This window comes from Thermobia domestica, chromosome 15, assembly GCF_964235325.1.
Source record: "Thermobia domestica chromosome 15, izTheDome1.hap1.1, whole genome shotgun sequence".
In the NCBI taxonomy this organism is placed as follows: Eukaryota; Metazoa; Arthropoda; class Insecta; order Zygentoma; family Lepismatidae; genus Thermobia; species Thermobia domestica.
This window is the reverse complement of record NC_137468.1, coordinates 26,269,376-26,341,464: the sequence shown is the minus strand read 5'-3', so window position 1 is coordinate 26,341,464 and position 72,089 is coordinate 26,269,376.

Here is a 72,089-nt window from a genome sequence, read left to right as displayed (position 1 = left end):
GTATGAGTAACTTGAGATGTAGGAAAAGTCTTAGTGACAAGTATTTGTTAAATGGTGTTGAATTGGGTAGAAATGTACTAACTTTTTTCAAAAAAGGGGCTGAAAATGCCAGCATGGTATCAACGGGCAGATGAATGACAAAAAGGGCTGAATTTGGTACAATTGTACCAAGTGTGGCAACACTGTCAAGGATTGATTAAGTGTCACAAGATTGTTAAGAAGCTTACAGTGATCTGTACTGTTATGCTGGAAATTCTGATTTACTCTGTAACGTTATTTACTTTCGTTACGTTACATTTCCTGATTCGAAATGTAGGGCCTATTTATTGAATATTTGTTCAGTTCACGAGATTATCATGAATCACAAAACACAGTTATACACTTTTGAATATATAACAAGATCCTGAGACGAATATTCGGTTCCAAGAGGAACGGGAATGGGGAATGGCGAAAACTTCATAACGAGGAACTACATAATTTATATGGTCTAACCAACATTGTTAGGGTCGTCAAGTCTAGGAGGCTTAGGTGGGCAGGTCATGTAGCTAGAATGGAAGAAAGTAGAAACGCTCTCAAAGTCTTGACTGGAAGACCAATCGGAAAACGACCATTAGGAAGACCTAGGCGCAGATGGGAGGACAATATTAAGATGGATCTCGCAGAGATTGGAATACAAAGTAGAAACTGGATGCAGTTAACTAAGGATAGAAGTCAGTGGAGAGCTTTTGTGAACGCGGCATTGAACCTCCGGGTACCATAGGCCATAGAGTTAGTTAGTTAGTTATATATATTCACTTCCAACATATATCTTTTTCACATTAAAATATTATACATTCAGTCTTTTCAAGATGGCACTTCGTTCTTCTGTATTTTTATATTGCCATAGCAACGACAACAAACAGATAAACAAGTCGTCATAGCAACGAAATTAATAAATATTTTCAATATGATACAAATACTTAAATTATTTCTTTATATTTTTCTTCTTCTTCTTCTTAATTGCTTGTGCCTTTAAAATAGCACTTTTACTCTTAAACATAAACAATATTTAAAAAGTAGGGGAAAACGTTGTATCTTTGAAACAACGTACCTTTGAACCAGGACTTTTTTTTTTTCGAATTCAGAGCTATTTAGGTGCAGTCACTGTTGCCACACTTAGTACAATTGTACCAAATTCAGCCCTTTTTCTCATTCATCAGCCCGTTGGTGCCACGCTGGCATTTTCAGCCCCTTTTGTGAAAAAGTTGGTACAATTCTGCCCAATTCAGCACTATTTAACAAATACAAATACACATGTTCAAAAGTGTCAGTAAGGTTTTCCCTACACCTCACGTTACTCATACTGTGTGTTGGACAATTTAAAAAATGATGTTGAACATTTATTCTGTGACGTCGCATCGCATAACGCCGTGAACTTTGTGTGGAAAATTCGTAATTAAACTATACCGGGAAACAAATGACGCTAGATGGGCGCACCCTGATAATTATAATTTATATTTTAATATTTTATTATAACGTACTGTTTACACACGAACTCTGAGTTGATTGATCTGTTCCTCGTTTTATGTATTTTTTCATATATAGCCATAATACCGTTTAGGTTTATTGGTCACTTTGAAATAGAGGCGCGTTTGGTTTCCTTACAATACGTACCAAAGATGATAACTGTTTGCCTTTTAACTTGCGACCTCTGTTATACTTCCTACGTATGAGAAAAGCTTCATATACTTCCATGGTTGTTCGGGATCCTCCTATTTGGATGTTTTAAAGTAATTTTTAAAAAGAGCACTTTCTTTATTTAGACTCTTGGTAGAGGGGAGAAGTATTCTAGAAGTTTACTCTTTTAGAGCCATGTATTACAACTGGTATAAAATAATGAATTCAGCCCTTTTTGTTTCAATTTGGTACTATTTTTCAGCCCACTCCAGGGCTAGGACTGTGGCAACACTGGGTGCAGTGCAAGGTGACCAGACGTCCCCTTTTACCCGGGACAGTCCCTTATTTTCAACCGTTGTCCCGTTCTTTTCTGATTCTCAAACGGGACGCCTAAATGTCCCGTTTTTAAGCAAACATGACCCAGGTGTCCCGTAATTATTATTCAAAATATAAATGGTCAATGCTAATTCTAAACTCTTCCGTACCAACACTCATTGGGAAGGTTCAGCCGTAATATTCTGAATATTCAAATGAAAATTGAGTATTCTGTGGTTCAAGTGGAAATTGAGTGGGAATTCTGAATGTTGAAGTAGTTAAAAATATTTTTGGGTAGTGCTTAAATTAGAAACGCTGTGTTATCATTCTTACTTGTGTATTTTGTAAATTGAAAACACTGTTGAGTCCCAAAATGCAATGTGGAAGTCCCCCCCCCCGTCGCCGATTCATATGCGTCCCGTTTTTTGAAAGTAAAAGTTCTGGTCACCTTGGTGCAGTGATTAAAATTCGTTTGAAAGAGTAAATGGAAAAAAGCACTACAAACGCGATTGGCTGTTGCTTACTGAGTGTTGTGCTGAATAATGTTCCTTTTAATTTCTTCACACCCAAAAACGAAGATTTTTTTGTAGTTATCTTTTGAGTTTCGTGCTCTTCGGTTTTTGCAACTTGTGATATTTATTTGTCCAAACTTGGGGTAGAATCATTGGTGAATGCAGTAATATTTTTAGTTTTAACTTCTGTTCAATATTTAAGCTAGTGGAGAACTTATTTTCGTAATGGTGATCCTCTTGCACCTATAAAGTACGTTTGTACCGTTTGTACCGAAAAATATTTTCGTTTGTACCATTTTCCTTATAGGGTTACTTGAGAGGTCAACTGGGGGATGCTATCTTGACGCCAAGATAGCCCCCCCGTATCACAGCACTAAAAATTGAAATACACCATTCGAAAGCAAATCGTTTTTATCGTTTGTACCGAAAAAAGTTTTGTTTGTACCCTCAGTCTCCGTATTAGAGATTTTCTTATAGTATCCGTACAGGATTTGTCTGAATTGAAAAACCTTTCCGGTGGGACTATATTCCTTGCAACATTAATTCTAAATTCATTAAATACGTCCATAAATTCGTATTGTAAAGATCCGTTGTTCACCCGCACGTACTATAATCCACATATTTTTTACTGGGGCTCATACACTCAGAAACAATCCAATATGCATGGACAATGATAAATCCACAGCATGCAAGGGCGCCCATGTTGTGGTTTCCAAGGGGAGGCAAGTACAAGCGACATTTCAAATATAATTTCAAATTTTGCTGTAACTAATATAAAAATTCTATTGGGTTTTCGATATTCCCAAGTATAATTTCCTCTTAGGGGGGCGAGCGCCCCACCTTGCCCCCCTGATGGACTCTCTTGACAGCATGGGCGTCATTTAGGAGACAGGAGGGGGTTATTTCCCCCCAAGAGTTCGAGGAATACATATACTTTAATCGGTTGTCTACTAATGTACTAGTGCAAAACGTGAAAGTCGTATGGCGGTGGTGCTCTTGCCTCCCCCTCAAGCGAAGTCTGAAGTGATGCCCCTGATTCACAGGCAAGTTGATTGTGTATGGCCTCGTTCATGCATGTTGAAAGTTTTCAAAATCTTCTGTAAACATGCATAATGGTTTTGTCATTCTTCATGCATGTTTACCATGTATGTGCTAGTTCATGCAAGTTGGTTGTTTTATTTTTAGGTCCACCAATCACGACAGCGGAAGAAAACACGCAACACTTTCCTCCGTAATGCCACACTCGTTTCACTCGGTTTTTCTTCCAGTTTCACAAAGTCATCCAAATGTTTTCTCCAGTTAAATGTTGCCTACATTGTTGTGAATAACACCACCACAATGTACTTTAACAGCTTTCTGACCTACACACACTGTCTCGTCCGTTTCATTCAACTGCTTTGTGGTGGGGGAACAGATCCACTTGGCACTATGGTCACGCTAAGCAACTTTTCGCTCCCTGTGCATATGTGGAAGGCCTTTGGCAATGAGCTTTCATTCATTTTCATTGCCTTTTATGTCACTTTATCGTCCTTAACTTTTGCACACCAGTGTACTAAGGCTATTCAAATGCTATACGAATGCTATGTTCATATCAAACTCGAATACGAGCATTATAGGTTATCCATATTGAAAAATAAATGTAACCAAATCAGGATATACTTAATAGGTACGTATTTGACATACAGGGAAACCGAAATATATGCAATGGCATTATAACAGCCAACCTTTAAATTTCAACACAATAATTTTGGAACAGAGGGAAACCATAGAGAAAAATGTTATTTTTATGCAAACTGTTTTATAATAATATTGTAATATTCGGTAGGTAGAGTAAATATCGTTCACGGAATTTTTAGCCCTTCACCTTTTTATTTTAAAAATGTCATATATACGTATCGTACAAAATCTCTAGAAGTTTTTCTCTAAGTCTTAAAACGCACTAAATAAGTGTTTTCAGTTTAGGGTAGGAATAACCCCCTTCGGAATATGGTTTTGCGTCGGGTAGATAGAATGTTGTTTTAGGATGAAGCAACATCAGACGGAATCTCCGAGGCCCATAGAGGCCTCGAAAGAAGGTATTGTAGGTTTCTTGCTTCCAACGTCCTCTTTTAGAGCCATTCTTTGAACTGGAAATCTGTGGAGGGGTTGTCGGAGTTCTTCGTGATTCTTCGTGTCCTCTTCGTCTTTTCTTGAAAGTGTAATTCTGTCGTCTGCTACTATTTACAATTGAGAAAACACTTTCTTGATCAACTTGCATGAAAAATTTGCTTTTTTTTTTTTTTTTTTTTTGTCCACACACGTACCAACTTGCTGTTCCAAACTAGAGAAAACTTTAACAATTCATGGTAATTTGTTTACATATAGTGTTTTTTCTTCGATTTCGAATTATATCCAATGAGTTTTTTTTTTTTTTTTTTGTAATTTCCGATTTTGGAGTTTTGATTTTGAGTTTAACGTCCCGTTCAGCAGCAAGGCTATATGAGAGACCTACTGATTAACGTGGAACCCGAACCACATGAGCTCCCGCCGTGAATCGAACCCGGGTCTTCCACGCCAAAGGCGCTGATTTCCGATTTTTTCATAGTCTATAGGTCTATATAGTGTCTGATGAAGGATATGGTAGATATCCTAAACAGTAACACATTATGATTTAAAATAGTGTGTGTTCAAGACTTGGTCAGTATTTCTTTTATTACTAATAATTTTATTGAATTGTTATTTTTTATTTTTTGTCAACTTATTTCAATGTTGGTATTTTGTGATATTCTTTTCCTTGTGAAGAACAACAACAACAACAACACACACACACACACACACACACACAGACATTTATGTGTGTAAGAAAACAATATTTCGGCGCCCCCATCTAAATGATAATAAAAGAGTAGAAAGTTGTAATGAACAAAAATTAAGTAATTGTACAATTGCAAATGTCTCCAATATCTGTATTCTTCCTGTGAATATTAGCAAAAAACGATGAAATTATAACTAATTAACTGTGGATGAATACTGAACAAGGTTCATTTAAAAAAAATAGTAGCATTTTTTTATAAATAAGTACAAGACACACCTCTAAGATGCATTTGGCAAGTACAATTGAAACATAAAACTCGAAACAAAAAAAAAAATAATGAGTTTCAAGTTTAACATTAACACAGGTTTGATTTTGACAAAGAGGTGTGATCTTATGCTTCATGAAAAGCATATTTACATAGGATTTTCTAGTGATTCCATTATGGTAATTAGCTCAATTTATCTTTTTCTTTCTTACAGGAAAATTCATGTTGACAGACACTTTTTTGGCTTTCAATTTGGCAAAATTTCTTATTATTGCATCCGTATCAATTTCATTGAGTATATCTTTTTCAATTGCATCAAAGCTAGTCCATTCGTGATATAGAATAGTTCATCTCAAATAATTCTTTATAATATTGCGGTACCTGCTGAACTTGTTTAATATACAAGTTACAAAAGTGTGTGCCTTAATCGATATTTAATTTGTCTTCGATCCAGTGTTGCAATTTCAAAATCAAGTCCCTAAGTAAAAAATTCTTAACCTGCTCCCGAAATATTTTTAGAGCCCCTTAGGCCTATAAAACAATTCAGTCCTCGTATGCCTCTTTCCGACATAGACATTCCAAATCTGGCAATGAGTAATACAATATAAACGGAAGCAGTGGCGTATCCAAGATTTCTCTTTTGGGTCCAAAGATTTTTCGGAGTAGCTTACAAAATACAAATAATTTTGTTTATTTGACTACCAAAATTATGCCAATTTTCTTAAAGATTGAAAGTTCTGTTGGATCCAGACTCTCGGACCACCTCCGTTGGTGCATCCCGGAACACAAGTTAGTAACAATCTATACTCTCCTTTGTATTAGGACTATTACCAAATGTTTAAAAATATTACTCCATCTGAATTTAATACGAGAGAATGGATTGATAATGACCCTCACACTGTTAAAATACAACAAGCATATGTATACACTGCTGTGATCAAGGGCGTCGATCCTGGGGACGCCGGGGGCCCGGGCGCGTCAATGCTCATGTGGCCCCACTATTGTATTTATGAATATACAATGTTTGGCATTATTTGAATGCAATTTGTCTTTAAATCCTCATATATATATATACCTTCTGCATCTCAATGCCCCCCCCCCCCTCAAATTTACAGAGAAACCGGCGCCCTTGGCTGTGATTGACAGTAAAAGTTTTGAAAAAATTGTGTTATTTAATAATCCTGATGGCCTTTCGATTACAGTTTCGATTTCGATTATAGTTACCCTTTCGAGTTATATACGCATATACTGCGTGAAAATTAATTGCATTCAAACAAAGTTTGAAATAAAATTAAATTTAACGAAGACTCATAACTGAAGAGGCCGTTTCCATTCCGTTTTAATTTAGCAATGAAATTACTGTAATCAAGTAAAATAAACTTACAGTTTCAAAAGCTTGTCGACTCGCAGATGTTTCGGTAATGGTAACTGATATTGACAACTCCCCCTTCGAAATTTCGTCCAGAAGTCGAAGGAAATTCTTTTAGAGCCTTTGCTTGCTTCTCATCTTCTTTCAAGTTTCCTAGTTTTCTTTTCCGATAACATTCTCAACTTGGATTTTTATCGTCGGTCATTATTAACTTATTACATGAAAAACAAAGTACGATTAAGAAGTGAAAACACACATCATATAAATAAAGAAAAGATTCAGGATAGAAACCAAAATGTTGACGAATAGCAAATGGACTAATAGACATTAACAAAGTGAGCTAAGCAGTAGGCAGCTATTGTGAGCCTGTGATATTAGAAACTTAAGCTAAAATTTCCCTCAGAAATAATCAAAAATTCCATTTGTACCGCCCGTCTTTTCTTAATATTCGCCCCTCACTTCCCTGAACAAAAAAGGCTACCGTTTGAACTTCGATAATGTGAATTTCAATTTCCGCTGACCTTTTTCAACTTTTAACTGTGGTTATTGAACTGAAGTTGTGAGGTGACACAGTTTATGATAAGGTGGAGAACTCTTGAAGACATTTCTTTTATACTGTAACAATGCCACCCAATCCATGAGCAACACGTGCAGTCGACATCCTTTTGTTTGTTGGTCCGTTCCCATTTCAAGGACATATTTGGCAATGGTATTCCCTAGCAAGGTCACGGAAAGGTTGTTGGGAGAGAAATGAAGAGTTGGTTACATTTGCATTTGGTACATATGGTGGGATTGTGGAAAGAATGACGCTATCTTTAGTCGTACTGCCGTAGTGCTTAATTTAACATCTATTGAAAAGTTAAATTTTCCTAGATTTTATAGCATATTCGTAAAATTTACATTTTCCACTCTTTAACAAATCTTTCCTAAGTCCTCCTGCGCCACGAGAAATTTTCCTCAAACTAGCATCACTTGTGAGTGTGGCACTGGCGCCAATTCATGAATGAGTCCATTTCATTTGTAATGGAGTGTTTTACAGCCAACCATGCAAAGGTTCAACTTACTTGCCCTTTTGATGTATTTTATCTGTATGTCAGTCTGTGCAATGTTTATTTGAAGATATTTGGAACAATTTTGGTAATTTATTTTCCAGTTTGGCGCCCTCTTCACCTGGCACCTCCTGCGAATGCGTAGTGTGCAGAATTCAAGATCCCGCCATATATATATTTCGAATCCACTCTTTTTAATAACTAGTGCATTAGCAGTTTCAGAATTTGAGTTCATTTATTTTTGCCTTTCTCTATGTGTCTGTCTGCTCTGGCAATGTGAGGTCGTTAGCAAAACTTTGTACTTGGATTTTACAACTTAAATGATTCGATCAAGTATGTAAATGTTCTATAAATCTACTGTTGAATAAATGGGCTTACTCTACTTCCTTAAAGGAGACCAAGTGATTTTATTTCAGGGGTTACTCTAATTCAGAGATCATAGTTTGAGGGAAATTTTCCTAATCTAGTAAATTTAGAGAAATAGGAAAAAGGTTTTTTTCAATAAAACGTGAAAATCTAGGTAAATTGTCCTGTAGACTGATTGACCAATATAAATGTTTCTTTTTGACTACAGTAGTGTGTGTGTATTCAGAGAAGCATTGTACCCTTTGTGGCTGAGTGTATTTGTGTGTATTTTTAAAAAAGTGAAGGTAAAAGTTAAAAACAAGAAACGACTAACAAATGAATAAAACATGTGGTTGAGACTTCCTTTAATATACCTAAATTAATCGGCCTACGTTTAGCAGAAGGGGTAGAGCTCTTTTCTCTAAAAAAAACTGTAACAATTTTGGTAATTTCTGTTTACATTCGGTTAGTTTAGGGTAGGTTAGGTTAGTAGGTTAGTTTAGTTTAGTTTAGGTTAGGTTAGTTTATGTTATATTAGTGTAGGGGTCCCGCATAATTTTCCAAAAAATGATAGAATTTCGCTTATTTCTACTAATATTAGGTTAGTTTAGGTAAGTTCAGGTTAGCTTAGGTTAGTTTATGTTAGGTTACGTTAGATTTGGTTACGTTATGTTACGTACTTGCATCATTCATTTCTCCTGTAAATTTTGTTTTTTACGTGCTTCTGGACCCCTTGTTCTAAACATACTCCAATTAACCTTATCACATAATTTTTGTCAAAGGAATTGGACACTCAACAAATTAGGGAAATTTTGATAAGAAAACGAAAAATTTTGCGTCAGTAGAAGAAAATTTTCTTAAAGAAACTTACCAACACTGCTATGTTTCTTTCTTTTCTTCAGATAAATTTTGTGACGTATAATGTTACCCTTTTGTACCAGCACCTGTAACTTTGAAGACTTGTATAATTAAATTAAATATTGCAGACATTTAATGAAATAAATTTTAAAACGAATGTTTAATTAAAGAAACGAACTTTTAATATGCGCCCATTAAATGTGACGAAAGAAATGTAATCAAAAAATTATACGAACAATAATTCAACTTGTGTTGCCTACACAAGAGCGGGATAATTACAAATGGTACAAAGTAACTTTCGCATTATTGTACATGATAGCTATGGATTCACGGTTAGCGTACACGCCTTTGGCGTGGGAAACCTGAGTTCGATTCCCGGTGGAAGCTCATGTGGGTCGAATTCTACGTTAATCAGTATGTCCACGGCTCATGTAGCCTCGCTGCTCAACGGGATTGAAACTGAAAATCAACTCAACTCAAAATAGATTATGCTTTCATTAGAGTTTCAATAAAAGTCAGTTTCCTTTTGAATAATATTCGTTAACGGCTAAATAGTGCAATCATTCCATTTAAAAATACAGTAAAGTCACTGTAATTGGGTGACAAGAGAGACTAAAAATGAACTGCAAATACGAAAAAAATACAGTATTTCAGCATAAAACGATATTTTATTGTGTGTATTACTCGGGTCGTCATGTCAGTGATCAGAGAATGTAATAGTCATAACCAACAACCCCATGGGGAATTACCGCCGAAGTCTGCCTCCGCAGCGAAAGGGAATGTTCGAAAGTAGCCGAAAAATATTCTACGAAAGTAGCCGTGCTGGCACAACAACGTCGAAACAACTTCCTAGAGATTGATTTTGGGTCGGCAAAGGCGCGACAACCCTACGACATTAGTTATAAAAAGACGTCGGAAAGACAACATTGCGACGGTTGATTTACGGTCAACAAAACGGCGACATAGCGGTAGACAGTATGGCGTTTGAAATGCTGGTTTAGGGCCGAGAATTAGGAGGCCTAGCGGCTAAGTAGTCTCGAAACGACGGCGGCACAAAGGCTCTCAGTTTCTTCGGCAGAGAGTCGGATCTCTGACCAGCCCTGCCGCGACGCCGCATCTCTGCCTACATACAGTCGGCAAAGGGTCGGCAGTACTTACTGCCTCTGATCGAGCCGGCAAAAAAGATGCTTTTTTCTTCCTGTACATGGTTGTGTATGATCCTTACCGGCGGCCCGCCACCGTCGACTGTAGCCCTCCCACTTTTCGACCGCGATTTCCCCATGGGGAAGAGTCTGTCACTGATACATAAAATCTATCAAGGCGTATAGGATTACGATGCGCAATAAACTTCGTGCAGCTTGCCATCTTTCCAAAGCTATATATAGGGGCACTCCATGCAGTTATTCAGGAACGAGAGATGTACAGTGCTGGTTACAAAAACCTAAACTGTCTCCCAGAGACTGAAGTCCAAATAAAATTAATTTACTTGAAGTTAGTGAGAATTTATAAAACCTAAAGTATCATTGTGGATTGGCATCAGTTTAACCTCAACTTTGATTTTTAGTTAAACCACAGAAAGTATTGCTAAGTTTAATAATTCATGTATTTGAAGTATGTGATGTGATGGTTATTATACAATCTTAAGTATTGCTGTGGATTGACATCAGTTTAACCTCAACTTTAGGATTTTGGGTTAAAACCTCAGAAAATATTGGTAAGTTTAATACCTCACGTATTTAGAGTATGTGAGGTTTATAAATAAAAATTGTTGTGCATTGGCATCAGTTTAACCTCAACTTTAAGTTTTTTTGATTAAACTTAAAAAATTGCTGGTGTTAAAACGCGACATACTTGAGATATAAAAACGGGGGCGCGGTGGCTCAGTGGTAGAGCGCTCACCTCCGGTGCTTTAGGTCCCTGGTTCGATCCCAGCTCGCGCCATGTGGACTTTGTGGTGAACAAACACCGTGCTCATGGGTTTTCCCGGGGTTCTCGCACTTTCTTCATTCCACCATTTCGTTCACTTGTCATAATCACCATCTCCTTTGGCCTAACCGGCATAACTGCGGGACGTAAAACTGAAAGGTTTTTAAGATATAAAAGTCTACATAATACTGACCGCTTCAACTACCAGCATAAATCAATTCATTAATATATTTTGTGTGATCCTCTTTACTGTTTTCAAAGGAGTTTAGTATCGTCTATTACTTAGGTGAAACAAGTAGGTGAAAAAATATTGTGAAACAAATAGGTGAAACAAATATTATGTGAAACAAATAAAATGTGAAACAAATAGATGGAACTGATATTAGGTGAAACAAATATTAGGTGTAACAGACATTACGTGAAACAATATTCTGTGATCAAATATTAGGTGAAACAAATATTATTTGAAACAAATATTGGGAGTAACAGACATTACGTGAAACAATATTCTGTGATCAAATATTAGGTGAAACAAATATACGTTATTAACATTTTATATTTTCTTATACACGGAAGGAGATCATTCGAACTCAAATTATATACCATTCACCAAGGACGCCGATTTCTCTGTAAATTTGGGGGGGGGGCATTCAGATGCAGAAAGTATATGTATGAGGATTTTAAGACAAATTGCATTCAAATTATGCTAAATATTGTATAGTCATAAATACAATAGGGGGCCCACATGAGCTTAGGGGGCTCGGGCCTCCCGATCCCCCAGGATCGGCGCCTTTGCCATTCACTATTCTCTGAATCAATAAAAGTAAACCATTTAAGATTATAGTTTGAATTTTATGTTTATTAAGTGTACTTTTACAATGTAAATTAAATTTTATATAATGCAATTTATTTACAGTTAACTATATTTGAAAACTAACTTTAAAAATATAATTTTTGTTAACTAATACGATGTAAAGTTAAAAACTAAAAACTACGTGCGACCCTCTTTCCTTTCTAATTATATTGAACATAAATAATACAACAAGAGTGTCACCTTTGACCTTTTCTTTTGTGTATCGAAATGAAAATAATATGGAACAACGTGTCAGTTGATTGTTTTTTTTTTCTTTTAAATGATTAATTACTCTCAAATGCTTTCTAAAATGAAAGATTTATGTTCGGAAATCGTCTGATTACATAATGATTCGTTGGAGCAGATGAAATCACTTATTAAATATTTTATATCCATGGTGTATACACATTCAATATCGTATGTGTATGTCCACGAAACCAAAATTATACATATATATAATATATATATATATATATATATATATATATATATATATATATATATATATATATATATATATATATATATATATATATATATATATAATTGATTTATCATTTTCTGCTCTAATTGATATCACTGACCTTGGATGAAGCGTTGCAAGTGAGGCCACTAATGGAAACAGCGTTGCTATCAGTTCATGCTAAATTTCTTTTGAAAAATATCATTTAACGTTCTATGTTCGCAAAATGTAGGAATTCATCCTTTCAGAGGCGGCTAATGATGCAAGCCAAATCGTTATGTATCACTTTAAACTAAGTTAGGAAAACTTATCTTTGTAACATACAGTTGTAAGACTTATTTCAGAATTACACACTAGGTATTTTTCTATCTTAGTTTGAAGATACAAAATTCTTTTTTTTTTTTCTTGTGCTTCTTTCACGAGACGCCTCTGTATCCATTTTATATTGTTACTGAACTTCATAAGAACAATTTTTGCGTTCTGTTTCCCGTTCTTTAAAAGAAAAATCTAATGAGTATTTGGTTTGAACTTTAAGATTATTTTTGAAAAACCAGGCTATATGACATTTGCACATACAAGTTCACGTAGGTTCTTAACCACAATGAATTCCCAACGAATATCGAACCTCATGTCTGTCGCGACGAAGATCCAACATTAAGTAATATGGTGACTGAAAAACGAAAACTTCTTTTATGGCTAATTAAGAAGTACAGAAATAGTGTAACGCACATTTTCAAGCACTTTGGAAAAAGTGTATGAATACCTCATGTGGAAAAGAATGTTGAGACTGCAATCGTTTGTGCACTGCAGTTTTCACCTCTTTATTACTTCATAAATGATTGCCTTTCATTTTTTGCGGCAAAATCTGCAGAATAGAATGTGTGTTAGCGATATTAAAATTTTTGATATTCAGGATTGTTGGCAATGTGAAATGGACAGTATGAGGTTGGGTGTTATTCTGCTGCAAGGAAACATCTGAAAATCACAAGTCCTCGTCGTTTACTGGGACAGCTAATATGTTATAGAAGCAGATTTGCATACCAAACACTGGTCACAGTTCCTCCCTTTTTGATGTAATGTTCCTAAATTATCACATTTTCACCTTAGAATAGACCTACTATGACTTTTCTTATTGATGGTTTGGTGCCGAATCTTTTAGGTTTTGGATAGGAGCTATGGCATTATTCCTTGCTCACTCTCTTTGTTTCGGATTAATGATAGTGCACCTAGTTTTGATTTTCTGTGATAATTCTGCCCCAAAATTCACCACCTTTGGCCTGAAAAGAACCAAAGTTCCTTACGAGCATCAACATGACAGTTTCTCAATTCAGCAATCAATAGACGTATCAGCTATGTCGCAGATAATTTATTGAAGTGCATTACGTCATGCATAATATCATATTATATGCTGAACTAAAGCTAACATTAAAATTGTTAGCTATTTACTTCACAGTAAGACGATTACTTTCCTTCACAATATCTTTCACTGCCGCGATGTTTTTTTTCACCTCTTGGTTCGCCTAACGCGGTCGTAACTAGTCTCTTACAGAAGTTCAGCTAATCTTAAACTTTCTCACCATCCGTAGATTTGCTGAAAGAAACACAAGACTCACTGACTGTAGTTTCACCTGCAAAGATTTTTATTTGGTTCAACATCTTCACTACTCAGAAAAGAAAGAAAAAGAAAAGAAAGAAAATTCCTGCTTCGACGTGGTGTGGGTCTCAGTGAGATGCCCATATTGAACTGCCACTCCCTTATTTACTGATCTGCGCAATGTTGCCACGTTTCGGCTATTCTTCCAATTACAACGATAATTTCTATCAACTTTCATATCAATCATACAACTGTCCGGAATTTTCCCCACTTTTAAGGTTTTCATTCGTATTTAGTTTTTATATTATCTTCCATTTTGCAAAATTCAATTTTCTATTCTTTACTACTTGTGAACACATAGGGCTTACTTTATATTATTTCTTAAGTACTATTGAAGAAATAAAACACAACATTTACACTGTATCTTTGCAATGGAGTAATATTCAATTCACGAAATATTAACAGGTATGTTCAAATCAAGTTAATGATAGTGTAGCTGGGTCAATGATAGATCCTCAAATCATAAATCGTCGGTCTACTACCCCCACAGGAGTGCAGGGGCTTGTAGCTGTCTGACTACATTGCCAAGTGTATATTTTGCATGGTCTCGTATATCTGCTGTGTAAAAAGTCGTCAGCCTCCTTTTCTGAACAGGTTGTTCTATGGTCTTCGTGATCATCACCTTCTTTTACTTCCTTGGTGAGTTAATCTTCAATGCGTCTTCGTTGTCTTCTGAGCACTTCCTTTGGGAGACTCTTCTCTTCGTGGATATTTGCAATCTTTCACCTAATCCAAGATTTATTTCTTAAAAATGTTTTTTTTTCTTTAGTTTGTCATAAAGTTTTAGTAGACGTGGGGCGAGTAGTTATGTTTTGCTTCTTCTTGTTTTCCTTTTGTTGTGGTAGTCACTTGTTTCGCTGGTTCAGGAGTGATGACCATTATGGATGTGATCCATTTCATTATATTTTGTTTTGGAGAGGCAGAGGCGTATATGACAGCACTTTTCAGATTACCAGGCTTAAAAGGCCTTGGTTCCATTATGAAGTAAGAGCAATGTGATATGAGTTGGTGTAGTAATGGGAGAGGAAGACGCGATTATAACTATTCCTGAAAGATTTGGATATGGGATTGTTTAAAGTGGCATATTTCATTTAAATTTGTTTGTGTTGTGTAAATTGTTATTTGTATGATGAAGATCTTCAATATTCTTCGTTCAACAAGTCTTTGTTGACGACATTGATCCTGTAGAGTTAAGGGTCGGAGCAGACTACGAATACTATAAGTGCAACGGTGGTTTTCAGAATTTGATAGAACTACTACAAATGAGCACAGAAGGAATCAAGGAAACTAGAGACAAACAGAAACCAAGGAAAGGAGACCAGAGTCTTACCACGACCACATGCGAAACAACACCGAAGAAAGAAGGATCCTTCACTGATAATTCGTCATCCCAGAACCAAGCAGTAGGAGAACAAAAGAATCAGAGCGAAACAGAAGGGAATTAGCAGTTCGTTCTAGGATTATACTCGAGCACACAAAACAGAAAGCAAGATACCCACTGAGGAAACCATCTAACACAAACTAAAAAGAAGAAAGAGCAAGTGAAGACATGCGAGCACCGGAGTGAAGAAGTATAATCCCTACAAGCTGCATCACGCAACATGATCACCTGGGACAAATAGCCCCCACTTTCATGTGCGTCATCACGGAAGTGGATACCAGTATCAATTCTGAAGAACATCACACAAAAGCAGAACGAACGAAAGTCAAGTTCACCAACCTCATCTGGATCAATTCCAGACTGTTCGCACGCAACCCAGCAGAAATCAACATCATCAAATTAGAAATCGGGATCAAGGATCAACACTATAAAGCAGAAGACATCACTGAATTCATCGACGAGAATTCTACCACCGTGAATACCAAAGCAATGAATATTAACGTAATATGCCCATCAATGTCAACTTCTGCGCTATCTCCAAAACTGAAGGATATCGCACCGGACACAGCAAATGATCAAGAAGACTCAAGACGAGTACACACCACAAGAAACTATTCAACATCATCCTCTTTCTGCCCACAAACAGAAGAAATTCTCTGGCCCTTACCACGATCAGAACCAATTAGAAGACAAAGATGAACACAAACCTGAAGACAATCCATACCAATCCACAGACAAATCCATAAGACTGAAGCACTTTCACAGCATATCTACGATACCACAAAAGAAGGAAAACAAGATTTGAGTCTTTACACCTAAGTGTTGCTTCCGTCGAGATTTCCAATCGCGAGTAGAATCTTTAGGTAGTCTTTCATAAGGCTCCTCGGGAGAATTAGGGTCCGGGAGAATTAGGCTCAGATAACTTGCTGAGTACAATCTTTGTAAAGATGTTCTAAGCAAGATAGTCATTGTTTCGATTTGGAAACGGCGGTGACTCAGTGGTACATGGATCCCCATCTGGTGTGTGGAGTCCCTGGTTCGATCCCAGCTTACGGCAAGCGAGCGTTCTTCTTTCCACAATTTTATTCATTCTCATCATCTTTATCTTCATTAGCCTACTTGACATAAATGTGGGAATATTTAACTTAATTTCATTAAATTTACTACTTCAATTTAGCGGGATTACTTCTTTAAGGCAGAGGAAAACCTGTTCAGTTTTTTGAGTAACAGTAATTCTCTTTTGTTTTGCTCTGATCCTTTTGTTCTCCTGTTGTTTAATTTGGGAATGGCGAATTATCCGTGGAGGATCTTTTCTTCTATGTAATTTTGGTTGTGACCCTGCTAAGGCCTGGGCCTCTTCTTCTTGGTTTTTCTATGTTCCTTAATTCCATCTGGATTCATCTGTAGTAGTTCAGTCAAGTTCCAAAATAGTTGTTGCACATAAAGTATTAGTAATCGATTCCGACATTTAGTTGTTCAGCGTCAATGTCGTCAACGAAGACTTGTTGCGCATCTCTGGTTGAGAAATTCATGATTAAACTGATGATGATGTGGAGATGGAGGGAATGGAGCCATAGTGTCTTTTCACTGTGTCCTTATGGTTGTGTTTACCCATTAGATCATGAAAGGTCTTCCAAATGAAAATGGGCACCATCATTGGTATGACGAATCTGTTCTTTGTGTGCGTTCCTCTTCTATGTTTTCTCCTGCAAGTGATAATAATATTCGGGTCCAGGTATCGCTCTTATCTTCATTTCAGTCTTTCTGGATGAGTTATGTGGTATATTCCCTCTGGGTTCCCTGGCTGATAGCTGCTGGGAATGAGTGCATCCTGTTGAACATCTTCTTCTGTCTTCTTGTTATTTTTCTTTTTTAGGGAGCAACATTCTTCTGTTTCAGTTTTAATGGGGTGGCTCTAATAAAAGCCGAAAGTGAGTTCAGGAAGGTGGACCTTATAAATGCCATGAGAGCCCTTATTCTTTCGATTTCTTTCCCTCTATCGCAATTCCTAGAGAGATGTATTGAGCTCCTGCATAGCCGACTGCAGCCAAGGGCTGTTCAATATGTAGGGTGTTAATAAACTATACCGACAAACTGTAAGAGGTAATCCTTACATCAAAATATGGGAAAACGTTCATATGGATCTGTGAGGAAAAGTGCATAGTTTCAGAGCTAGGGATGTCTAAAATCACGAAAAAGCCAAATTTCAAGAGGCCCTATTTCGAATTCGAGAAACTGTGGATGTATAACGACTCTATAGATAATCGTCGTCAACCTGGTTCGTTTTGTAACATATAAATTACGAAGCGATAATTACTTTTCTCAATGCAAAAATCAACTCAGATAATTAAAGATTATTAGTCTCACCTTTATTGCTTGATATGTCTTAATATTCTTTTTAAGACCGTAAAATACAAAAATTCACTTGACTAGGTCAACACATAACATGTACGTAGTCACAACTATCCCATAATAATCTCTCTTACAGATATTAAAAACATTCTTCTTTTCTGTTAATTTAAAATGAACATTCTACTAAGTATATTACATATTTATGAACACTTTTTGCCCACGGTACAGGTAAATATTATGCAAACTAAAGTATTTCGTTATAGAAAATGTCGCCCGATAAAGGGACTGAATATAAAAGTCATGAGTGGGCTTGGCTTTTATATTCAAGAACCACTGGTCTGATTAGATTAATGTTCGTACATTACGTATGTTCTTTATATTTCGATCACACTTCGTACATTACATTTGGATTAACCCTCATATAAATATAAAATATTAGTTATTATCATTCACATAAATACATTTACAATAAATCTTTGATAATTAAACACAAATCAATCTAATATGAAATAATTTTTGTCTTTAACTAATTATAAATTGAATTATGATTCTTCATATTAATAAGAAAGAATAAAAATTAAACATAACCTACGTTTAAATAATCAAATGGAAGTAAATAAATTTATTTTACAAGAAACAAAAGACACCCTTTTGTTATTAAATGAACACATTTTTCATTATTATTGTTATTTTTCATTCTTATTTATTTGATCAAGAATGTTGGGTGATACTAACTCTTTAACTAAATGCATCCATTTTTCCTTTGTATACGGAGTAGGCTTCCAAACCTTTAACTCATCTATGTTGCGAAGTCCAATTGACATCCCCGTTTTAGCGTTTAACAATTCAAAGACTTTAGGATTTATCTCCTTAAAACATAAATAAGGACCTGAGAAAATGTCACAAAATTTGTAGATTTTCTTTAACAACATATTACTCTGCGGATGTTGTTTAACGAAAACTAAATCGTTGACCTTGATCCGATATTTTCCTTCTTGTAAAGACTCTACTTGCGAATTACGTTTCAAAAACTTGTTGTGTCTTCGGATCTTAACCATATTCACTAAATTGGATGAGTCTATAATTGTCGAATCTCCTAATTTGACACCAAAATGTTGTTCCACGGGGAAAATTACATCAGAGCCATTATGTACCTTAGCAGGAGACACACCTAAAGTGTCGGATATAGAATGGTTCAAAAGGTACGTAATTTGGTTGACATGCTTAATCCATTCAACATGTTTATCCTTACAAAAGTGCCGAAACAACATACCGAAATTGCGATGTACATTTTCTACTACGGAGCTACTTGGGTGATACGGAGTCACAAAATGAATTTTAATGTTGGCCTTATTCATGGCTTTGAGAAACACATCACTTTTGAATTGTGAGCCGTTATCGCATAATATATGCTCGATAGGGCCACAATGTGGAATATATACATTTAGAATTTTATTCACTATAGCAGCGGAGGTTGCTTTGCGTAAGGGGTAGGCTACCACATATCGTGAAAAGATATCCATTGTTGTTAACAAATAAACTTCTCCAGTAGCTGCTCTGGGTAACGGTCCATATAAATCAATCGATAGGAATGAATGTGGTCTCTCCGGTGTTATTGAAAGCATTGGTCTCTGTATAGCCTGATAATTATGCTTAATTTGCATACACTCGATACAGTCATTGATATAACTTTTGACCTGAGTCCGCATTCCTTTCCAATAAAAAGATTTATTAATCAAGGCATATACCTTTACATACCCAAAATGTCCAAAATCGTCATGGTAGGCCTTTAAGATGCGTGCTGTTAACGTAGGTGGAATACAAATTTTGTTCCTAGATTTGAACTTAAAATCCTTAATGAGTAAAATTCCGTTATTTAATTTAAATCTGGAATTCCAGTGCTTGGGACAACTACATCCATCGCCACATGAAGATAAATGTTCCATGATTTGTTGGTATTCATGATACTTCATTTGATGTTCTCTTAAATCTTCCCTTGTAATGGTAGCTATTTCATCTTGTAAGATCTTAAATTCATTAATAGACAAAATATGTTGCTCTTCTCCAGGAAACAGGCGTGATAAAGTATCTACGGGTCCATTATCCACTCCTTTAATGTGTTGCACTTCGAAATCATAAGATTGCAGATCTAACGACCAGCGAAGTAATCTGTTATTATACCCCTGTACGCTATTAAGATATCGCAATGAATTATGGTCTGTAAGTACTATGAAATGACATCCGCTCAGATAGGGAGCGAATTTTTGTATAGCAAAACGTACAGCCAAAAGTTCAATTTCTGTTGTAGTGTATCCCTTTTCAGCTTTCTTTAAAGTACGGCTAGCACAATGTATAACAGCTGGTTCCAGCATAGTTGGGTTAGGCTGCCAGAGTACTGCAGAGATTCCAAGTTGAGAACCATCACATTGTACGTAAAAAGGAACGTCGTATCTGGGGTGATTCAAATGGATATTTCGTTTTACGCACTCCTTCAATTTATTAAAACTGTGTTCCTGGATCGGACCCCATTGCCATGGTATACCCTTCTTTATGATCATAAATAAAGGCTGGGCTATCTCAGCAAATCGCGGGATGGCTTTGCGAAACCAATTGAAGAGTCCTAATATTTGTCGTGTCTGTTTCACATTTACTGGAGCAGGCAGATCTTCTATGGCTTGAACTTTAGATGGACTGAATTGCAAACCAGAGGCATCAATTTGGTACCCAAGAAATTCTATAGAATTCTGCAAAAACTTGGATTTCTGTAAATTGATAGTAAGCCCTGAACTTTCCAATCTGTCTAAAACTATATCTAAATACTTCAAATATTCATGTGGATTTTTCCCCATGATTAAGATATCATCAGCATACGTTATCACGTTGCTACGCAAGTCTTGACCTAGAACTTTGTTCAAGCAGGACGCTAATGCTGCACTACCATTGATAAGCCCAAAGACTACACGATTGTATTCGTACAAGTGACCTTCAAAACTAAATGCTGTAAATGGTTTTGAATCTTCGTGTAACTCGACCTGATTATACGCCATTACTAGGTCTAGATTTCCGAATACGGTGTTCCCTTGTAAAGAAGCTAGTATTTCTTCTACTGGAGGATACCTCACTTGTTCCAGATCAATGTGACCGTTAGTTCGCCTCAAATCTAATACCACACGTAGAGAACCATTTTTCTTTGGAACAACATGTAATGGATTAAGGTGGACGCTCCTCGAAGGCCTAATGATCCCATCTCTTAACATATCTGCTATTTGTTGACGTACATTCTCTCTGTATCTATATGGAATTATATAAGGCTTGGTTACTATAGGTTTATCAGTTTTAACTTTAAAAGAATAAACAAAATCCTTACAGCATCCAGGACGTTCTGAAAAGACCTTTCTATGTTTATATAAAATGTTCTTAAAGTCTGCTATTACGGTATTATTAGCAAAATCAAGGCTGGTTTCAAGAGATTTAACATGTTCAGAAAATACTACATCATCCTTTACATTCATCAAATTTTGTGTCTTTTCCAATCGTTGATCATTTAATTTATCACCTTTTTCACTAATAGCAACATTATTCACTATAGGAGACAGATCATTATATTGACAAGTACTATTATCTAATTTTGGAAGCAGTTTCTGAACAATTTTCTGAGGTATACCCGGTATCGTCAATGTTTGGTTTTTAAAATCAAGCATGACTCGTAATTGAGATAGTAAATCTAAGCCCATAATTAAGTTCTCGTTAAGATCTTTTATAACCAGAATAGGGATTGATATTTCGAAATCTTGAATAGAGATTGACACACGGGTAATTCCTGCTACTCTCTTTTTATGTTTACCGGTAAAATCAACTATAATAAGGTTCTCAACCTTTTGTAGCTTAGGATTCGAATAATTACTAGTGATTACTTTCCACCATGAATACGATCATAGAGAGGCGTTTGCTCCCGTATCGAGTAAAGCTTCGGTACTTAATCCATTGACTTTAACAGGTATTTTAGCAGTACTATATGATTTTAAAAATACAAAATTTTCTTCGATATTAAAACCATCATTGACAGTATCATCTTCAAACCAACAACGATTTACAACAGGTATAAATTGATATTGACACCTGTTAATTGCTATTTCCGAATAGTTATTCACAGAAACGTCATAGGAAAGATCATTTTCATAATTAGCATGAACCGGTAAATTGGTAGATAAATGTTCATAGAAATTATCACTTAAATTTTTAGATAAATGCTCATGAGAACCTACAGCTGACATGGGTTTAACCCCTACCATATCAGCCGCAATTAGTTTAAATTCATACTCGAGTAGGGTTCCAATAGGGTACACTGAACAGCACAATCATGATTATGTCCTGTATTGTTATTTTGTACAGAAGTTACTTCAATACCTGGATCTTGATGTGAAGTGCCATCTCTTATCCTTCCATTACTTCTATCCACGTAGTTCGCTGCGTTTGTGGAATTTCTCCATATATTTCGTCTATTTTTAAACCTATTTTGACTATATGGTCTAACATAAGAATTATTACGATTAATTAGGTTAGGCGGATTCCCTACATAACCTTGTCTATTTTGTTCATTTTGATTGCTAGAGTATATTCGTCTTAGGTTCGGTTCATTATTATTCACACTTCGGATATTCAAATTCCGAACAGGGACCAAATGATCTGAATTATTCTTATTTTTACCCATTCCTGGTTGTGTTAAATTCATAGCATGATATTGAGTTTCGTAGCATTGTACAAGCATTAATAAATGACTGAAACTCATACACTGTGTGGAAAATAAGATCTGCTGTAATTTAAATGGAAGCAAATTGCGAATCGATGCAATTATTCTTGATTCCGATTGCAAGGGATTAACAACCTTTAATTCATTATAGACATTTACAACAAACTCTACAATAGATTTGTGCAATCGAGGATGGAAATGTTGATTTCTAAGAGTGGCATCTCTGTTTGCCAGCAAAAAGTCATTTTCATAATTCGCGATCAATGCCGCTTTAAATTCCTCATATGTACTAATATGATCACGTATTGCTTTAAACCATAAGGAACAAGGTGGGAGTAATACATGGGGTATTAATTTCATGTATTGTGATCGGTCAATAGACATTATATTACATTCGTCTTGGAACTTCTCTAAGAAAGAACTAGCATTTTCATTGCACTTACCACTAAATTTACTCATGGCTTTGATTTCGCTCATCTTGACACTTAACTTAACCTTTCTTTTCTCACTCCTTGTTCTTGTGGTGTGATTGTTCCGGTCCGTAGCGTGCTGTGTCATGATACCATTTATATTTAGTTCATCAGTGATCTTCGGGCAATTTTCCTCTAATACAATATCCTCCTCAGATTCCGGCGAAGGCGTATTTATATCCGGTGATCGGGGAAACTCGAAGCGATCACTGCCCTGATTATTGCAATAGATGTTATCTCTAGCCTGTAACATTTTAATTTCTTCCTGCATAGTAGCCAACTGGATCTTTTGATGCTTAACGGAAGATTCTATTGACGTTAAATCCTTTTTTACAGCACAGATTTCATGATTTTGATGATCGTGCCGTTCTTGACATTCATCGGCTAACCTTTTTAACTTTTCTTCAAACTGCGAGGATATGTCGTTCATCACTTGGACGATTGTTTGTTTCGTATCGTCTGATTTCAGTTCTATCCGTTCTATTCGTTTACTTAATTCCTCATACTGCTTGCTAGCTTCGTTGAATTTCAATTCTATCTTCTGTTCCATGGTCTGGTTAGCTTCATAGAACTTTTGTTCCATGGTCTGGTTAGCTTCATAGAACTTTTGTTCCATGTTTGCGTTAGATTCAATGAGCTTCTGTTCCATGGTTTGTTTTATCTCAGTCGTCATTTGCATAATTTGTCGCTGCACAGCTAACAAAAGTCGATCTTCAGATGACAAACTTGGCGTTGCACTTATTTCATCTGGATTACTGGTATTAGATTCCTGTTGCACTATTTCACTATCCATTTTTCTTTTGATGACCTTACCGCTTCGTAATACGGTTAAGTTCGTATTCATAAATGGTAATATCCAAGTAAATTCAGCCCTACTTTCCTTCTTCGGGAACTGAATTTTCAAAAGTCCCGGGTTTGGTAAACCAAATTTTTATAACGACTCTATAGATAATCGTCGTCAACCTGGTTCGTTTTGTAACATATAAATTACGAAGCGATAATTACTTTTCTCAATGCAAAAATCAACTCAGATAATTAAAGATTATTAGTCTCACCTTTATTGCTTGATATGTCTTAATATTCTTTTTAAGACCGTAAAATACAAAAATTCACTTGACTAGGTCAACACATAACATGTACGTAGTCACAACTATCCCATAATAATCTCTCTTACAGATATTAAAAACATTCTTCTTTTCTGTTAATTTAAAATGAACATTCTACTAAGTATATTACATATTTATGAACACTTTTTGCCCACGGTACAGGTAAATATTATGCAAACTAAAGTATTTCGTTATAGATGGTGGTCCTTATCAATGCAAAGGATGTCACGCATACGCAATCAAAAAATGCATATTTCATTAATGTTCAAAGGGTGTACAGAGTATTCATGCAGGGTGAAATTCCCAGACATGCCATCAATCAAATTTTGAGATATGCTCTGACTTTATGATTGGTCCAAAGTAGGCAAACGATAAACCTTGATAGCAATGAACACGGAATTCTTTAGCGCGATGTCGAAAGTGTTAAGAATAGTCAGCAGCACGGTCTCTCGTACTCGGGAAAACAAAGGCAAAATGTTTTCTTTCACGCTTATAAGTGAAGGAAAAGTGAAATATATCGTGACGAAATATATCGCATCACACGTTATTCCGAACACAAAAGAACATGAAGCTGGCCAATTCCAGACACTTCCGACTTCCCTCCGAAGCATTGGATGTCTATTGTTGCCAAGGCTTACCTCCTGCCTACTTTGGACCCTCCTTAGAATCAGGGTATATCTGAAAATAAGGACCACCATCCACAGTTTCTGGGATTCGAAATAGGGCCCGTTGAAATTTGGCCTTTTCTCAATTTTGGACAACATTAGCTCTGAAACTATGCACTTTTCGCCATAGGTCCATATGAAATTTTCCCCTTATTTTGATGTGAGGAATCACCTCTTACAGTTTGTCGGTGTAGTTCATTAACACCCTATATATAGCCAAAATGAATGCTGGTTCACGATAGGAGGAGGAGCCATCAAAAAACAATACAATTTTTCGTGTGTGTTACTAGAATTGGGAATTCTTTGTTACACTAAGTTACTTCTTGGCGAGCAGCCTATGTAACAAGATCGACTGCTTGTAATTTTTACGGAAGGATGTGGTAACTCCTTTGTTAACGCTACAACGTTACCTACAGTTGTTTGCGGTGCTTCTTGATACTAACGGCGATGTCTTCTTCCCAAAGTTGCTTCTGAAGATATCTTCTCTGTGTAGTTAATGAAGATTCTGCTCTTCTGTCTTCAGCTGCTCTGCTCTCTTTCTGATGTATGTCTCTGAATGACGTGTGGGTTTTCTCCAAAACCTAAGTTAGTATAATTCGTGTTTTAATTTAAAAATGCTGCTTTTATTAGCTAGGCCTATAGATAATCAACTAATAGGAATAAAATGCTCTTTCACTCACTTTTGATGACGGTTGGCCTGATTTAATTACCTGTGATTTTTCGGTAAAAAGCATTGTACAACTATAACTATCCTGTCAAATTCATAGAGTGTCTCGATTTTTAGTCTAAAGTTTCACAGGATGTCCTAGTTTCCTAACCTAAAACTCTGGAATCCCTAATAACTTAGTACCGGTACATCTTTCTTTAAATCAGTGACCCTGTTGTCAATTTATAAGCTAATAAAATCAGGAAACGATTTTTTTTTTTTCAGGAAACTTTCGAACGTTACCTGTGTTATTTCCCTGTGTTTAGGAGTATACAAACTGACATTATACCAAAAGAAAGACTACTTACTTGTAATTCAAGCTGGGTTTAACTCATAATTTTACTTCCCATATTTGCCCCTTTTTTTTGTTTTATATTTTGTTTTTGTTTGGAAAATAGATAGTTTTCGAAATATTTTTGGTTTGTTTAGTGTCATTTCTTTTTGCTGATCTCCCATTGGCTAATTATGTTACTGGGTCGAAACGACGCGGGGAGCAAATATATAAGCTTTGGCAATAACAAAATAAGTGGGTCGTTTTCGACCCAGGGGGACTTAAATCGGTTAATCCGGAGTTGAGTTATATTCGTCTTAGCAAAAGTGATTGGAAAGAATGTGTGTATACATATATATATATATATATATATATATATATATATATATATATATATATATATATATATATATATATATAGTGCGTTCCACGAATAACACTAAGGCCCGTCTCCTGAAGAGACCAAGGCAGATAGAAACATGAAACCTTTCGCATCCTTCAAGGGACATAAAAAACATTATGCTGATATGGAGAACCCCTATAAGGTGCGCTCAAGATGGTTACGGGGGTAACTATAAAATTTTAAATAGCAACGTCCATCGTGTGGCAACTCGTTTGAAAGCTAATGACGTGTAGAGACCAGTTTTGGAAACTGCTTGTTGCTTTCGTGTCTCTATTCATCATGACGGCAGTCCTTAAGTACGGTCGAAGTACTCGTAGTCACCCTCCGTAACTCCCTTAGGCCCTTCTCTTGGGAGATTCTGCTTATCAGCATAATGTTGTCTTTTATGCCAATTGAAGGTTACAAAAGATTGTTTCTGTCTGCCTTGGTTTCTTCAGGAGACGGGCCTTAATGTTATGCGTGGAACGTACTTTGACCCTGTTATATATATATATATATATATATATATATATATATATATATATATATACATTCATCTGTCAAACCAATGATAGTTAAGTTGCAAAAATTTGCATGAATGTGTGGTGAATTCAATCAAAGAAGAAAATTAAATTGTTTTCTGTCCCTATGAGAACATTATTCACGTGTTCGATTTCTTTTCCATTTCAAATCAAGTGAAAATGGGAAAGTGATATAATTTTGTTTTATAGAACTTTAATGTTTAGCTACTTTTTAAAGTCTCAAAGGATTTTCTTTATTATTATTATTATTATTATTATTATATGATTTAGCAATGATGCCAACCTGTGGGAAAAATTCCATTTTGTGGGATTTTTGGACATTTTTTCGAATAGAGATGAAGGGGAATTTTTGAGAAAATTGGCAGCATATATAGGGTTTTTCACATGTTTATTTTATCGATGCCAGCAAAATTCTCTCTGAGCGGGAAGTACGCTAATAATGCTTAAACAAATATGAAATCAGATTTAATTGTCAAATTTTGTTGTTGGAAATTGCATGTTAGTGTGATAGTGATTTATTCAGATACTTGTGAATCTCAAAAAAACAAGCACCAAGAAATGTAAATTATACTCTGGAGTTAAAAAAAAAATAAAATCATGAACAAAAGAAAATAAATCACCAAACGACAAACACTCAACTTCTAAACCGTCCCACACGAAATAACTGGAGAATGAAGTTCTTCTCGTTTCATTACATTTAGTAGAAGATTGTGTTACAAAAGTGCGATGGAAATACTAAATTCTAATAACAAAAAGTACTTGTTGTTATGAACAATTTCAGTAATCTCTTTTAATTAAGAACAATGCTTACCAGAAGTTTAGAAGTTCGGAATTTACGAATAATTCACTCAAATATGTATGAAAGTAAGCGACATACCGTAATTTCAATCTTCGTATTTTATAAATTTTAAAAAAATAATTGTAGCGCGTGGGAAATTTAAGAGTAAAATGGGAATTTTTAACTTTCGAGATGGGATTTTATAAGAGAAAGTTGGCATACTCACTCTGAGCTACATCAAAGCTTTTCTCGATAGTCTAGAGTCTAGCGCGTATCTTTGGTGCATAGGCTCTCAGTAGGAGACGTTTGAAATTCTAACGCATTAGGGTAGTTAAAATTTTACTTCAACCTGGAAATCAAAGTCTCACACATTCTTAATATTGAAAAAGGACGCTAAAGAGTTAATCTCACCCAACCAAATAACTAACCCAATGAAAAACCTAGGCTGTTCAGTAAATTCCTGCTGGAGCGCTTATTTATTTATTTATTTATTTATTTATTTATTTATTTTTCTTATCTAAGGAGTATCGCTTTTGAAATTTTGTAAATTTCTAGATATAATAATGTAATCATTTGACGAAAGATTTACTCGAGTTCTTTGTTTTTTATTTTTATTTTACAAAGTCTTAACAATTTTGATTTGATTTGAATGTAGCATTCCGTTCAGCAACTCGGCTATATGAGAGGTGGACCTACAGCTTAACGTGCTCACGAGCTCCGGGAATCGAACCTGGGTCTCACACACCAAAAGACACATATGCTATCTATTCACGATTATTCACGAGAGAGAGCTCTAAAGTTTTAACCATCATTTGAAATCTCAATACATTTTTGGTTACGCATGAATATTTTAATAGTAGAACCTAATAAGAAACAAATACATATAAAATTGAAATTTCTTATCAACTCATAAAACAAATTAGTATATATTGCCAATGGATATGAATAATCATATAAAAATAAACAACAATTTTATTTTAACCTAAGGCTATAAGGTAGCCAGAACGTGTATTAAGTTCTTTGTTTATGTATTTTTAAACATTTATATATGATTGATTTTGATTTGACCCCCAGTGTAGAATAACCACATTTTCATATAGGTCTATTAGATTTTTTTTCTCTTTTTTTTACAGGGAACTCTTTCGGCTTAAAATATTCTACAAATAAAAAGTAATAATTTGTATGTATAATTTAATCAACATTTATTGGAAAGAACAAATGTTTTATTTCTCCATATCTGCTTCTGTTACATTTTCAAATTATGTTTCACAATAAAATAAGAGAAAAAATATCCAAGAAAATTGAAAAAAAAAGTAATACACAACTGTAGAAGTAATTTACAATAATTAATTTACAAAAGGTGACGTTTATTTTTTTTTTTAATTTTTGTATTCCATTAATATTTTTATTCTCAGTAAATTATTTGTTTATTTTCAATTATAATTTTTAATATGATGGTGTGTAGTGAAAATATGCATTAAATATACAGTATTTGCATTGCTTTCCGTCTAGCGATATGCTAAGATACATAATTACCTCAAATTTATTCTTCATCTTTAAAATTGTTTTTAAAGAATATGTGTGATATTTCTTGTTTCAAATAAAATATCAAATACGTATGGTTTCCACTCATTTTGCACCGGTTAGAAATGGAATTTTCGATCGAGATATTCTAATACTTTTTTCTTAACCTATAAACACATACTCGACCCAGTGTTTGATACTAGTTCATGTAAAAAGTATTGTGAGTTGTCATGAGTTAAATGACATTCGGTTACTCTCTCTCAAAATCATTTAGAAACTTCTATTTGGTTTCGTAGTGTTTCGTCCCAGTGCAAATACGTTCAGGTCGTCTCGAGCTATTTTTATTGATTAATGAACAGACTAATGAGTAGAGTTTCGTCCCAGTTACCCATAGGACGAAACGACATGACACGCCTCTATTTAAATGAAAAAAAAAACATTATTGCAACCACAAAACATTGATATGTGGTTATCATTTATATATATATATATATATATATATATATATATATATATATATATATATATATATATATACACAACGGCTAGCTACGGGCTCCGCCCGCAGTCCCCTGAGTTTGCTCGGTGTACGACTTCGCACCTCTCAAACCCACAATTCTACCGAATTTCAAGTTTCTCTTCGTATTTCGACTATCTAAAAGATAAGATTTTGTATCCTCCAAAAAATGCCAATTTAAATAACGGGAATTTCTTCATACCCGTTTAGACCCCGTAAAAATTAAAGATATTCACTTTTGGCGATTTTCCTGTCGATCAGTCCCGGAAAGCTACGATCATGCCAAATTTCATCATTCTAATCATGCCAGAGGTGCCTAAACATTTTGAGGTGTAGAAGATGACTCATGTAAATAACATGGGAAAGATTTTTCAGTTCCCCATAAAACTACTCTAAAGTTGGAAATTTTTATTTTTAGTAATTTACTTACGTAACGTTTACGAAAATGTATATACAATCATACCAAATTTCCAGTTTGTATTCCAATTCCAAAATAGCCCATTGTTGGAATTTCTTCATCTCCCCTTTAGATCCCCTAAAAATTACAAAATAATCGCTTTTGGCATTTTTTCTGTCGGTTAGTCTCGAAATGTCAAATTTAATCAATGTAACCCTAAGGAAGTGCCCAATAATTTTGGAGTGTAAAAGGTGTCCTTATAAATAACATGAGAAAGATTTTTCAGTTTGCCATAAAACCAATATAAATCTGGAAAGTTTTATTTTTGCTGATGTACTTAGGTAATGCTAACAAAAGTGTACAAGCATACCGAATTTGGCGTTTTTATTGTAATTCCAAGTACCTAAAACATGAGATAATAAGTAAAAGAAAAACAAAACATTTAAATAACATGGGGAAATTCATCATCCACCTTTTAGACCCCCTAAAAGTTAAAAATATTCACTTTTGATAATTTTCCTGTAGGTTAATCTGGGAAAGCTACAATCATGCCAAATTTCAACTTCCCACGTCACCCGGAAGTACCTCCTTAATTTACGTCTGTTTATAGAGTTTTAACGTTGTTCAGCCTACGTTTGGCCGATTTCGTTCCTCCCCGCCCCCTGGGAATAATTGACTCACCCTACCTGGTCGTGGCTTTCTGCAGTGTTGTGCAGTGGCGTCCGGGGAACGGAGTTGTTTTTCCGCGCGGACGATTGTTGTGAGTGTTGTGTTAAATTTGTTTCCGCTCTGTGACCAAAATGCCGCTTAAACTAAGCCGGTTTGGGGAAGGCTATGTTGCGGCTCTTTATGACGCACACTTTAGAGTTTCTGTCATTAGAAAACAGTGCAAGAAGAATGGTTGCAACATCAGTTTAAGTGGAATAAAAAATGTTATTAAAAAGTGCAAGGACAATGAAGCTCCACCATTTGGATCACCAACGAAGTTGCCTAGGAAGCGGGATTGCACTAAGACCACCTCCACCATGCAGAGGAAACTTCGCAAAATGGCAATGCAAGAAAATTCGCCAACACAAAGGTGTATGGCTAATCGCCTTGACGTGTCTTTGGGGACTGTGAGCCGGACGTTATACCATCAACTCAAGCTGGAAAAAGTCATGAAAGCTCGCGGCCATCTTCTCACGGATGCCCACCAAAAGGAACGAAAGTGTAACGCGCGGAAGCTGTACGAACAGTATCTGACAAAACAAAGGTGGATGTACGTCGTAACGCTCGATAAAGCATGGATTTACCTTTCCGACTGCGGCAAACCGAGAGCCATCATGTACCGAGAGAAAGGCACCAAGAACTTCAGAAGGTGTCTGTAAAGAATCCTTCCCAAAAATGGTTCATGGTCGTTACTGGCTACTGTTACCGAGGTAAACTGAAGATTCGTAGGGTGGCGAAGAACTGCAAAATAAATTCGCAGTATTTTCAGGAGCAGATCATGCGGCCGATCTATGAGCATGAGATTCCAACAATGTACGGAAATGACGCCAATCTGCTGCGCATTCACATGGACAAGGCCTCATCACATATCTCACGATCATCCCTCGCACTCTACAAGGAGATGGAGTAGGCAAGTGGTATACAGGTGATACCGTTCAATGAGGTACCTGTTAAATCTCCAGATGCAAGTCCTATGGACTATTGTGGATTTGGATTGCTGAAGCGGGCTTTGGGAAAATGGCGTGTGACAATTGTGGAACGACTTTGGAAAGCTGTGCAAAGGGAATGAGACAAGTTTCCCCTCCCAGTTCTTCAGAGAAGCCTATTACAGTGGAAATTATGCTGTCGGGCTATTGTTAGAAACCAAGAGAAACACATCGAGCACTTACGGACCTGGCGCTATGGATTCTTCTAAATTTTTAGGTAATTCGAAATTTTCCAAATGTAGACTGAACAACCTCTGTGTATATATATAGTGTTCCAAAAAACACCGACAACATTTGGGAGGTAAAGACAAAAAGTATAGACCAACTCGGGTGCACAAATACTTCCTTTCGGAGTTATAGGCTTTCGAAAATATAAAAAAATGAACTTTAATGGTCCATAGCTCCAGAACTATCGGCTCTACCGTAGTCGGGTCAAGACTTAGGAACTAACATGTGCACTATCCACAACAATTTTTATAGAGGGAGTTTGGCTACGGGCATTTAATTTGAAGTACTCACCAACTATCTCTATAAAAATTGTTGCTGAAGTACCGTAGGATTCTGAAATATGGATATTTGGATAGGGCACTTACTAGTTTCTTAGTAAAGGCTTGACCCGACTACGGTAGGTTCCATAGTTTTAGAACTATTGACTTTTAAAATTCATTTTTTCACGTTTTCTGCAGCCTATAACTCAGAAAGGAAGCATTTGTGCAACCAGATTGATCTATACATTTTGTCTTATCTTGGTATCAGGAATCATCTCCCAAACGCTGTCGGTGTTGTTTTGAAATACCTGTATAAATAATACTTTATTAATTTTTGTCACTAAAAGAAACTGGGGGGTCGTAGGCTCCCCTGGCCCTGGGCTAGATCCGAAATTGACACACATCTTCCCTTAAATGACAATTCATTAATTTCGCTCCAAGTATCAAACACTTATATACGGCTGAAATGGAACTCAATAGTAAATTAAAACAAAAATTCGAAACAGTCTATAATGAAGAATTTAAGTTCGTTTGACCTCAGTTGTAATAAAAACAGATACACTTTCTGAAACGAGACAGAGACGGGAGAGCCTTGGCTCGTATTTCATAGACTTTCATAGTTATAACTAATGAACGATATTAAAATTTATCAGATTCCTGCATGAGGACAAAATGTTTAACTGTAGATCGTGATGTCCGGAAACTTCTCAGTTTTGCGGAAAGTGATCTGGCAGTAATGGCCAAATAACTATGATGATGAAGCATATAATTCTTACTATGGTGTTTTGTAGTTCTTTTTGAGATCACTAGAATACGCTACAAATACAAAAATACAGTCATAAATCCTTACCATAAAAGCATAAACGCCTGTTACCCTAATTCCTACAATGTTATGCAGACCTCAAACCATTCAAGAGTTTCAGGTTGCATAAGCATCAAGGCGAAACTATTGTAATATTCTTAATCGTATTACACAAGCAAGACGCCTAGCCTATCAGTCACAATGATTTCTGCATAGAGAAAGACAATGTATGGGACGTACGTAAAAACGTAAGTTACATGCGTAAATCTTGTAGTTTTTGGACTTAATGTACGACTATATGTAACATCCTTAAGCAAACTTATAACTGAAAACGTGTAATACTTTCCATATAAATGTTCCGTCTAACCATAATTCCCGTATCAAATAAAGAACTGTATATAGGCGGTCAGAATGTCACATACAGATGTACAAATATAACATATAACTGACGTATATAACGGTACGTATACGTGTGTAATATATGAAAGAATGTTAGATGTCAGGTATCCTGCAACGGCATCATGTAGCATTTAAGTTGGAGAAAGGTACTACGTATGTTGCATATGGGTAATGTATGTTCCGTTTAGATTTCCGTAATAAACATATGTATTCCGTATATTTATTTAATCTACAGTGGTCGGGATAACGGACTTTTTTCAGTGTGATAGTTCATAGGGCGTCTAACGGTTGTCCCTAGCTGTGGTGCCTTCTATTTGACACCAACAGATGTCGTTTGTGTGAAGGCAATTTTTACAGACGATAAATAGCTTATAAAAACAAAAGGGAAGCAGTAACGAAAGATAGTATTAAAGGAAATAAAAATAGGTAAGAGAAAGAATTATTTTTTAAAAAAAAAAGTAAACAAAATAGACAATAAATAAAAAGAAAACTGTAAGAAAAAGACCATACGGGTACGAAAAATACAAAGATAATTAGATAAACCGCATACAAGAATACAAGATAAATAAATATATATAGACAGAAAATAAATAAAAAGTTAAAATAGAAGAGATTGAAGATGATAAAAGAATTTCCTCTTTTATGTAAGCATAAATGAGATTAACAAACCTTTTCAAATACAGGGAGACATTTTATCTTTTTAGTTACATCTCTATTTAATATTAACGTACAACAAACATGACAGTTGCTAAATGATGAATTGCATTGGTTTTTCTCTTCTTTCATTTTATGTAGAGGATATGCATGTACGTTCAAAACTAATTTGTGATACTCACAGCCATCGCTTCATTAAAGGGAATAATATTGCAAGTACTTGTATATTCATTTCATTCCACGCAATGTAAATGCATTTCTTTATATGAATTTTGTAAGGTTGTCCATTCATATTGCAAATTATTATTATTATTATTATTATTATTATTATTATTATTATTATTATTAACGTCAATTAGTAATATGTTCCATTATTAAGTCAATTTTTACTATTACTGAAGCGCATCTGATATCGGTCATTTTCCTTCTTTCCCCAAGTTGTGGGGCTGAATTTGGATTTAAACGGCATCGGAAGTATCACTGTTCATCTCAGCGACCCGAAAGTTAGAGATTCTGCACTAATATCAGTCATTTTCGATCATTTCCCCTAAGTTACACCGTCCAAGTGAAATGACAAAAATCCATTCCAGGTCCGTGGCCCCGCGTAGCGTAGTCGTTAACGCTCTCGCTTTCGGTGCGAGCGGTCCCGGGTTCGATTCTCGGTGAGGTCACTCGGACGAAAAAGTGTAACACGCTTTTTCAGGCCAGCCACCCTGAGTGAGGTTTTCCTGGGTTTTCCTCATTCGCACCAGGTAAATGTCGGGGTGGTACCTAATTTATAGGTCCCAGGCCGCTTCCTTTTTTCCCTTTCCCCGGATTGTGTGCTCGCAGAGGGACGTCATCCCTCAAATCGTGAAGAGCTAAATGGCCTTAGATGCCGAAAGCCCAGAAATCTAAATCCTAAATCCATTTCAAGTCCGAACCTCATCTATGTGGCAAATTTGATTGAGATCGATCGGATATGTTTTTCAAGAGTTATTACGTCACAAACATAGTGACTTTCATTTTTATGTATACTGTATAGATTATTATTATTATTATTATTATTATTATTATTATTATTATTATTATTATTATTATTATTATTATTATTATTATTATTATTATTATTATAAACCCACGCACAGAGTTTGACAACCAGAAAGTCCACTTGGATAGCTCAGATCGAACTAGGAACCCGCACACATATGACGTGACCACTAAGCCACCTCGGCGCCAAACCATGTTACGTGTATTTACTGTTGTATATACGGGGTTACAGCAACAAATACCATCAGATGCTTTGTCAACCTTCAAGTGGCACAGTGGATCAGTGCTAAAACGCTCGCCTCTCTTGCGAGTAGTCCCTCATTCGAGCTAATCCTATGTGATTTTGTGTGAACAAAAAGGATGTGTGGATTTCCTCGGTGTTTCAAAGTTACCTTTTTACACTCTCAATTAATTCTTCTCTAATCATTGTTTTCTATTCTTCTTTCATCGAGAAGATGTAACTAAAAGAATTCATGCCCTTTCTCTTCATGTTAGACAAAATACATTTTGAAACAGATTCAACCACTTATTTTTCGGCTGAGTCAGCTAAAAGGTCCATTTTTCCTCTTTAAACCCTAGTTCTGGACTCTAGATATAGCTATGACTATTATGTGATTGTAATAGAAAGAGATGCAAGCACACTTATTGTTTCTAAAATAATAGTGGCTGGCTATAAAACAATCGAAGCATCAGCTTCAATATTTAGCGTTTTTGTCTTCCTCCAGGGATGCTAAGAGAAGACAACAGTATTCGCTTTCACAGCTAGCGATGTGGGCTGTAATTGTTTTGTGGTTGAGGTACTGATTCGTCGGTTGATGAGGAAGAGAGAGAGAGATATAGATGTAAATAAAAGACATATTTAAGCACCTATTACGCAGAAACAATAAAAGGGAAAGAGTAGATAAGCAGAAAGAGGGGGTGGTTAGAACGATTAATACTAGGTTATTGTTCCGGAACCGCCCAATTGGTGTAACTAGGATACTTTACTAGGGAAAACATGACCCTTCGCTTATGAGAACTGAAAGACCCTTTCAATTATCACTGTTCCAGCCTGTGGTCCAACAGTATTCTAGGGGAGACCATAAGTATTCTAATATTAGGTCTTAGTCATTCCTAGATTTTGTCTAGTTATGCCTATGACCACCTCCTCCTCCAAATAAAATGAATTTCATATCCTATATTTCTACTTACCTAAGGTAAAAGTGCTATTGTTTTAGTTGCCCATTATGTTTGAATACAATAAGAAAATTTTATATTTTAATAGAGCTTTTAGACTTTTTTGTAACTACGTCTACTGAATTATCGTCGACAATACATTCTGCATTCAGTCGCGTGATTCAAAGTTCAATATTATAATGCAGGATTTTTTGAAAAGGGAAAAGCATAGCCTACTATAATCTATAATGCAGAAACGCTTACATGGGAAATTTTTAGTACAAAAAATTAGGCTATTCTCTAACATGGAAAGAGTGGGAAAGGGAGTCAAATTTTCCGCCCCTTAGGTCACAAGTCGCCCAGGCTTCAGCCTACCAAGCCCAGACGTTAATCCTGGCCTAATAATTCTACTTTCCTGTTACTCAGCCTAGTCATTAATCCAGATCTTGAATTTCTACTTTTCGTACTACCCAGCCTAGTCGTTAATCCTGGCCTGGTAATTCTACTTTCCCGTCTACTCAGCCAAGTCAATGATCTAGATCTGGTAATTCTACTTTCCAGACTATTCAGCCTAGTCGTTGATTCAGGCCTGGTAATTCTACTTTCCCGTGTACTCAGCCTAGTCAATAATTCAGATTTGGTAATTCTACTTTCCACACTACTCCACCTAGTCAATAATGCAAATCTGGTAACTCAACTTTCCAGACTATTCAGCCTAGTCGTTGATTCAGGCCTGGCAATTCTACTTTTCAGTCTACTCAGCCTAGTCAATAATCCAGATCTGGTAATTCTACTTTCGAGACTATTCAGCCTAGTCGTTGGTTCAGGCCTGGCAATTCTACTTTTCAGTCTACTCAGCCTAGTCAATAATCCAGATCTGGTAATTCTACTTTCGAGACTATTCAGCCTAGTCGTTGGTTCAGGCCTGGCAATTCTACTTTTCAGTCTACTCAGCCTAGTCAATAATCCAGATCTGGTAATTCTACTTTCCCGTCTACTCAGCCAAGTCAATGATCTAAATCTGGTAATTCTACTTTCCAGACTATTCAGCCTAGTCGTTGATTCAGGCCTGGTAATTCTACTTTCCCGTGTACTCAGCCTAGTCAATAATTCAGATTTGGTAATTCTACTTTCCACACTACTCCACCTAGTCAATAATGCAAATCTGGTAACTCAACTTTCCAGACTATTCAGCCTAGTCGTTGATTCAGGCCTGGCAATTCTACTTTTCAGTCTACTCAGCCTAGTCAATAATCCAGATCTGGTAATTCTACTTTCGAGACTATTCAGCCTAGTCGTTGGTTCAGGCCTGGCAATTCTACTTTTCAGTCTACTCAGCCTAGTCATTAATCCAGATCTGGTAATTCTACTTTCCCGTGTACTCAGCCTAGTCAATAATCCTGGGGGCGCGGTGGCTCAGTGGTAGAGCGTTCCCCTCCGGTGCTTGGGGTCCCTGGTTCGATCCCAGCTCGCGCCGTGTGGACTTTGTGGTGGACAAACATCGTGCTCGTGGGTTTCCTCGGGGTTCTCCCGTTTCCTCCCACTTTCTTCATTTCACCATTTCACTCATTTCTCATTATCACCGTCTCCTTTAGCCTAACCGGCATAACCGTGGAACGTTAAACTTAAAGATTTCATTTCATTTTTAGTCAATAATCCAGATTTGGTAATTCTACTTTCCACACTACTCCACCTAGTCAATAATCCAGACCTGGTAACTCTACTTTCCAGACTATTCAGCCTAGTCGTTGATTCAGGCCTGGTAATTCTACTTTTCAGTCTACTCAGCTTAGTCATTAATCCAGATCTGGTAATTCTACTTTCCAGACTATTCAGCCTAGTCATTGATTCAAATTTGGTAATTCTACTTTCCCGTGTACTCAGCCTAGTCATTAATCCAGATTTGGTAATTCTACTTTCCACACTACTAAACCTAGTCAATAATCCAGATCTTGTAACTCTACTTTCTAGACTGTTCATCCTAGTCGTTGATTCAGGCCTGGCAATTCTACTTTTCAGTCTACTCAGCCTAGTCATTAATCTAGATCTGGTAATTCTACTTTCCAGACTATTCAGCCTAGTCGTTGGTTCAGGCCTGCCAATTCTACTTTTCAGTCTACTCAGCCTAGTCATTAATCCAGATCTGGTAATTCTACTTTCGAGACTATTCAGCCTAGTCGTTGATTCAGGCCTGGTAATTCTACTTTTCAGTCTACTCAGCCTAGTCAATAATCCAGATCTGGTAATTCTACTTTCCAGACTATTCAGCCTAGTCGTTGATTCAGGCCTGGTAATTCTACTTTCCCGTATACTCAGCCTAGTCAATAATCCAGATTTGGTAATTCTACTTTCCACACTACTCCACCTAGTCAATAATCCAGATCTGGTAACTCTATTTTCCAGACTATTCAGCCTAGTCGTTGATTCAGGCCTGGTAATTCTACTTTTGAGTCTACTCAGCCAAGTCAATAATCCAGATCTGGTAATTCTACTTTCGAGACTATTCAGCCTAGTCGTTGATTCAGGCCTGGTAATTCTACTTTCGCGTGTACTCAGCCTAGTCAATAAACCAGATTTGGTAATTCTACTTTCCACACTACTCCACCTAGTCAATAATCCAGATCTGGTAACTCTACTTTCGAGACTATTCAGCCTAGTCGTTGATACCAGGCTTGGCAATTCTACTTTTCAGTCTACTCAGCCTAGTCAATAATCCAGGTCTGGTACATCAACTTTTCAGTCTACTCAGCCTAGTCAATAATCCAGATCTGGTAATTCTACTTTCCAGGCTATTCAGCCTAGTCATATCAGAACCCATATCAGACAGATTTTTCGTTCACTCACCTAGCGCGTTAAGCAGCTCGATCGTTTAGGCAGGCTATTCCACTAATTGCCTCATTGGCTGTGTTACCACTCAATGTTGTAACTACCTGTGCACAATAAATTTTGTTTACTTTTAGCGTTCCTTTCAGTAAAGAGGCTGTATGAGACTTGGACCTACAACTTAACGTGGGATCCGAACTTCATGAACTACCGACGGGAATCGAAATTCTCGCTTCCCGTCGGGACCAATGTAGTTCGGTTCCCACGTTAAACTTTAGGTCCATGTAGTATTTAAAATTCATACTTTTATCAGTGATGGACTTCAGGATGATTTTTTCCTGGAGCATATCTCTTTGATTTTCACAGTAGTACGTTCACCGCTACCCTGATGTATTGAAATTACCCCCTGGAGAAAATATTCTGAAACTATCACTGCCTTTTGCTATAGTTGGTCCCTTTATATAACTAACGATGTTACTTCTTTGTGATGCAAATTTGTAGCCTTGCTTCGTAAATGCACAAACCTGAGTAAGAAAGCCAGTCTTGCCAACAAGTCTACTGAGAAAGTAGCTGAATGACGCATAGGCTCCAGCTAAAAATGGTTAAACTCTTCTGAAATGGTGGTTAAATTTATAGTTAACAGAATTTAACAAATGAAAGCAGAATATTTAATAATTTTCAACTATACTTAGATACTCGTGAATATATTGTTATGTTCATCCTGGTATTCTCAAATGAGAGATTTTTACACTTAAATCATAACTAAAACGTTTAAAGCATATAACTCGTTCTGACGCGTGATTAGTGTCATACAAAAAGAGTTCGACTAATATATGTTTCCTGCAGCAGTTAGGCCTTTAGTATGACGCTAATCATACGCCAAAACGATTCTGCATAAGGCTTATACTCTCTACACTTCATTGCCTTTAGTCTTTCCGCGACTTGTGTTTTAATTTTATAGTTCTTTTTTAACCTCTTATTTTGTAGAGCTTTCATTAAAACTACACTATTTATTTTATTTATTTTTTTAATTTGTTGATGTGCAGCATGTTCCAGCTTGGTCTTATCGTAACGTGGACAAATAACCTCTCTTCTAATTGTCCCCGTTAATTCACTTCATTGGCCAGAGATGCTTAATTTCTTGATTTCTTTCCTTCGTTCTCAACTCTTGCTGCAATATGTTTAGTATATTGCATGTCGATGCATTTTTTTATCTAGTACAGAAATAAAAATAGTCTTAGTCTAAAAGACATCAGGAACATTTATTCTCAAATTAGTTACGTATTTAAATTAGCAATTGGAGCATAATATCTGGAATCACAATTTCCCGTTAGACTGTAACATGTAAGTGAAAATCATATCCTAAATAAGATAAATAATACCAGCAGCGCACCCAGAAATTTTGTTGGGAGGGCTTCTAGTATTGGGGGTATAATACTAGAAGCTACTACGTATCTGTAGTATTCAACGCCCCTACGCTGTAGTATTCTGCATCCTGAAAAGATGATAAGTAATTGTAAAATACTTCCATCCATATTTTCAGTAAAAAAATGATAGAACTATATTTTTTTATATATAAGAGAAAAAGTACATATGAAGCTTAAGATCAAATTTTCATGCTATATCAATCATTTCACTGTTAAACAAATATAGTTTTATTAAGAAAATATACAAATGTATGTTGAGTTATAAAGTTTTGGGGGAGGAGGTCCAGACCAGGTGGATCTCCCCTTCCCCGTGGATGCATGCCTGCATAATGCACAATGTGATGTGGTGATGTAATTAAAGTACTCCAAGCAGAAGGATTAGTAAAATGGCAAATCACATTTCATTTTGTTATTATTCGTATAAAGTTTGAAAGAAAGATATTTAACTATAAGTAAATACAAATGGCTAGAAAATTTAGAAAAATTAGTGGAAAATTAGCCAAAATCATACCTAATAACTAAACTACAGTTTTCCTGGGTAATTACCACGTGGAAAATGGATAGATTTAGTCATAAAATGGCTAAATTAGCAACAGAGAATGATGGTTGCTCCTATCATAGAGTAAGGAGTATAAGGGGTTTCAGTTACTCTTCCGCTGAAACTAAATCAAGTGAGTGGAGATGGTGGCGCCGCCGTTCAAAGCAGTATCGTAGTACGAAGTACTGAAAACAATGAATTAAATCATGCAGAGTGCGTGAGTTTGATAGAATTAGCCAATGATACAATTAGCTACTGTCAGTAGCAGACAATGCAAAAAATGAAATGAAATCTTTAAGTTTAACGTCCCACGGTTATGCCGGTTAGACTAAAGGAGACGGTGATAATGAGAGATAAGTGAAATGGTGGAATGAAGAAAGTGGGAGGAAACAGGAGAACCCCGAGAAAACCCACGAGCACGATGTTTGTCCACCACAAAGTCCACACGGCGCGAGCTGGGATCGAACCAGGGACCCCAAGCGCTGGAGGTGAACGCTCTACCACTGAGTCACCGCTCTCCCAGCAGACAATGCAATTAGTTACGACTGTAGCCGGTTATGTCGCCGATATCACTTGGCGCTGCATTGTGGGAACGATTTGAATTGCAAGGAAGTGGTGCAAATCAGGATGTTTAGTGCTACCTATGTCAACAGATACACATCCCATCCAGCGTAGTATACATAGGCAATCTGATTGGTCGACTTCTGTTCCGTCTTTCGCATGTTATCGCATATTGTCACTTTTCCTCTCATGTTAAGAGGCGTCATCACTGCGAAATTAAAATACCGCTAATTATGTGATATCTTCAAGTAGATAAAAGATAATCGAAAAGTGGAACAAGACCTCCCTTGACAATATTATTTTGCGTGAGATAGCGTTATCAAGACTCATTTATCTGCTTTCAATTTCCAGCCATTTAGAAAATCGGCATTTATTTTCGCGTTTCTAAATAACGGCATACGGAAAGCTACTAGGTGACTCTTGATAATGGTACCTCATGCAAAATAAGATCGTCTAGCTAGGTCTTGATCCACTTTTCGATTATCTTTTATCTATTTGAAGATATCACATAATTATTGTAAAATAAGCGGTATTTTATTTTCGCAGTGATAGGGACTCTTAAAGGCTCATACATTAAACGAGCAAACAACGCAATACTAATTCTTATGACAACAAGAGACTTAATCTACAGACTTTTTTTTCACTATCTTTGGTGTTATTTTAACTTCCTTTGAAAAATTACATACTAATATTGTTTTCGGTCTGGATACTTTGTCGTCTTCCACATCAAAACTTAATGATTATTACTTAAGAGGTTTCTGGTATTATTATAAGATTTAAATGCTTACTTTAACGTCAATATCTCATTTTTGATTGGCTGCTTTTGTAATTGAGTAGCAGCGTATTAGATGTCTTGATTTCCTCGGTTTTAAGCGAGACATTTCACTACAAAACAACGTTAAGTAGATATTAACTGGCGAAGTAAATCAACTACGTAATTGGCAGTAATGAGGGCAATAAAATAGAACACATAAAATGTTGATGAGCTTGATCAAGCAGCTATCTTATGGCTTTCTTTATCAACGATACTCTGGGAAGCAAGAAAAAAGAAAAAGGTTTACATCCGTAATCAAATCTCATTCTACGATTTACTCCGAAAATACAATGACAGTAAAGCAGTTTCCAAAGCTTACGCCTAGATGTCTCTCACGCTTGCCTTCTTGAAATGGTTCCCTTTCCTGCCTTTTATTCCAAGACCAAATGCTAATTTCTTTAGTCGTTTGTTTGCTTTTTTTTTTAAGGCGGTGGAAATGGATGCCGCGATGTTCCTCTATTTTACAACCTACTTGCACATTCTATACGAGCTCTACGGCTTTTTGGCTCTGAGTAAATGAGAGGCTCCACTAGGAAAAACAAGACATGCTCTTGGGTAAGACAGAGAGGCCCCATGAAGGGTAGTCGGAGCAGAAGAGAAAGGATTTTGTGCGCTCGGAAGGGGAGGGAAAGAGAGAGAGATGCAAAAGACGATGTAAAATATAAAGTCTGGACCTATCCCAACATTCAACGACTTAATTTCCGCTTCTACATCAGAAATTTAAAAGAACGATGCGAGGAAGCAATATAGAATTTAAAAACAAAGCCGCCGGGGTGGTTTGCGAAGAAATGTTAACTTCCGTTAGAGGGAAAGAAAACATTGAAACAGGAAATTTTATATCAAAATAAGAAGATTAGGTACCTTTCAAATAAAGTAGTCTATATAAAGGGTAGATGCAATATTGCAAGATTGGGTGAGCATCTAAAAATAATTGAGGCAGTGGCGTACACAACTTCATCAAGGGGAGGGTGTTCAAGTACTCAATCTTGTACCCCTTCCTCACATGAATATACGTATATTTTAAAACAGCTATTGTTTATTTTCCGGAATATCTTGGTCAAGGAAGTCAAAATTCTGAAACTATCCTTGAGTACGTCACTATATTGTATACTACGAAATACTAATATATAAACATCTCTAGGGCATTATCTCCCGATCATATTAGTTTGGCTTTGGAGGAGGAAGCTCACTTCATCGTAATAACTTATGGTAGTTCGAGTAAAGTGTCTGACCAACTTTTTGGTGTGCATATGGAATTCATAGTAAGAGAATTGAAGTTATACAAATCATATTTCTATCTCAAGCTTCTCTATCCAATAAGAAAAATATAACACTTACATTCATGGATGCCTGCATCGAGGAGCAAGGAGGGTCAATTACCTTCCCTTGGGATGTTCAACAGTGGTCAGTTCTTCGAAATAGGATACATAACAAAATATTTTAGATTTGGCTACTTACTCACTACAATATTTAATATACAGGGTAGTTGTAAAGTCATTATTACCTATAGGTAACAATGAATATTTCAGAAAGTAAACAACCTATCACAGTTTTATTTCCATTGAATACATAATTAGGGTGCACCATTTGGTTATTAAGTTAAATTTTAACGTATGCACCCGCATTTTCCACACACTTCTGGAATATTTTTGGAACAAAACCCGCGGCTCTTCTTAGCATCTCAACTGACACATTTGCAAACATTTCGCGGATATTTTGTTCAAGACTGTTAATATCCCTTGGTTATAGCTTGTACACTTGTTCCTTAGTCTAACCCGAAAGGAAGAATTTCCATGGGGTTAAGCATTGCATTTCTACCTCGTTCTTGCCTTCACCATCACTACACTTGCACCACCGACCTCCAAACATCATATCTGGCGGCAATCTTAGCTCCATCCTCTACGCTGTACACACCAGCCATTTTGCGGTTTTCACTCGATCAACTTCCGAAATCATAAATGGTAAGACTCACATTAGTAAACAGTATTACACACCAACTAGAGCTGATGCTACTTTCTAGGATAATCTAAATTAAAAATAGGTATTGAATTTACAACCACCCTATAGTTACTGTAGTTATTATAATTATACAATGTGCATCAATAATAAATGTTTTACATTAAATGTTATGTATACCAAGGTGTCTATATTCGCGGCTTTGCTTGATTTTGATCTTCTTCACCCCTTGGAAAAACATCTACAGGCATTCCTGCTTAAATCGCTTATAATAAAATTGAACTATTATAATCAATTTATATAAAGTACTTAGAACAACTTACAGCTGCGACGGTGTAGTCGGCAAGACATCTATCCCTATTAAACAACTATTCAAACCGGAAGTAGTAGAAAATAACCGTTTATTTCAGTGTTTATCGCCATACAACAAAAATGGTAACAGATAGCGAGAAGCGTTTCTTGACACAGGCGTTTAGTCTTCACTGTTATCTACCAGATACAACAGGAAATGATGAAAATTTGCGATTGAAATGATTTGAAATGATGAAAATAGATAACAGTAACAAATAGTTTTTAAAATGAATTCAGTACCGTACCACAAGAATATGTTTTATCTCTGATTTTATTTTTCTATTGGAACAGGAATAGAAAAATGATAGAGATCAATGACCACTTCCAGTTTCAAATACTGATCTCCATAGAGTGAAAGCAGTGAGATATATCGAGTAGGGACACTCAGGAGGAATGGATTCTAACTTTTGATCTTTCTCCATTGCAACCAGTAGTTAGAAATACGTACTACTTGAAGTTTGAATATTGAAGTCATATAGTCTACCGTAGTTTCACACTTGAATCGAAACTCACTTGTTTATTTTAAAAAAATCCGAGTTCTCGTATTTTTTTAACAAATTTACGTAACTTTGGATACTACAGTATATTATTATTATTATTATTATTATTATTATTATTATTATTATTATTATTATTATTATTATTATTATTATTATTATTATTATTATTATTATTATTATTATTATTATTATTATTATTATTATTGCTGTATCTCGGTTTAAACCGGTTCTGTTAGTAATCTGACGACCGTCTATGGTAAATGCAGATTATTTGCAGAGCTCTTCTTCTCCAAAGAATTTCCTGACCATAAGATAGGTGTCTAGTGTTACTGATTTTTGTAGATTTATTAGGAAATATTTTGTGTTTATCTTTTCGAGTAGTGTCGCAGTACTTTTAGGGACAATTGCTGTAGTTGAGATCTAAACAAGAACACCAGAGGTGCAAAAAGTGCAGCCAAGATAGTCAGCCTCAAAAAGTGTTGAGATGAGGATGGATGAGCCAAGTTCCTTGGCCACTGTATCTGAAACGAACACTGGAACTTGGCGCGAGGTGTTTAACATATTCGAATACATCAAGATGTCAGTTCCTAGTTTCACGCCGGGATATTTCAGCCCTAAGGTTAGCGGTGGCCCCCAAATCCATGACGCTCACAAGCAAAATCCCTAAGGCCTCGTAAAAATCATTTTCTTTGACACTTCGTGGAGGAATATAATAATAATAATAATAATAATAATAATAATAATAATAATAATAATAATAATAATAATAATAATAATAATAATAATAATTTCTCCATATTATTATTATTATTATTATTATTATTATTATTATTATTATTATTATTATTATTATTATTATTATTATTATTATTATTATTATTATTATTATTATTATTATTATTATTATTATTGGAGCTATAATCTCATGTTTTAGGAACTTGGAATAAAAACTTGAAATTTGGTATGCTTGTACGTTGTCGTTAGCATTACCTAAGTAAATCAGTAAAAATAAAAATTTCCAACTTTAGAGTGGTTTTATGGGGAAATGAAAAATCTTTCCCATGTTATTTTTATGAGACACCTTTTACACCGTAAAATTATAGGTTACTACCTGTAGGGCTACAATGATTAAATTTGACGTGATTGTAGCTTTTCGGGACTAACCGACAGAAAAATTGTCAAAACTGAATATTTTTAATGAAGGGGGTGAAAAAATCCCCATGTTACTTAAATAGGCGTTTTCCTGAAATACAAAATTTTATCTTTTAGGTAGTTGAAACAGGAAAAGAAATTTGAAATTCTGTACAATTGTAGGCTTAAAAGGTGTGAGGCAGTAGGCCGAGCAAAGGCGAGAATGTGGGGTCGAAGCCCGCAGCTGGGCAAATCAGGAAATATTAAGAGCAAATGCACGAAATTCACTGTTGATGAAAAGGATGATACGTAAGAAATTCGCACACTGTTCACAGATATAGACACGAAGCATCAAGAACATTTTTACATAACGACTGTGGTAACCATAATATAACTCGTGGTACCAATATATTTACGAAATCGGTTTCATTTTGTTGCTAGTCTCACATAAAAGTCAAACATTATGGGGTATATTTATGCAAAGTTTCACGTATCTATCTCATCAGGAAGTACCTAATCAATTTGATGAGTGAGTGAGTGAAACGATTTCTTGCTTGGCTAAGGACAGTTTTTTGGCCATAAAAAAATTTCCCATAGCACACTCCTCACATTCCGAACTTTTTCAATACTCAAGTCATTATAGGGTACATTTATGCAAAGTTTCACGTATCTATCTCATTGGGAAGTACGTAATCAATTTGATGAGTGAGAGAGTGAAACGATTTCTTGCTTGGCTAAAGGCAGTTTTTTGGCCATAAAAAATTTCCAATAGCACATTCCTCACATTTCGGACTCTTTTCATACTCAATTTATTATAGGGTACCTTTATGCAAAGCTTCACGTATCTATCGCATTGGGAAGTACCTAATCAATTTGATGAGTGAGTGAGTAAAACGATTTCTTGCTTGGCTAAGGACAGTTTTTTGGCCATAAAAAATTTCCCATAGCACACTCCTTACATTTTGGACTTTTTCCACACTCAAGTCATTATAGGGTACATTTATGCAAAGTTTCACGTCTCTATCTCATTGGGAAGTACCTAATCAATTTGATGAGTGAGTCAGTGAGTCTGAAAACTGCATATTTTAGGGGTTCAGTACTCAAATATGGTTGAAGGTAGAAATGTGTAATTTGGTATATGAGCACATCTCTTGGATATCTCCTTAAATTCTAAATATCATACTTCTATCCTTAATAGAATTGTTTTTACAGAGCCTCGAAATCTGCGATTTTTACCCAAAACTCTTGTTCGTGTATAACATGCTTACGCCAGTGCAGACCAGTTTTCATTTTCTTCGCGGAACTTGGCTGCCATGCACTGCCGTACATGTTGATAATGATTAGTCTTACTGTAACTTTCTGACATTCCCATAACTTTTTGATTTCGTCAGCCAGGTCTTTATATTTTGGATAACACCGCGGTAGAACTTGGACAGTGAACTGAAGAAGGTATCAAGTGCATTTTGTACTTCTACTAGGAATTTGAACTGACATCCTTTAAGGTGATTGTCGAAGGAATCGAAAAGGTGATAATTGCACGATGCAATGTCTGAGAAGTATGACGGATGCAATAGGGTTTCCCATTCAAGGCGTAGAATGGTGTACCGGGTCATCCTAACAACGTGGGCTTAGCGTTGTCCTATAGCGTTGTTCAGAACCTACCGCCCGCAGAACATAGTTATGCAGAACTTCCCTTACTAACAAACTTCTAAGGTGGCAGATAAGTGCATTGGGCCTAAGCCCCAAATATAAGAGTAATCATCTTCCAACAGGAGGACCCCTTCGTGATTCAGAAGTGTTTTGAGTTTTTCTTGAACACGGCTCAACTTCTGACAGTACATAGTTGCATTGATGTTCTGACCAGCTGGTAGCAATTCCCGATGCACGATGCCGCGAGCAGTCCACCGAACACACAGAAAGACCTTCTGGTGCAGTTCTGGTTTCGGCTGTTTCGAAACCGGTTCATGGGATGCTAACTAATGACACGGCGCCGTGGAACTTCGTACAGGACCCACTTCTCATCACTTGTCAACACCCTTTCCAGAAATGACTCCTTCCTCAGACAAGACAGCAAAGAAACAGGTGTCTGCTTGCGTTGCCTTCTAGCCCGGAGTCAAATCATGTGGGACCCATCGACCCAACTTATAGTGCTTCCCAAGTTCATGGAGGGGTTGCCTAATGGTTTCTCTACTCACACTGAATTGTATTCCCAGTTCCTCATATGTCTGGCCACTCTTTGTCTCAATTGCTGCCTGAAGATATTCATGTTGTACATGTGTTGGTCTTCCGGCACGTGGTGCGTCTTCGATTATTTCATCACCGTCTTAAACTTGTTAAATCACCGCCGCACTGTCCGCGTAGTCGCGACACTTTCTTCAAAGGCCTGGCATATTTCCGCCCCGTTGCTGCGGCGTTTCACCCCAGTTTGAATTTGTACAGCATACACACCATTATAACGCTCTGTGGAAGTCCCATGTTCATTCTGTTCTTCTGCAAATTTACGTTGTAACTTAAGTGCCACAACCAGGTGGTATGTTAGATATACCCACACCAACAACTGATCTTCACCTTACCTCCATTCGCATTCAACTCACGATGTGAGGGCCAATTGAATACAGATCTCCATAAAAAAGTGGCAGAACTTTCTTGGTTATCTTTATGTTTGTATTATGGCTTAGAATAAGTGATTAATTTCATTTATGTGCCAAAAACTGGTGAATGCGTTTTGCAACATTGTTGTGTCGTTTTAGATAATCTGCGGGAGTCATTATACGGCATGAACCTGTGATGTACTCAATTGGTTCTGATGTCTCATCATTTTCTTCACTTTTCATCCGGTATTTCTTGATTCAGTAAGCATTTACAGTAGTTTCGGGTTGGTATCACTCAGTCCTATATGACCATCATAAGTCCTACTAATTCAGAAAAGAGCCCAGTTTATGTGCGCCAGGCAGTTTACTGTCGCTTATCTGTGTTACTGTCGTTTTAAATGATTCTTAGAGATTCCATGCAGTTCTTGTGATTTGAATTTGCTATGCTTTTGACCATCTGATTCCCGATTTGTGGGAACTCTATCATTGCTAGATGGAGTGGTGTAGAGTTTGTGTCTGCATAACATAATTACATGAAATAAATTATTGGTTTCTTCTTCTTACTATTATTATTATACAAATACTTGACATACAGAACAGAAAGCTTTAAACATTCTTGCGAAAATGGTAAAAAAAAAAAAAAATTATAAAAATATGTTTTTTCGTAATCATTTTGCTAAGAAAGTTAGCATAGTGTAGATATACCTATACGTACAGTATATCCTAGACTACACACAGTTACTCACATAAATAAGCCCCGTGTGTGTGTGTTGTTGATAGAAGGCTGATGAATTCCTAAGCTTAGTTTCAAGATATTTGGTTTTGAGGATAAGTTGCATAACTTAAAATATATCACTTGTTTTTAGTAAAGTATAAGATGTACGAGACAGAAGATGTATAGAAATTTTTGATTTAACTTCCCATGAGTATGCACTTAAGTCCTCTCACCAGAGGAGAGTGCTGTACTACCGAGTTACCGCGTGTAAGCAATAAATATTCTGTTCTTACAAGGATTCGAAGCCACAACCACCTAACTAAAGACATGTACAGTAACTACTTCTCTAAACGAATTACTTAGTTTATTAATTTATAGTTTATATTGTAAAGTCCCGCACGTAGCTCTGTTTATTAACATATTTATAAACATCATCTATGTGCGTCTTACTACAGTAGCAAATTACAGAACTCAAGCGACACCCTAGTCCTGTCACGACGAAGGAACATCAGCACCACTGCCATACTGGAACAGCTATAGAACCAGGAAGACCACTATCAGTCTTTGGCTGCTCACTTCTTCTCCTTTAGCTTGCTTGGAGTTCTGGGAGAACCTAACACAAAACCTTTAGCTTGAGTCGGAGCTCTAGGCGTCTTTTCCTGCCCACTTGGTTTGATTGGAACTCTGTAGGACTCCTAACTTCAGCTACTCAGCTTCATGAAGCTTTGTGGCTTTCTATCCCACCTCTGCTTCAGTAGAACATTGGGAATCCTAAATCCAATTCACCTAGCCCGCTCAGAGCTTTTTGGAGATCGTTCCCAAAGCTGCTTGGACCTTGGGATACCTATATGTACACTCATGTCCAAAATTATTGTCGCATGTATATAAATATGTTGTAGGAATATAATGTGATAACGAATTCGCCCGGTATTTCTTATAAGGTTAGTATGTGTACAATCGGCAAGGACATGTATATTGCAAATATCATGTCAAAAGAGCAGTAAATAAGAACAATAAAACGAAAATAAAATTTTATTGTCCATTTAGCAACATTTCATTTTTAGTCACTATAATTTTCGTATTTATAATTCTTTTCCTATGAAATTTATCACAAATATACATTTTCCGATTATACATATAGTATCAGTATTAAAAGTACCCTGCAAAATCATTATCAAATTATATTCCCACTTCAAGACAGTTATAGATATGCGACAATCATTTTGGACATGAGTGTACCCAGTATTAGTGAACTATTTATATTAAAATGATTTTGTATTACACCATTTATAATAAGGAGATTTTTTTATAATAAAATTCGGCAGTGGTAGAAATGTTTCCTGTATAATTTAGCTCTACCTAAGCTCTACCTATATCTGCATAAGCAAACCTTTACTATATTAATGCTTATTTTCATTATGTATTTAGTTGTGATTATGTATTTCTCATCACCGTATACGTCTAAAAGGTTTTAAAATTTAACATTTATAAAATATGAAAACTACATATTTATATCTATTATCTTCATGAAATATATGCATATTTTCATAAAATAAAATATATTTTCAATGTCAGCTTTCACTAAATCTTCTATCTGTCATTAACAGAAGTAAGTATTTGTACGATTTACTGTATCTTACAGCAATTATTGTATTTTTCTTTTTTGTACGTTAAATAACTAACTTTCTAGTTGAAACATAAAATCTCTTCTTCCTGGCATATAAATTAAAAAAGCAGGAAAATACCACCTACACCAGCCCACGTATTTTACTCATAGTAGATAATGTGTATGTGTGGGATTCTATATTTTTCAACGGGATGTTTGAGGTTACTCAAAATACATTCTAATTGCATTGCCACTTGTCGTCGAAGAAGAGAAATAGTAAAAAGTCCCGAGAAACTTTGTTCATTAAAACATTTTTAGTATCTAGCTCTCGGTCTTTTTAAGAGAAAATGACAACACAGCAAAGAATTCGGTAATAACAGACCATTACCATAATTTGAACCTAACGCCTACTTCTAAATTTGCAACAATTTATTCCTATTAATGTTTTGTTAAAGTGTGGAATGTAGATACAGTAATAATCTCTACTTATGTGTAAAAAAAAACTCTGACTGGAGACTAATTAATGTTTAGACTCAACTGTTTAAGAGTAAGCACAATTAAAATGTATCAAAATAGTAATAATTTGTATTTTAATGAAATCTTAACAACTAATTTTAATAGCTAAAATTTTTAATCCTTTTTTCACAAATAAAAGCTAGTGATAGTAGGATATTTAGATAAATTGCCCATGTGCTTATTATGACCCCGTGCAACCCATCATATCTCTGTACTGTACAGGAAACATAACACATAAGGGCTGGCTGTATTTTAAAGAGAAAAGCACAACGTTATTACCCGTCTATATAGGCAACCCACATCGAACCTCTAACGTACGGGAAACATAACAACTAAGGGGTAAAATTTAAAATATAATGCCACAGAAAATATACTTATCAGAATATTTATAAGATATACTACCAATTAGTTTATTACGACTTCTTATCTTTAAGCAACCAATGTTCCCTCTACCTTTTATAGGAAAGAACAACTAACAATCAGACTTTTAAATGAATTTCCTTCCCTTTAATTTTATGTGCTGCTTTCACATATTTCTCTTCGACATTCCAATACTGTAATCTTAGAAACCTAGTATTGTCAAGAAGATCTGTTAGTAATCTCTGTAATTTAATGGACAGACTTTTATACACAACTTGAAAGTATCTGGGTACTCTTTTCGACCTTGAGTTATAATTGCAATATGCAGAATGCTATTCCCTCAATAGATGTCAGTAGTTTCATGACTGAAATTGTGACGCGCAACTGTGAGAGGGACATAGTGTGTTGTAGAAATATAACTGGACTTACGAATAAACTTAACATCTCAATTATGTTGTATGTTATTCTTATTCATAAGTCCAGTTACATTTTTACAACACAATATGTCCCTTTCCACTGAGAAATAGTCTTCCATGGGCTTCTAACGTGTCCGATGTACGGATCTCTTAACATCTTCAGCAAAAGCACTCCACTGGATGTCAGTAACTCTGCAACAATTTCTGACAACACTAGATCCCTGATGAGGCCATTTAATTATGTTGAGTGGTTATATGGAGATAATGATGTGTGGGTTGTGAAGATAGAATCAGTGGATGACAAAAAGTCTTCAACCAGATTTGTCCACCTGCGTGGAATTTGTTCGCCTCTTGCTCTTTGTCAGATGGAACATTGGAGTAAAGTGAAGGAAGATGTAAAAAAAAAAAAAAAAAATGTAGTTCTTCAGAACAAGTTCCTCAACTATACGATAATTTATCGTGATACATGATAATTTAAGACAATTCCATATTCGATAACGCCCTTGCTATAGTAAGTGAATATACAATAATTGAAGGGCTCTCTGCAATAACAAGGTAAGTGAAAGATGGAGGTTTTGAGATACAAAGCTTATAATCTTATAATGTAACGTGGTAATTAACAGGAGTAAATCTATGTATATACATGCCTATATAGAAAAGTGGTGTGGCATCTGGTCTCTGCTTTGGAGCATAAAATGGCGAGTATCAAAAATGCTGAATAATACTTAACGAAGGTGGAAAAGTGAATATTTGCCTTTGTTATTGCATAACGGTAACTAATGGTGAAAAGGAAAAAGGACAGTAGCAACATGTATAATGACGTGTGCGACAACGTTTGTGTATTGTAACGCGCGAGGATACAAAATATCAATAATCTGAGAATTATAGGCAACAAAATCCGGAAACTGTACTATTCTGGGCGGGGCGGTGGCTCAGTGATAGAGCGTTCACCTCCTGTGTTTGAGGTCCCTGGTTCGATCCCAGCTCGCGCCGTATGGACTTTGTGGTAGACAAACACCATGCTAGTGGGTTTTCTCGGGGTTCTCCCGTTTCCTCCCACTTTCTTCATTCCACCATTTCATTCATTTCTCATCATCACCGTCTTCTTTAGCCTAGCTGGCATAATCGTGGGACGTAAAACTTAAAGATTTCATTCCATTTTATTTTTTGTAGTATTCTGGGCTTTGTTAAAAACTCCAAATCTGATACGTCCATTTCAAATTCAGAATCCTGGGACACGGATACAAAAAGAAGAAGGGTTCAGCACGTTTTGTGAAACTGTTGCTTGGCAAGAGTAACAAATCATAACAAAGCTTCCACATCCTTCTCTTTGTAACCTTGATTCCCGGTTTGGCTGGTTTCTTGAGGAAGAACAGAATGGTTTTCGGTGATGATGCCAGCTCCGAATAGGCATTTTCTCCTACACCACTATACGTTTCCCAAATTGACAGAGGGGCCGCGGTAGCTCAGTGATAGAGCGTTCACTGCTGGTGCTTGGGGTCCCGGGCTTGATCCGAGCCCCCACCAAGTGAACTTTGTGGTGGACAAACACCGTGTGCGTGGGTTTTCTCGGGGTTCTCCTGTTTCCTATCACTTTCTTCATTCCATCATTTCATTCATTTCTCATTATCACCGTCTTCTTTTCCGATTCTTTTCATTTCCCGGTTCTCATCATCAGCTTTTTCTTTGTATTTGCCTAGATCTGCTATTGTAATCACAGTAGACAATTGACTATTCATTTGAGAAATTAAACTATGAGAATGAGTGTGTGCATAGTGCACCAGCAGTAGTGATAAGAACGGATAATAATTCTGCGTTTCTTCATACATCAACTGTGTAACTGTTAGTTTTAAACAAAGGTATGTATTACATTATTCTTAAAGGGAAATGATATGTTAAAATTTACATATGTATTCAAATAAATTCTTTATAATTTCAGTAAATTTTAAACATATTTTATAATTAGAGAGAATGGATTCTATGTCTTAGTCCATTATTTTCATTGCAAAAAGTAATTTCAGCTTAAATAGTGAAGGTCTATTGTGTATTTCAAATGACAAGCAGCATGACCTTGAGTAGGCTTCACGCGGCGTCCAATTGGCTTTGGGAGGTGTTGACAATTCGCCACAAGCAGTTCAGCACGTTGACCCTTCGCGCTACTGCGAATCTTGACAATACCAGAGGCGCTTGTTAGAAATATTGTATTAGCACATTAACTGATCACTTTAGAAAGTAGAGAAGAGAATTACGAACACATACGTGAAAACTACATCTTTTTATGTCAACTGATTTTCATGATACACACTTTTAAAGGTTTCCATATAAAACAATTAGTAAAACGAGCGATTAGTCCTGCGTCTAATTTCCAGTGGATTTTTCTTCGATTAGGAAACAGAACTCAACTTTTTTTACAGGATAATCAGGGGTGTTAGCAGCAGGTTGTTCTAGAGGAACATTACTTTCAGTGGGAAAAAGCATTTCACACATTAAAAACAGAACAAATGATCTCTTTCAGAATATGAAAGCATTTTAACTCATACAAATATTTCACGATGCTACCTTATCAAAAGACAGATCTTGACAGTACTGAAGTTGAAAAACCGGATTGTAAGAGATGAATCAATAAGCTATTCATAAGAAAACAAACGCTGTTTATAGCAATCTGTTTATCTGACTTTCTGTTTATGTGGGTTAAAGATTCAGATTCAGACAATGACGAAATATTAACTGACATAGACGATAGTGAAAGTAGTGTTGAAGACGAGTGTTTAGCATTTCTACTGGAAAGTTAACAGGTAAATAATTTAGTTGCTATATATACTTCTAGGATAAGCAGTCAAAATTCTTGAGTTTGCTGGAATAGTATATTCATAATGTGAATAATGTTGTCAATGTATGTGTCATAATGTCAACTGGAGGAAGAGCGAGAAGGGAGAGGGAAGTCCGGAATCCGGCAACACCGCGCGGAATATCGCGCAGCATTGGCTACTGCCCGTGATGCTTTACATCTGAAACACACAGTACTTAAGCGTACTTTAAGATACTTTTACAATATATATGAAAATTCTTAAGGCTGTGATGAACAAAATTCAAAACGTAATTCCTGTAAGTTGTTTCTACAACATAACTAAATTTTATAGAAGCACACAGGGTTGGGATGGTTGGGACCGATACCCCGTTAAGGTTTTTTTGTACTTAAAACATTCGTAAGTCGCAATATTACATTATAGATACAATAAATCTATTAGGCCTATATAAAAATGAAAAAATCTTGTGATGCGATCTTGCGAGAAAACAGTTTAACCGATTAAAAATTATTTTTTGGATATAGTTAACACCTCCGTCGAACTCAATTTTCATGTTACTTTGATTTGATTTAATTTTGAGTCTAGCGTCCTTTTTACCATCGAGGCACGGTGGCTCGGTAGTAAAGTCTTACCTCTTGTGCCTGGGTCCCTGGTTCGATCCCCACCAAGTAAGTTTGTGGTGGACAAGATCGTGTCCGTGGGTTTTCTCGGAGTACTCCGTTTCCTTCCACTTTCTCATTCCACCAATTCTTCCATCATCAATCACTTGCTTTAACCATCGTCTACCTTAGTCTAAGGGCATAATCGTGGGACGTTAATCCATTTCATTTCAGCAGCGAGGCTATATGAGACGTGGACGTACTGATTAACGTGGAATTCGAACCACATGAGCTCCCATCGGGAATCGAACGCCGGGACTCCCATACCAAAGACGCGTACAGTAACCTCTCAGCCACGGGGGAACTCGTTACTTTGATTAAAATGAGCATGCTAAGCGGAAAATGGTGCCCAACACTTTTAGGAAAAATTTAGTTTCACGATGTTGTCAAGTTAGGAGTATGAAACGTGGAATATAAACTCTTCTCTGAAAATAAGCAGAGTCATATTCCAGCGTTTTGAGAATTCCCTTTTAAAGGGGGAAGAGAGAGCATTTTCTATATTTTCTTTCTTCACGTTGAAAGCGATGTTGCCAGTTGTTTGTGATCGAATCGTTGGGGAAACGATTGAAAAGTTTTAAGAAATGAATTTTTGAACATACAAGTTAGCATCTACCTTAAACTGGGTTTTTATTATATTACTTCGATTGAAAGGCGCATCTTAAGGAGGTATGAGGGGTTCAAAATTTATGTTTAAAAAATACAGTATCTCACAGGCCCATCAAACTAAGAAGATAAAACTCTGTATATCTACTAATTAACAATGTATGGACATATGTCTGAGCGTATCTGTTTTAAGGAGAGAAGGGAGGGATTTTCTATAATTCCTTTCATGTTGAAAGCGATATTGTCTGTTGTGACCACATCTCAGCTCAACAGTTTGGAGTGAAATTTGGGACATAGCTTATACATATCTTGAGCTAATATTTTAATAATTTCTTTGATAAAAGAACATACCCTAAAGGTGTAGAGGGGTTCAAATTTTATGTGAAAAATACAGTATCTCACGAACCTGTCAAGTAGAAAGAGGAAACTCAATATAGAACTTCTCGTTAAATATAAGGGAACAGATTTTTCATGGTTTCCGATATCTTTTAAGGGAGCATTTTCTATATTTTTTTCTTTGGATTGAAATAGACATTGTCTGTTGTTTGTGATAGCATCACGCGAAAATATTATGTGATAGCATTATGGAGAAATGGTTTCGAATTAATTCTGCAACATAGTAACTGCCTCAGGCTGGGATTATATCAGGTCACTCTGATTAAAGAGCTTCTACTAAGAGGATAGGAATTCAAAATTTTTAAGCTTGGATCACATGTATCAAAAACACGACTAGGTCAACAGAGGGGAGTGGATTTCGCAGACGAGGAGAGGAACCTATTATTATATTTTATATTGGCATAGACATAGAAACAACTTTTGGGGCACCAATGCGATCTTACTATAAAAAATTGGAAAAAATGGTGTAGCAATAGAAATTGCACTATACATTATCGATAAAGAAAATGCTTTATGCTTTATTCTATGTAATATTAGGAATGTAAAATACTAATTGATTAGTCATTATTTTCATATATACAGGGTGTCTCAAAAGTCCTCAGACATAGGGTAACTGTTATTATCAGAGTTACAACAAAATGTAAGAGGGGAAACAGTCTCCAAATATGATGTTTTCAATCTAAAGTGAAGGATTTTTTTAACCGGACGAGCCATTTGGACTGTACACTCTTTATGCGTCCAATGTTAAATGAAAATGCAACGTTGTCATTAATAGAGAGAGCTGAGGCAGGGGAGGGCGGGGCTGGAGGTGAATAGAATTCCTAAGAGTATGGTGAATGGGGGCATGTTTGAAATGGGGGCTGGACATCGACACGTTAGTGTAAAAGACAGTAACTTCATTCACCCATCTTGTGGGTCCAGGTAAATGGCATTGAAGTTGAATTTGTTAATAGCGGTATGCTTGTAATCTAAAATTGGAGTTATATCTTTTAAATTTGTTTTATATGATCTATTTGGTCTGATAATACTATTTTAGTTTTTAACTTCCCTCTCGCCTCTTCTTAAAAATATGAGTCACTGAGTCGTTCAAATGAACCGATTCATTTTAGTGAGTGAACCATTGAGCGACGATCTAAGAAATGAATCATTTTGCCCATCACTATATCTCAGACTTAAAAGAACCTTGCCATAGGCCAAAAGATGGCAGCACCAAGAACCGATTTTGTCCGATTTTTCTATATCGATTCTAATAAAAGTTTCAATATCTCAAAATGTTTCAAAACTGACTTACGCCACTTTGCCATTCAACGCCACATATTTCAATCAAGTGACCACATCGAGCTTAAAGAAATCACGTTCTTAATGACTAGAGCAACCCTCATTATGCTTTATTTTTTGTTTAATTATGCTTTATTTTTTTCCAAATTATGCTTTATTATGCTTATTGTTAATTTCAATCATTGTTTTACAATAATCGTGAATAATGTATAATATTTACTATATATTAAATATTCTAAATATCTTGATCTATTTATTGATATTTTATGCAACCAGTTTCTTTCATATTTAATTAACTTTCTACTCAATGCACTGTAAGGAGATATGCTTTATTCGAGTCAGTTTTTTTTTTCAATCACTTGTGTGCGCCTTAGAGGTGCATATACACAGAAAGGGAAAGTAAAAAGATGCCACCATAAAAATACAGAAAGTGCTCAAGTTCAAGAGGTACACATAACAATATAGTGCGAAGATCTTGTACACTTTTTGTACATTTCGAATCATCATTCATAACTGCGCAGTTATACTTAGAGGAAAACTATTGTTTATTCATTATTGGCGGGAAGTTTTCTTTTCTTTTCTTTTTTCTCCTCCATTTCAAAGGATTACACCGAAAGTATACAGAAATAAAAACAAGATTTTCATTGTTGCATTATGTCTCAGAGAGTTTGCATTGTAAATATTGGTTTGTAAAAATATTAATACAGTATGTAAAACTTGCAGTTAAACAGAATTTTCCAAGAATTGTGCTATATGTTTTAAACAAGGTGACGAGACGTCCCGTTTTAGCCGGGACAGTTCCTTTTTTCCAACCGTTGTCCCGTTTTTTTTCTGATTCTCGAACGGGACACCTAAATGTCCCATTTTTAAGTAAAAATGACCTAGGTGTTCCGTAATTATTATTCAAAATATAAATCGTCAATGCAAATTCTCCGTTCCGTACCAACATTCGTTGCCAAGGTTCAGCCGTGAACTTCTGAATTTTCAAGTGGGAATTGAGTGTTCGTGGTCCAAGTGAGAATTGAGTGGGAATTCTGAGTGTTCAACTACTGTAGTTAAAAGAATTTTGGGTAGGACTTGCAATCGGGAACCATTATTTGTTGTGTAGTACACAAACGGTGTGTTATCACTCTTACTTGTGTATTTTGTAAATTTAGAACACTGATGAATCCCAAAATGCAATCTGGAAGTCAGATATCCCCCCTAGCCGATTCGTATGCCTCCCGTTTTCCCAAGTGAAAATTCTGGTCACCTTGGTTTTAAATTATGAAATATGTTTTATTTTCTAAAATTATGCTTTATTATTATTATTTTAAAACTAGCTTCTTCTGGACCCTTAAATAACCACAATCATGTTCAAGGTACCAACCATATGTGTAAAATGCCATTATGCTTTTTATGCTTTTGGGTTGCCCTATTAATGACATATCCAAATGCGTAGCTCTTGATATAATCGACAAAATCAAATTTTCATAAATCTAAAAGATATGTCCCTTGTTGTAATAGTAATTGATAATTCTGCTGTAATTAATTTATTACAGACTTGTGTATTGTATATGTATAAAAAAAACTACGGTATAAACTATCAGACCGTTTCTTCCCCTTATTAATAATAAGTATTACCACAGTATGACAGCAAATATAATATTCATTCATGCTAGTTATAATTCTTCTTTCCCCAGGCACGTAACCAAGAGGGCACCGGAGCCCCCTTCGAGACCAAAAATGAAAGAAAAATTACGGAAGGATGAAACAAAAATGAAATGAGAAAAAGAAGGATCAATGTTAAAAATAAAAACCACAGGAAGCTTTTGGTTATTCTTTTCTATGAGGAAATTTGTATTACTTGCAATACATGGTGGCGAAGTGAGTGAGATATCCTGGAAAAGTAAGGGAATTTAAAATTTCTAGAAAAGTTACGGAATTCTCAGAATTTCTGCTACTAGTCAGGGCGATTTCAAGGTTCCGAAAGCATGGTGCTGTTGTGTAACAGAGTGGACATTTTTTTATCGTAATTGTTCGTCATCGCATCCTTGCAATATCAAACATGTTATTTCAAAAACAATTTCCTACTGCTCTTTTAACCTGTCATTTGGAACAGACACTAGTTGACGGAATAATAAATACAAAACTCTATATGGAAAAGGAGTTCTATTAGCATTTGGTTCAACAGAAAAAGGAACGCAGATATTGTAAAATATTTTACAAAACATTATTGAGTATGTACTTTTTTATAACAGTTGAGGTCTTAATGAAAGAAAATTATTATATTTTAATGAACAGAGTAATAACGTAAATAATGTAAAATCTTTTTCAATACTTTTTTATTATTCTACTCGAGATTTCTTCATAGTTTGTTATTAAAATAATTACTAGCACATCCTCATTTTATTGTCCCAAACAAACCAATATATGTTGATAGTAAAGTAGTTTAGATTGATCGAGCTCCTGGGACTTCAGAATTTCATGTCGCACCTCCCCCGTTACGAAATCCTGGCTAAACGAACCAATATACGTTCCAGTAAAATTGTTTAGAATGATCGAGCCCCCGGTGTGAGGACCACAGTATTTCATGCCACTGACCCCTCCCCCCTTCACGAAATCCTGACTACGTGCCTGTCTTAACCAAAATCAATAAGTATGGATTTCTACATTTTCAGATTGTTTTCATAGTGCAATTTTTTTCTTTTACTACTGTTTTACTCAATGTCTCAGATACTTCTTAGTGCTCTCGTGATGGAATCTACAGAATTAAACAAGAGTTGATCACACATAAATCTTTCCAAGAACCAAGTCAAGTGCAAACTGTTATACTTAATTATAAACGCTAAATATATATGAGAGCATGTTTGCATCAACTTCTAATTAGCATCTTTGTGTAACAAATTGTAGTATCTGCCGCTTAATTGAGTGTTAAAATACCATTTGGGTTTGCTGGAGTTGTTTTAATACCGTAATATACATCTGCAAGAGAGAAGATTATCTCCCATTACGGGATCCATTTCATTAATTGGTATTGGTTTCACAGTAATTAGTGGGTCAGCACTTTCAGACAATCAATGTTCTATTTCCCTGTGAGAGCCATTGTTTTAGATGTCAATTGAGTACAAAACAATTTAAATGAAGCCGATTGTTGATATTTTAAGAATTTTCATTACTTAAATTGCTTGCTTCTTTGAACCAGCAAAAGATTATGATTGGCCAAACTTTACATGTTCAAATGGGTGATGTGGTCATGATAACGATTCTCTATGATGAAATGTTGTATTATCTGGACCGGAGATTGTCACATTTTAATTCAAGAAATTTCTCAATTACGAGACTAGTACGGAAACTAATGAGCAAAATTTTTTCAAAAACCAAGTTCTAGTTTTATTGAAACAAACCATTTTACATCTTACTTTTCCATAGCATTTACACTTCTTTGTAGGTGTTTCTTCCACCTTTCTGGAAGCTTGAAAATACTCTTGCAGTATCTTTACAGACGCACCTAGATTCCAGATGCTCACACACTGAGAAAAATCCGTTATTCGGACAGCGGTATATTGTACAAATATACGGAATTCCGTATGTTTACTATGGAAATCTCTACTGAGCATGCGTTTTCACATGCTACATATGTACTGCTCTTTTCCTACTTAGAAGTTACATCATACCCGTACAGGATGTCTGATATCTACCAGTCTTCCGTATTTTGCGTACCTACACGTGCGTTATATACGTCAGCTAAATGTTACATATGTCCATCTGTATATGAGATCCTTACCGCCTGTACACAATTCTTTCTTTCATACGGAAAGTATGTATAGATGAACACTTATAAGGAAAGTATTATAAAACATACGTTTCAGTTATACGTTTGTTGCAGGTTGTTATATATATTCGTATGATAAGTCCAAAAACTACAGGATTTACGCATGTAACCTACATTTTTTACGTTCGCCACATAGTTTTTTTCTATGCGCAGACACTAACGATTGTTTCTTCTGCCCTCCGTCGTTTATTAGCATTGGCTTCCTTACTATCCCTTCACAAGACTGAGTCAATGATAGTTGGAGGGTGCAATATCGGGACGATAAGGAGGAAGTGGCAGAACGCGACTCACAACCATGACTGGGGCTTGATGCTGTTGGTGGGTCTAAGATCTCCACCATGTAAGATTAGCCCTTACAATATAGGTTATTCCTTACCATTCCATCTCACCTTCAAGGGAAGTCCCTTTTAGCCCTGAGATATACTGTTGTACAGGTAGATAGAATCACCAATATTGACAATGTCGGCCGAACATACACAATTGTGCAGGTTACTTTCTCCGAAAGCTACTAGTTAAAAAAAAAACTAAATCATATTTATGAGAATTAGTAGATCATACTAGTTAGGAAATCATATTTCTTACTTTAAAAAAAAAAAATGAGAAAAAGGTGATCCGGGTGGAAAGGGTTATAGAATCATACCACCGGCTCTGGATCCATCTTATAACAGCCTTGGTGTTACAAGAACATTAAATCCTACACCAACAAACTTCCTTTAAAAAGTGCAAGACATCACCTCGAAAGATAATAAACTTTATTACGTTAATGTACTCCTACTACTATATTATAGACTATATATTTAAGCAATTTACTCAATGGATTTATATAAAACTTTAAAAGACTTATAAGACACCTTTTGATGCTCTTACGTCAAATGGATTATTGTCAAGAAGTTTCACCTCAAGGAACTTGTAGAAGTCACCTTGATTATAGCAAACAGCCAAGTCAACCATTGTGTTGAAAATTACCGGAAAACTCTCAAAACTTCATCTATAACGCGAAGGAGAGAGATTATTTTCCTCTGTATTGTTCTTTTTCACCTCTCTTATGGCTCTTTGTGAATACTAGTCTATCATTTCGGCTTCTTCTGTTCCGCCGATCTCTCTCTTTTGTACATTCTAGACGGCGAACGTGACAGATTCTCACTTCCGCGAAACAAAAAAGTACCTACGTCAAAGTAGTTCCTTCTTCACTTTTTTCTTTTACCCCTCTTTTTCACTCCGCCCACTGATAAGTGTTGCCACATAGAGGAAAATTTTCTCTTCAGGTGACAATAATAAATTTCACTTGAGGTTAAACTGAATATTTAATAAATGCTTAACACATTAAAGCCCAAGCTCAAGTTAAACTCGGGTAACATAAGTGACCCCGCATAGCGTAGTCGCTAACGCCCTCGCCTTTAGTATGAGCAGTCCTGGGTTTGAATCTCGGTGGGTACTCCCGGTCGGAAAGGTGTAACAGCTTTTTCCGACAGGCAATCCAAGTGAGATTTTCCCTGGGATTTCCTCACAATCACGCAAAGCTAATGAGGGGCGGTATCTATAATAATGGTCCACGCCACTTTCTTTCTTCCTCTCCAGTTCCTTGGACAGTGTGATTGCCGATGGACGTCATCCCTCATATGGTGACGGGCTAACCTGCCACAGATGCCAAAAGCTTAGAAATCTAATCCTTAATCCTATCCTCGGGCAGCATAAAATATTCACACGCCCCGTGTTCAAGTATAATTTGGAGATTCTTAAAGATAAAATTAAAAAGAATACTTTCAAAATGTAACAAGTATCTTTACCTGTAGTCATTACATTTATTCCAAAAGTTATTTACAACATGCCTTAACATCCTGGGTTTATAAAACCGGTGAGTAAATAAACACCAGGGTCATAAAGTGTTAATGTATTATTTCAACAAGTAGTTGTGTCACGTGTATACAAAGTGTAGGAAATTGGTTTGTATATCATATTTTTTTTCAATTAATATTAAAACATGAAGTTATAGTAAATTCCTATAACTTCTGGATTTAGTAGAAGGATTAAAGTGGAGATGACATATATATATATATATATATATATATATATATATATATATATATATATATATATATATATATATATATATATATATATATATATATATATATATATTTGAGGCACTAAATTGATTGTAGAAAACCGTTTCACGCTACTCTATGCCGATCAACGTTAAAAGCAGATGTGGTTGATTTATTCTACTTCCGGTTTGAATTAGGGATGGCCAAACTTTTCCTGAATCTGGATTCCGGAAAATTTATTTTCTGAAATCCGGATTTTTCAGAATTCCAGAATTCTTCCGATTTTGTTTCTGGATTCCGGAAACTAAAAGTTCCAGAATTGGCCATCCCTAGTTTAAAAAGATGTTTAAGAGGGAAAATTATTTTTAGAACGCCAAATCAATTCCAAAAAAGTACTGCTTCTCGCTATCTTTTACCTTTTACCTCTATGTTGATCAATATTGAAACCGAAAGTTGTTACTTACTATTACTTCCGGTTTTAATGTAGAGTATAAGATGGATATGGAGTTTATTCTTTGGAGACTTAATTCATTATACGTAATCCCTCCTCGCTATCTATTTCCATTTTTCCTCCGTAACGATCAACGTTAAAACCGGATGTGGTTGATTTCTAACACTTCCGGTACATAAGTGATCTTCATCAACGAACTCCATTCCTAATCTTTGGCTCTACGTCTTAGCTAAAATTGACGGTGATCCGTCAAGTAGTTTTTGAGACATTTTGTATCCGACAGATAGACGGACACACAGAGTAAATACAAATAAAGGAATTTTAGTTGCTAAACGAAACACCTTAAAAACCTACTTTCAGAAATAACAGCTGTTTTTATCTCTTCTCATTACATGCATGCCAAAAATTATTTACAATATGCCTAAAATCCTTGAGTTTATGGACGTAGACTCAAACTGTTAATGTTTTAATTACACAAACAAAAAATGAAGAATGAAAATGAAGTAAGAACTGTAGTGTAAAGGTATGGCGTGTATAGGGATGAGATAAATGCACTGTCTCCAAATCAAATTTCAACAACCTCATAGAGCACACTGTGTCCCTGGGGACGCCCTTTTAACGTCCTACACATCCCAGGATATTTAGATTCACAATAGAAACTTTAAGAATAATGGAAATACACACGGAATTTTTGCACTTAAATGGGAAATGTACCTGTCATAGAACAATATTTTCAAAAGTGTTGAAGTGATTAATACACCAATATATATAATTAAATAACTAACTAACTAACTCTATGGTCTATGGAACCCGGAGGATCAATGCCGCGTTCACAAAAGCTCTCCACTGACTTCTATCCTTAGTTAACTGCATCCAGTTTCTACTTTGTATTCCAATCTCTGCGAGATCCATCTTAATATTGTCCTCCCATCTGCGCCTAGGTCTTCCTAATGGTCGTTTTCCGATTGGTTTTCCAGTCAAGACTTTGAAAGCGTTTCTACTTTCTTCCATTCTAGCTACATGACCTGCCCACCTAAGCCTCCTAGACTTGACGATCCTGACAATGTTGGGTAAACCGTATAAATTGGGATACGGACAAAATCTCGCGGCCGAAACATCGCCGCCCAAAATCTCGCGTGGCCAAAAACCTCGCCGCCCAAAACCTCGCGGGACAAAATCTCGCCGGGCCAAAACCTCGTCGCCCAAAACCTCGCGTGGGCAAAACCTCGCCGGACAAAATCTCGCCGGGCCAAAACCTCGCGTTTCCAAAACCTCGCCACCCAAAACATCGCCTGGCAAAAACCTCGCCGCCAAAACCTCGTGGGCCAAAATCTCGCCTGCAGCTTAATAAAAATTCAGGGTAGTATAACAATATCTGCTGCTTTTCTTGTAAGTAAAAAGAAAAAAAGGAAGGAAGAGCTTGGTGTGGTGAGAGTAGGGGCGCCGAATTCTACTTCGCCCCGGGCGCCGAAATCTCTAGCTACGGCTCTGTATATATATATATATATATATATATATATATATATATATATATATACCACTCCCCCTTCCTTTTGTTGCGCCGCCAAAGTGAAATTATAAAAGACATCCTAGGCTCGAACCTCATCCATGTTGAAAATTTGATTGAGATCGGTAGGATGGCTCAAGAGGTATAATGTAACAAACATAGTCATTTAATTTTTATATATATAGATTTCCAAAGCATGCATTAGAATTTTTCTTGTCATTATTTTAATGTAATTATGTGTTATTACTAAATATATACATAAAATAATATATAGAACATTCTACATTGAAGAAATCGTCGTGAAGAGGTTTTATCCTGACGACATTTCTTCCCAGGCGACACTACGTCTCGCTTAATTTATACCAGGCGAGATTCTGTGTCGCGAGATCATTACAACGAGGTTTTGGTCAGACGAGATTTTGGGTATGGCGATATTTTGGGGCGCGAGGTTTTGGCAAGGCGAGGTTTTGGCCCGCGAGGTTTTGGCCAGGCGAGGTTTTGGCCCCGCGAGATTTTCACCCGCGACGTTTTGGGCGGCGAGGTTTTGACCAGGCGGGGTTTTGGCCAGGCGAGATTTTGTCCCGCGAGGTTTTGGGAGGCGAGGTTTTGACCAGGCGAGGTTGTCGCCGAGAGGTTCTGGCCGCGAGGTTTTGTACCCAAACCGTATAAATTATGTAGTTCCTCGTTGTGAAGTTTCCGCCATTTCCCCATTCCCGTTCCTCTTGGGTCCGAATATTCGTCTCAGGATCTTGTTCTCAAACACTTTCAGTCTATGTTCTTCCCTCAGAGTAAGGGACCATGTTTCGCAACCATAGAGAACACCAGGCATGATTATCGTTTTGTATATTTTAAGCTTCAAATTCCTCGACAGAATTCACGACGACAAGAGATTTTGAACCGAATGGTAACACGAATTCCCTGGTTTTAGTCGACATTTAATTTCTCCGTGAATATGATTTTCCTCCGTTAATATTGATCTTAGATATTTGAAACTATCCACTTTATCAAAATTATTATTTAATATTTTAACATATTCATAATTTGCTGTATTCCGGTCCCGACGCACTTCCATGTATTTAGTTTTCTCTGCATTTACTTCTAAACCCATGTCCCTGTAAGCGTTTAATAAGATCTCTGCATTTATTTCTATTGTTCTCCTATCATCTCCTATTAAATTTACATCAACAGCATATGCCATAACCTGGTGAATACCGTTCAACTCTAGGCCCTGGTTGCTATCTTTGATTTTCCTTATAGCGTATTCCAGAACGAAGTTAAATAATAATGACGACAACGCATTTTCTTGTTCCACGCCATTTTCGACGTGAAAGCTCGTGAACAAAAATTTTCCTACCCGGACTTTACTTTGGGATTCATTTAAACATATCTTAATTAATCTAATTAGCTTTCTCGGTATTCCAAGTTCTGTAAGAACGTTGTACAATGTTTCTCCCCTAACCGAGTCGTAAGCCTTTCTAAAATCAATAAATAGTTGATGTACCGGGTTATTGTATTCCCACTTCTTTTCGAGTATTTGACGAATGGTAAATATTTGGTCGATAGTTGATCGATTTCGTCTAAATCCACACTGATAATCTCCAATCATTTCATTTGCGTATGGGGTCAATCTTGCTAATAGAATATTTGAAAGGATTTTATAGGATGTTGACAGAAGAAAGATGCCTCGATAATTATTACAGTCAGTTTTGTCGTTTTTCTTGTGGATTGGAACAATGTTTGATTCTTTCCACTCTTGCGGCAATTCTTCCTTGTTGTAGATAAGGTGAATGAGTTTGTGTATCTTGTTCCACAATTTTTCGCCTCCAGCTAAAATTAACTCAGTCGGAATTTCGTTTACACCCGGATATTGGTGTTTCCTTAATTTCTTTATAGCGATTTCTACTTCTATTCGGTCGGGTTCGGGAATATACGTTTCTGCGGTGTTTATCTCCCTTTCTCCACGCACATTCTTTTTTGCTGCGTGTTAAGCAAATCGTTAAAGAAATCTTTCCATCTTTTTAAAATGCTATCTGTATCAGTGAGAACTGTTCCATCAGCTTTCTTTAATATAAGCACGAGGTTGATAGCCTTTCTTAAATTCGTGGATCCCTTTCTACATGTCCCGAATGTTTTTATTTTTACTATTATCTTCAAGGTCCTAAATTTTAGCTTTCAAAAAATCGCGTTTCTTTGTTGCAAAAGTTTGGGAAGTTTGCCCCCTGATGTCTACGAAATTTTGTGTGGTTATTTCATTCGGATTTTGTAGCCAACGTAATTTTGCTTGTTTTCTTCTTTTCTGCTCGTTCGAACCGTGGTTTGTTGCTACGTATTTCCGGGTGTCCCAATTTTTGTTTTGAGAGAGGATGCTTCGTAAGCAAAGAAAAGAATTCAATTGCTGGAATATTTTTCTCCATAATCTTAAGGTTACATCTGTTAACTAAAGAGTATATGACACGCGTTAGATTTCTGTAACGATTTCTTTAATGTTATTGAGATCAAGGGGGCCGATCCTGGGAGGTCGGAGGCCCCCCAAAAGGTCACGTGCACGCCCTGTATTTTTATGAATATGTATTTTCTCTTGTTATATGTATTGTTTTATGCATTTTTATGAATCCCCCCTCCCAAAGTTACAGAGAAATCGGCGTCCTTAATTGAGATTATCATAATTTTGCTCAAAGAGTATTGTTGCGTCATACATAATTGATATTCTTTCTTCATAGTTTTGGGGAAGTCATTATTTATATTATTATATTATAAAACAATTTTAACGTGGATCTTTGTGGATGCCTAATTAGAAACATACCAATTATAAATATGCATGTATTCAGATTTCAGAATGTGTTCACGGCAGTGGTTTGTAATACTGATATGTACTACTACTTCATCTACACCGCCTAATATATAATATACTCTACAACAGTTGAGTAGATTCATCTACTGTAAATTGAGTTTCGTCTCCGTTCTCTAGAATAAGCCTCAAATCTGCCCACCTCTCAATGTTGAAGACAACCAATGGCGTATTTAGGATTTTGTTTCGAGGGGTATGCCCAACACAGGAAGGAAGTGGGCAATTGCCCACCTGATTTTGAGAATTAAATATATTTTAATTTATGCATAAATTGAAGTTATAATGGCAAGAATTGCAGACCGATAAATCCTATATGATATGACACAAAAATTTAGGAGTGAATCTAACCCTTTATTCTATTTATACAAGAAAAAGGAAGCAACCTCTTGGCCTTCCTAATTTCCCGGGCTAATTATTCCCCCGTTTTGATTTTTTTTTTAATTCAAACATTTCCTTCTTTTAAAAAATAACTAAACGATATATTTTTTCCTTTCTTTATAATAGCTCAAGTCCTGTCATGTTGATATCCGCGCAAGTTGGTGTGCAATACCAGTTTCGCTTATCAACTCCTCTTAGTTTTGGTGTTACTGATGACGGCCGACTTGAATCACAACTGACCATGGTCGATAAAGTATGATAGACGAAATGAAAGAAAGTAACGTCAAGAAAAAGAAACAGAAAAGTAGAAAGGACGAAAGAAAGAACAAAAGGACGCAGTTCTTACATGGAATGAAATTTGGCAAACACAGTATTATTTCTGAACAAATAGCATAAGAAAATGGAAAGTCAATGACATTCTTAGAAATGGTTAGAAGGATTATTGTTGTACGTGGAATGCGAAAAACTAACAAATTTATTTCGGGGGGAGCTTGAGCCCGATAGCCTCCTAAATACGCCACTGAAGAATATAATTGTTGTAAGAATATAATTTGATAACGAATTCGCCCGGTATTTCTTATAAAGTTACTATGTGTATAATCAACAAAGACATATATGTGCCAAATTTCATGTCAGAAGAGCAGTAAATAAGAACAATAAAACGAAAATAAAACTTCTTTGTCTATTTAGTTTTACTCATTCTGATTTTCGTATTTATAATTCTTTTCCTATGAAATTTACTACGAATATACATGTCCCGATTATACTCATAGTATCAGTATTAAAAGTACCCTGCAAAATAATTTTCAAATTATATTCTTACAAGAAGACAGTTATAGATATGCGACAATCATTTTGGACATAAGTGTACATATGATGAATCGAAAATTTACAAATGTCATTTTCATCTTTTGGATTATTTTTATATGTCTTGTATAGCTACGCATCTCACTTTTATAGACGTGATTCGGGACGCTGAAATTTTTCTTCAGATTCGGAATGTCCCGCTTCATTCGGGATAGGTGGCAACCCTAACTCAGGGCTAATTGAAACAAGAAGTGTTGGCAGCAGTTTAGCACCTTTCCCACCAGATCATTGACTTAAAAGGCATTTCTACTGTATCTGTACCAGACGAAAATATCAAAACAAAGTACCAAAAAGCACTTGATTAGATTACGTCAGATTAGATTATGTTAGGTTAGGTTAGATGCTGGATCACACGAAACTCCAGAAATAATTATGAAAATATACTAAAATAGGTTAGATTAGGTTAGGTTAGGTTGACTTAGAAGTTACTTAATTCGATAAAACTGAAACATGATATTTCACAACCTTGACACCTACATGTCATTCCCACACTGGCTTTCCTGTCACTAAATCATAACAAACGTACCTCTCCGTCAAATAGTCCCTTCCGCCTATAGTGCCGCTTACAACATCGAAAACAACTAACAACAAAAAGAACCACCGTCTTAACTTCGACTATTCCCATCAAGTGACTTCCACTCACTCTTCCTGACAAGGGGGGCGCGGTGGCTCAGTGGTAGAGCGTTCACCTCTGGTGCTTGGGGTCCCGGGTTCGATCCCAGCCCCCGCCAAGTGAACTTTGTGGTGGACAAACACCGTGCTCGTGGGTTTTCTCGGGGTACTCCCGTTTCCTCCCACTTTCTTCATTCCACCATTTCACTCATCTCTCATTATCACCGTCTCCTTTAGCCTAACCGGCATAACCGTGGGACGTAAAACTCAAAGATTTCATTTTTTTTTCTTCCTGACAAACCAAAATAAATTCTCCAATTCATTCGATAAATTCCCTAAAATTGGTTCGCCGATACAGCAGTTAATTCCTTAAAAGCACCAGGATAATACAGGGTGCGGCACGTAAAACCGGCCCGTAAAGTGAACACATAAAATGAAATGTAATGTATTGAATATGATTAACTACAACACATAAATGAAAGGTAATGTATTGAATATGACTACTCACCTTCACAGCAGGTGCTGAAAGTGTCCTCCGCCCACTTCAACACACATGTGAGCACGATTGAGGAGGTTCATATATACCCTTGTCAGTTCTTGTGTTGTAATGCTATTGGTGACATCCTGGATCCTGGTCTTGAATTCTTCAATTGTGTGTGGATTTGTTTCGTATACTCTTCCCTTTAACAGTCCCCATAAGTAAAAGTCACACGTGGATAAGTCTGGTGACCGAGGAGGCCACAAATCTTTGCTGATTGTCCTCTCTGGTGTAAACATCTCATGCACAAGGGACAATGATGTAGCTGATGTGTGGCATGTTGCACCGTACTGCTGAAAGTAACATAACTGACGCTCCTCTTCGGTCAAGTGTGTATAAAACTCCTCCAGGATTCCCATATACAAGTCACTGTTCACTGTCGTCTCAAAGAATATGGCCAAAAACACAAGAAGTGTTGCCAAAAACACAATATACCAGAATATTACGACGGGCCGGTTTTACGTGCCGCACCCTGTACTAAAAGTGTTTAAAACATACAAAAAAAATCCATTAGACATGGAAATAAAAAGCAAAATCGGTAATAAATTCCTGCAATAGACTCTTTGGTTTCTTAGGATTTCAATTATAATACTTTGTATAAACATCATAGTGTTGGTGTGATGCAAACCACAGAATCCAAGTTGCAAGTATACAATTTTACTATTAAAACAAAAATCCAAACTTCTTTGTAGGCACTTACTTGTCACAACAGATGAAGGAAGTTGAATAGGGTTGAAACATATTTTACAAAAAAATAAAAAATCATATGTTTGATATATCTTTTTCAATATTTGACATGTTGGATCAGTGGTAAAGTGCTTTCCTCTGGTGCATGGTATCCCAGATTCGCTGCCCGGCAA